The following is a 65,665-nucleotide window of genomic DNA, read 5'->3' as shown; positions in this document are numbered from 1 at the left end:
TTTTGATGGATTATGGAACAAGGAGTGGCAAGAGCCTAAGCTTGGGGATGCCCACGGCACCCCCAATATAATCCAAGGACACAAAAAAGTCAAAGCTTGGGGATGCCCCGGAAGGCATCCCCTCTTTCGTCCACTTCCATCGGTAATTTACTTGGAGCTATATTTTTATTCACCAACATGATATGTGTTTTGCTTGGAGTGTCTTGTATTATTTTTGTCTTTGTGTCTTAGTATGCCACAATCATCCTTGCTGTACATACCTTTTGAGAGAGCCATACATGAATTAAAATTTGATAGAATACTCTATGTGCTTCACTTATATCTTTTTGAGCTAAGTAGTTTTGCTCTATGTGCTTCACTTATATCTTTTCGAGCTAAGTAGTTTTGCTCTATGTGCTTCACTTATATCTTTTTGAGATATGTAGTTTTGCTCTATGTGCTTCACTTCTATCTTTTGAGCATTATAATTTTGCTCTATGTGCTTCACTTAGATCTTTTAGAGCACGGTGGTGGATTTGTTTTAAAGAAACTATTGGTCTCTCATGCTTCACTTAAATTATTTTGAGAGTCTCTTAATAGCATGGTAATTTGCTTAATAATAATATGATTGGTATTCAAGATTTGTGAAACTTTCTTTTGAGTGTGTTGAATACTAAGAAAATAGTGAAGCATGATAATTGTTTTGAGATATGGAGATGATAATATTAAAGTCATGCTAGTTGAGTAGTTGTGAATTTAAAGAATACTTGTGTTAAAGTTTGTGATTCCCATAGCATGCACGTATGGTGAACCATTATGTGATGAAGTCGGAGCATGATTTATTTATTGATTGTCTTCCTTATGAGTGGCGGTCGGGGACGAGCGATGGTCTTTTCCTACCAATCTATCCCCCTAGGAGCATGCGCGTAATACTTTGCTTTGATAACTTCTAGATTTTTGCAATAAGTATATGAGTTCTTTATGACTAATGTTGAGTCCATGGATTATACGCACTCTCACCCTTCCACCTTTGCTAGCCTCTCTAATACCACGCACTTTTCGCCGGTATCATACAGCCACCATATACCTTCCTCAAAACAGCCACCATACCTACCTATTATGGCATTTCCATAGCCATTCCGAGATATATTGCCATGCAACTTTCCACTGTTCCGTTTATCATGACACATTCATCATTGTCATATTGCATATCCCGGTACACCGCCGAAGGCATTCATATAGAGTCATATTTTAAGTATCGAGTTGTAATTGTTGAGTTGTAAGAAAAATAAAAGTGTGATGATCATCATTTTTAGAGCATTGTCCCAAGTGAGGAAAGAATGATGGAGACTATGATTCCCCCATAAGTCGGGATGAGACTCTGGATGAAAAATAAAAAAATAAATAAAAGAGGCCAAAGAAGCCCCAAAAAAAAGAGGCCATAAAAAAGAGAGAAAAGGCCTAAATAAAAAAAATGATAGAAAAAGAGAGAAGGGACAATGTTACTATCCTTTTACCACACTTGTGCTTCAAAGTAGCACCATGATCTTCATAGTAGAGAGTCTCTCATCTTATCACTTTCATATACTAGTGGGAATTTTTCATTATAGAACTTGGCTTGTATATTCCAATGATGGGCTTCCTCAAATTGCCCTAGGTCTTCATATCTATTGATGGGCATCTCCATAGCCCGTTGACATGCCTAGTTGATGTGAGACTATCTTCTCCTTTTTGTCTTCTCCACAACCACCATTCTATTCCACTATAGTGCTATATCCATGGCTCGCGCTCATGTATTGCGTGAAGATTGAAAAAGTTTTGAAAAAGTTAGAGTATGAAACAATTGCTTGGCTTGTCATCGGGGTTGTGCATGATTTAAATACTTTGTGTGGTGAAGATAGAGCATAGCCAGACTATATGATTTTGTAGGGATAACTTTCTTTGGCCATGTTATTTTGAGAAGACATAATTGCTTTGTTAGTATGCTTGAAGTATTATTATTTTTATGTCAATATAAACTTTTGTCTTGAATCTTTCGAATCTGAATATTCATATCACAATTAAGAAGATTTGCATTGAAATTATGCCAAGTAGCACTCCGCATCAAAAATTCTCTTTTTATCATTTACCTACTCGAGGACGAGCAGGAATTAAGCTTGGGGATGCCTGATACGTCTCCAACATATCTATAATTTTTGATTGCTCCATGCTATATTATCTACTGTTTTGGACTATATTGGGCTTTATTTTTCACTTTTATATTATTTTGGGACTAACCTATTAACCGGAGGCCCAGCCCAGAATTGCTATTTTTTGCCTATTTCAGTGTTTCGAAGAAATGGAATATCAAACGGAGTCCAAACGGAATGAAACCTTCGGGAACGTGATTTTCTCACCAAACGTGATCCAGGAGACTTGGACCCTACGCCAAGGCATCAGAGAGGCGGTCACAAGGGTGGGGGCGCCCCCCCCATAGGGCGCGCCCCCTACCTCATGGGCCCCTCGGAGCTCCACCAACAATACAATACACGCCTCCCTGCCTCGTGGCCTCCTCATTGATTTCTTGACGTCTACTCCAAGTCCCCTGGATCACGCTTGTTCCAAAAATAACTCTCCCGAAGGTTTCATTCCGTTTGGATTCCGTTTGATATTCCTTTTCTGCGGAACACTAAAATAGGAAAAAAAACAACAATTTGCACTGGGCCTTGGGTTAGTAGGTTAGTCCCAAAAATAATATAAAAGTGTATAAATAAGCCCATTAACATCCAAAACAGATAATATAATAGCATGGAACAATAAAAAATTATAGATACATTGGAGACGTATCAAGCATCCCCGAGCTTAATTCCTGCTCGTCCTCGAGTAGGTAAATGATAAAAACAGAACTTTTGATGTGGAATGCTACCTAGCATAATTCTCAATGTAATTTTCTTTATTGTGGCATGAATGTTCAGATCCGAAAGATTCAAGACAAAAGTTTAATATTGACATAAAAATAATAATACTTCAAGCATACTAACTAAGCAATTATGTCTTCTTAAAATAACATGGCCAAAGAAAGTAATCCCTACAAAATCACATAGTATGGCTATGCTCTATCTTCACCACACAAAATATTTAAATCATGTACAACCCCGATGACAAGCCAAGCAATTGTTTCATACTTTTGATGTTCTCAAACTTTTTCAATCTTCACGCAATACATGAGCGTGAGCCATGGACATAGCACTATAGGTGGAATAGAATGGTGGTTGTGGAGAAGACAAAAAAAGGAGAAGATAGTCTCACATCAACTAGACGTATCAATAGGCTATGGAGATGCCCTTTAATAGATATCAATGTGAGTGAGTAAGGATTGCCATGCAACGGATGCACTAGAGCTATAAGTGTATGAAAGCTCAACAAAAGAAACTAAGTGAGTGTGCATCCAACTTGCTTGCTCACAAAGACCTAGGGCATTGTGTGGAAGACCGTCATTGGAATATACAAGCCAAGTTCTATAATGTAAAATTCCCACTAGTATATGAAAGTGACAACATAGGAGACTCTCTATCATGAAAATCATGGTGCTACTTTGAAGCACAAGTGTGGTAAAAGGATAGTAACATTGCCCCTTCTCTCTTTTTCTCTCATTTTTTTATTTGGGCATTTTCTCTTTTTATGGCCTCTTTTTTTCCTTTCTTTTATTTATTTATTTTTCGTCCGGAGTCTCATCCCGACTTGTAGGGGAATCATAGTCTCCATCACATGGGACAATGCTCTAATAATGATGATCATCACACTTTATTTATTTACAACTCAAAAATTACAACTCAATTCTTAGAACAAAATATGACTCGATGTGAATGCCTCCGGTGGTGTACCGGGATGTGCAATGACTCATGAGTGACATGTATGAAAGAATTATGAACGGTGGCTTTGCCACAAATACGATGTCAACTACATGATCATGCAAAGCAATATGACAATGATGAAGCATGTAATAATAAACGGAATGGTGGAAAGTTGCATGGCAATATATCTCGGAATGGCTATGGAAATGCCATAATAGGTAGGTATGGTGGCTGTTTTGAGGAAGGTATATGGTGGGTTTATGGTACCGACGAAAGTTGCGCGGTACTAGAGAGGCTAGCAATGGTGGAAGGGTGAGAGTGTGTATAATCCATGGACTCAATATTAGTCATAAAGAACTCACATACTTATTGCAAAAATTTATTAGTTATCGAAACAAAGTACTACGCGCATGCTCCTAGGGCTATAGATTGGTAGGAAATGACCATCGCTCGTCCCCGAGCGCCACTCATAAGGAAGACAATCAATAAATAAATCATGCTCTGACTTCATCACATAACGGTTCACCATACGTGCATGCTACGGGAATCACAAACTTTAGAACAAGTATTTCTCAAATTCACAACTACTCAACTAGCATGACTCTAATATCACCATTTTCATATCTCAAAACAATCATCAAGTATCAAACTTCTCATAGTATTCAATGCACTTTTTATGATAGTTTTTATTATACCCATCTTGGATGCCTATCATATTAGGACTAACTTTATAACCAAAGAAAATTACCATGCTGTTCTAAAAGACTCTCAAAATAATATAAGTGAAGCATGAGAGATCAATAATTTCTATAAAATAAAACCACCACCGTGCTCTAAAAGATATAAGTGAAGCAGTAGAGCAAAATTATCTAGCTCAAAAGATATAAGTGAAGCACATAGAGTATTCTAATAAATTCCGATTCATGCGTGTATCTCCCAAAAGGTGTGTACATCAAGGATGATTGTGTCAAACCAACAAGAAAAGACTCAAATCATACAAGACGCTCCAAGCAAAACACATATCATGTGGTGAATAAAAATATAGCCTCAAGTAAAGTTACCGATGGACGAAGACGAAAGAGGGGATGCCTTCCGGGGCATCCCCAAGCTTAGGCTTTTGGTTGTCCTTGAATTTTATCTTGGGGTGCCTTGGGAATACCCAAGCTTAGGCTCTTGCCACTCCTTATTCCATAATCCATCAAATCTTTACCCAAAACTTGAAAACTTCACAACACAAAACTCAACAGAAAATCTCATGAGCTCCTTTAGTATAAGAAAACAAATCACCACTTAATGTACTGTAATGAAATTATTCTTTATTTATATTGGTGTTAAACCTACTGTATTCCAACTTCTCTATGGTTCATACCCTCCGATACTAGGCATAGATTCATCAAAATAAGCAAACAACACACGAAAAACAGAATTTGTCAAAAACAGAACAGTCTGTAGTAATCTGTAGGTTTAGAATACTTCTATAACCCCAAAAATTCTGAAATAAATTTCTGGAAGTGAGGAATTTATCTATTAATCATCTGCAAAATGAATCAACCTAATCGCGCTGTCCAGTAAAAAAATGGCAGCAAATCTCGTGAGCGCTAAAGTTTCTGTTTTTTACAGCAAGATCGCAAAAACTTCCCCCAAGTATTCCCAAAGGTTCTACTTCGCAAAAACACTAATTAAAAGAATAAAACCACATCTAAACATAGGCTAGATGAATTATTTATTACTAAACAGAACCAAAAAGCAAAAAATAAAATTGGGTTGCCTCCCAACAAGCGCTATCGTTTAATGCCCCTAGCTAGGCATTGATAATTTCAATGATGCTCACATGAAATACAAGAATTGAAGCACAAAGAGAGCATCATGAAACACGTGAAAAACACATCTAAGTATAACATACTTCCTATGCATAGGCATCTTATAGGCAAACAAATTATCATAGCAAGCAAAAACTAGCATATGCAAGGAAGCGGAAAGAAACAATAGCAATCTCAACATAACGAGAGGTGATTTGGTAACATGAAAATTTCTACAATCATATTTTCCTCTCTCATAATAATTACATGTGGGATCATAAGAAAATTCAACATAATATCTATCACATCAAATATCTTCAACACGATCCACATGCATGCAAAGTTGACACTCTTCCAAAATAGTGGGATTAACATTAACTAAAGTCATGACCTCTCCAAACCCACTTCTATCAAAAGTTTCATAAGATTGAACATTCTCCAAATACGTGGGATCTAAAGTTGACACTCTTCCAAACCCACTTTCAGTATTGCAAACATTATTATCAATCTTATATTCATCATGGGGCTTAAATAAATTTTCAAGATCATAAGAAGAATCGCCCCAATCATGATCATTGCAACAAATAGTAGTCATAGAAAAACTAGCATCGCCAAGCTTGAGGTTTTGCATATCATTAACACAATTGACATTAACAGAATTTATGATAACATCATTGCAATCATGCTTTTCATCGAAGGAACTATCAAGTATGGGTGCAATAGCAACGATCTCATGTTTAACATAAGGAACTATAACAAATTCATCTTCACAAATATTGGCATCATGGCCACAAGAATAGCAAGCATCATGTTCATCAAGGGATATTTCAATCAAATCATTGGAATCATAATTATCTATAGATTCATGCATATCATTATTTTCTTCCAAAGTAGCGATCATTCTTTCAATAAATTCTTTGACATAGACATTATGAGCATAGTTTTCATAGCAATATTTAAGTATGTCAAGATTTTCAGATTCGTAGAGAGTAATATCATACTTTTTAATCAAAGAAGCAACTTCATAAGCACCCTTAAAAGCAAAAAATTCATCAATTTGTTCGATATTGTAGTAACTATAAACACCCTTTGTATAAGAAGATAAGATTTCATTATCATTAAACTCACATAGGTAGGGGAGGTGCTTTTTAGGGTTCTTAGAGCAACAAGTAAAATCACAAATTTCACAAAGATTCCAAGCATAACACAACAATCTATTTATTTGTTCTCATAAGAGTCTCCCTTTTTCAGACAAACGGTGACGCACAAAATGAGCATGCTCATCTAAAGATTTCCCATAAACTAGGCTAGTTGGGGTTTCAGCATGAGCGCATAAGGATCGAAGATGATCCAAGTAGAACACTTTGAGTGGATCCATATCAATAGAATTTTAGCAAGCAAAGATGCAAGCAAATAGAAGGCACATGGAAACACAAACAAAGATACATACGGGGATAAGGCGAAGAAAAGGCAAAGGTGAAGTGGGGGAGAGGAAAATGAGAGGCAAATGGCAAATAATGTAATGCGAGGGATAAAAGTTTGTGATGGGTACTTGGTATGTCTTGACTTGTGCGTAGATCTCCCCGGCAACAGCGCCAGAAATCCTTCTTGCTATCTCTTGAGCAATGTGTTGGTTTTCCCTTGAAGAGGAAAGGGTCATGCAGCAAAGTAGCGTAATTATTTCCCTCGGTTTTTGAGAACCAAGGTATCAATCCAGTAGGAGACTACACGCAAGTTCCTCGTACCTGCACAAACAAATAAGAACCTCGCAACCAACGCGATAAAGGGGTTGTCAATCCCTTCACGGTCACTTACGAGAGTTATATCTGATAGAGATAATAAGATAAATAAATATTTTTGGTATTTTTATGATATAGATTGAAAGTAAAGATTGCAAAATAAACTAGATTGGAAACTTATATGATAAAAGATAGACCCGGGGGCCATAGGTTTCACTAGTGGCTTCTCTCAAGATAGCATAAGTATTACGGTGGGTGAAAAAGTTACTGTTGAGCAATTGATAGAAAAGTGCATAATTATGAGAATATCTAGGCATGATCATGTATATAGGCATCATGTCCGCGACAAGTAGACCGAAACGATTCTGCATCTACTACTATTACTCCACACATCGACCGCTATCCAGCATGCATCTAGAGCATTAAGTTAAGAACAGAGTAACGCATTAGGCAAGATGACATGATGTAGAGGGATAAACTCAAGCAATATGATATAAACCCCATCTTTTTATCCTCGATGGCAACAATACAATACGTGCCTTGCTGCCCCTGCTGTCACTGGGAAAGGACACCGCAAGATTGAACCCAAAGCTAAGCACTTCTCCCATTGCAAGAAGGATCAATCTAGTAGGCCAAACCAAACTAATAATTCGAAGAGACTTGCAAAGATAACTAATCATACATAAAAGATTTCAGAGAAGAATCAAATATTGTTCATAGATAAACTTGATCATAAACCGCAAAAAGAGTGACATCGAATAGATCTCCAAGAAGATCGAGGAGAACATTGTATTGAGATCCAAAGAGAGAGAAGAAGCCATCTAGCTAATAACTATGGACCCGAAGGTCTGTGGTAAACTACTCACACATCATCGGAGAGGCTATGGTGTTGATGTAAAAGCCATCCGTGATCGATTCCTCCTCCGGCGGAGCTCCAGAAAAGGCCCCAAGATGGGATCTCTTGGGTACAGAATGTTGCGACGGTGGAAATAGGGTTTCGTGATGCTCCTGGATGTTTTCGGGGTATATGGACATATATAGGAGGAAGGAGTAGGTCGGTGGAGCTACGAGGGGCCCACGAGGGTGGGGGCGCGCCTCCCTGCCTCGTGGCCTCCTCGTTGATTTGTTGACGTCTAGTCGAAGTTCCCTAGATCACATTTGTTCCAAAAATAACTCTCCCAAAGGTTTCATTCCGTTTGGATTCCGTTTGATATTCCTTTTTTGCGAAACACTGAAATAGGCAAAAAAACAGCAATTTGCACTGGGCCTTGGGTTAGTAGGTTAGTCCCAAAAATACTATAAAAGTGTATAAATAAGCCCATTAAGATCCAAAACAGATAATATAATAGCATGGAACAATCAAAAATTATAGATATGTTGGAGACGTATCAGCTTATCAGACTGTAACTTTTTCACATAAGCATCACAACCCCAAACTTTAAGAAACGACAGCTTAGGTTTCTAGCCAAACCATAGTTCATACGGTGTTGTCTCAACGGATTAGGCGGTGCCCTATTTAACGTGAATGTAGCTGTCTCAAATGCATAACCCCAAAACGATAGTGGTAAATCGGTAAGAGACATCATAGATTGCACTATATCCAATAAAGTACGGTTATGACGTTCGGACACACCATTATGTTGTGGTGTTCCAGGTGGCATGAATTTGTGAAACTATTCCACATTGTTTTAGTTGAAGACCAAACTCGTAACTCAAATATTCATCTCCACGATCAGATCGTAGAAACTTTATTTTCTATTTACGATGATTTTCCACTTCACTCTGAAATTCTTTGAACTTTTCAAATGTTTCAGACTTATGTTTCATCAAGTAGATATACCCATATCTGCTCAAATCATCTGTGAAGGTCAGAAAATAATGATACCCGCCGCGAGCCTCAACACTCATCGGACCGCATACATCAGTATGTATTATTTCCAATAAGTCAGTTGCTCGCTCCATTGTTTCGGAGAACGGAGTCTTAGTCATCTTGCCCATGAGGCATGGTTCGCAAGCATCAAGTGATTCATAATCAAGTGATTCCAAAAGCCCATCAGTATGGAGTTTCTTCATGCGTTTTACACCAATATGACCTAAACGGCAGCGCCACAAATAAGTTACACTATCATTATTAACTTTGCATCTTTTGGCTTCAATATTATGAATATGTGTATCACTATGATCGAGATTCAATAAACCATTTATATTGAGTGTATGACCATAGAAGGTTTTATTCATGTAAATAGAACAACAATTATTCTTTGACTTAAATGAATAACCGTATTGCAATAAACATGATCCAATCATATTCATGCTCAATGCAAACACCAAATAACATTTATTTTAGGTTCAACACTAATCCTGAAGGTAAAGGGAGTGTGTGATGGTGATCTTATCAACCTTGGAATCACTTCCAACACACATCATCACCTCGCCCTTAACTAGTCTCTGTTTATTTTGCAACTCCCGTTTCGAGTTACTACTCTTAGCAACTGAACCAGTATCAAATACCGAGGGGTTTCTATAAACACTAGTAAAGTACACATCAACAACATGTATATCCGACATACCTTTGTTCAGTATGCCATCCTTCTTATCCGCCAAGTATCTAGGGCAGTTCCACTTTCAGTGACCATTTCCTTTGTAGTAGAAGCACAAAGTTTCAGGCTTGGGTCTAGCTTTGGGCTTCTTCATGGGAGTGGCAACTTGCTTGCCATTCTTCTTGAAGTTCCCTTTCTTTCCCTTGCCCTTTTACTTGAAAATAGTGGTCTTGTCAACCATTAACACTTGATGCTTTTCTTGATTTCTACCTTCGCTGATTTCAGCATCGCGAAGAGCTTGGGTATTACTTTCTTCATCCCTTGCATGTTATAGTTCATCACGAAGTTCTAGTAACTTGATGATAGTGACTAGAGAACTCTGTCAATCACTATTTTATCTAGAAGATTAACTCCCACTTGATTTAAGCAATTGTAGTACCCAGACAATCTGAGCACAAGCTCATTAGTTGAGCCATTCTCCTCCACCTTGTACGCAAAGTACTGTCAGAGGTCTTCTACCTCTCAACATGGACATGAGTATGAAATACCAATTTCAACTCTTAGAACATCTTATATGCTCTGTGGCGTTCAAAACGTTTTTGAAGTCCCGGTTCTAAGCCGTAAAGCATGGTGCACTAAACTATCAAGTAGTCATCATACCGAGCTTTACCAAACGTTCATAACGTCTGTATCTGCTCCTGCAATAGGTCCATCACCTAGCGGTGCATCAAGGACATAATTCTTCTGTGCAGCAATGAGGATAATTCTCAGATCACGGACCTAGTCCGCATCATTTCTACTATCATCTTTCAACATAGTTTTTCTCTAGGAACATATCAAAAATAAACGGGGAGCTACATCGCGAGCTATTGATCTACAACATAGTTATGCAAATACTATCAGGACTAAGTTCATGATAAATTAAAGTTTAATTAATCATATTACTTAAGAACTCCCACTTAGATAGACATCCCTCTAGTCATCTAAATGATCACGTGATCCAAATCAACTAAACCATGTCCGATCATCACGTGAGATGGAGTAGTTTTCAATGGTGAACATCATTATGTTGATCATATCTACTATATGATTCACGCTCGACCTTTCGGTCTCTAGTGTTTTGAGGCCATATCTGCATATGCTAGGCTCGTCAAATTTAACCCGAGTATTCCGCGTGTGCAAAACTGGCTTGCACCCGTTGTATGTGAACTTAGATCTTTAGAGCTTATCACACCTGATCATCACGTGGGGTCTCGGCACGACGAACTGTCACAACGGTGCATACTCAGGGAGAACACTTATACCTTGAAATTTAATGAGAGATCATCTTATAATGCTACCGCCGAACTAAGCAAAATAAGATGCATAAAGGATAAACATCATATGCAATCAAAATATGTGAAATGATATGGCCATCATCATCTTGTGCCTTTGATCTCCATCTCCAAAACACCGTCATGATCTTTATCGTCACCGGCATGACACCATGATCTCCATGATCTTGATCTCTATCAACGTGTCGTCACATGGTCGTCTCACCAACTATTGCTATTGCATAGCGATAAAGTAAAGCAATTATATGGTTCTTGCATCTTATGCAATAAAGAGACAACCATAAGGCTCCTGCCAGTTGTCGACAACTTTAACAAAACATCATCATCTCATACAACAATTTGTATCTCATCACGTCTTGACCATATCACATCACAACTGAAGGAAATATGCCCTGGAGGCAATAATAAAGTTGTTATTTATATTTCCGTATATCATGATAAATGTTTATTATTCATGCTAGAATTGTATTAACCGGAAACTCAATACATGTGTGAATACATAGACAAACAGATTGTCACTAGTATGCCTCTACTTGACTAGATCGTTGAATCAATGATGGTTATGTTTCCTAACCATATACATGAGTTGTCATTTGATTAATGGGATCACATCATTAGAGAATGATGTAATTGACTTGACCCATCCGTTAGCTTAGCACGATGATCGTTTAGTTTGTTGATATTGCTTTATTCATGACTTATACATGTCCCTATGACTATGAGATTATGCAACTCCCGAATACCGGAGGAACACTTTGTGTGCTACCAAACGTCACAGAACATAACTGGGTGATTATAAATATGCTCTACAGGTGTCTCCGATTGTGTTTGTTGAGTTGGCATAGATCGAGATTAGGATTTGTCACTCTGTGTATCGGAGAGGTATCTCTGGGCCCTCTCGGTAATGTAAATCACTATAAGCCTTGCAAGCAATGTGACTAATGAGTTAGTTGCAGGATGATGCATTACGGAACGAGTAAAGAGACTTGCCGATAATGAGATTGAGCTAGGTATTGAGATACCGACGATCGAATCCCGGGCAAGTAACATACCGATGACAAAAGGAACAACGTATGTTGTTAGGCGGTTTGACCGATAAAGATCTTCATAGAATATGTAGGAACCAATATGAGCATCCAAGTTCCGCTATTGGTTATTGACCGGAGACGTGCCTCGGTCATGTCTACATATTTCTCGAACCCGTAGGGTCCGCACGCTTAAAGTTCTGTGACGATCGATAATATGAGTCTATGTGTTTTGATGTACCGAAGGTAGTTCGGAGTCCCGGATAAGATCGGGGACATGACGGGGAGTCTCGAAATGGTCGAGACGTAAAGATCGATATATTGGATGACTATATTCGGACATCGGAAAGGTTCCGAGTGATTCGGGTATTTTTCGGAGTACCGGAGAGTTACGGGAATTCGCCGGGGAGTATATGAGCCTTATTGGGCTTTAGGGGAAAGAGAGAGGGGAGGCTGCGCCCCCCCCCCCAAGGCTTAGTCCAAATTGGACTAGAGGGAGGGGCGGCGCCCCCTCCTTCCTTCTCTTCTCTTTCCCCTTTCCTTCCCTCCTACTCCTACTACATGGAAGCGGGGAATCCTACTCCCGGTGGGAGTAGGACTCCCCAGGTCGCGCCATAGTAGAGGGCCGGCCCTCCCCCTCCTCCACTCCTTTATATACGGGGAGGGGGGCACCCCATGGAGACACACAAGTTGATCATTGATCCCTTAGCCGTGTGCGGTGTCCCCCTCCACCATAATCCACCTCGATCATATCATAGTGGTGCTTAGGCGAAGCCCTGCGTCAGTAGCAACATCATCACCGTCATCATGCCGTCATGCTGACGAAACTCTCCCGTGAAGCTCTGCTGGATCGGAGTTCGTGCGACGTCATCGAGCTGAACGTGTGCTGAACCCAGAGGTGCCGTGCGTTCGGTACTTGGATCGGTCAGATCATGAAGACGTTCGACTACATCAACCGCGTTCTCATAACGCTTCCGCTTACGGTCTATGAGGGTACGTGGACGACACTCTCCCCTCTCGTTGCTATGCATCACCATGATCTTGCGTGTGCGTAGGAATTTTTTTTTGAAATTACTACGTTCCCCAACAACAACATGCCCTGCAAAAACAAGTTAGACGTCCTCTACTTTGTTGTTGCAAGTTTTACGTGGCTGCTACGGGTTGAGCAAGAACCGTTCTTACCTATGCATCAAAAAACCACAGTGCGGTATAGTGATTGCCTTTTGATCTTCAGAAAGAACCCTGTTCATTGAATCCGATTCAACTAAAGCTGGAGAAACAGACACCCACTAGCCACCTGTGTGCGAAGCACGTCGGTAGAACCAGTCTCGCGTAAGCGTACGCGTAATGTCGGTCTGGGCCGCTTCATCCAACAATGCCGCTGAATCAAGAATCAACTAGTGACTTCAAGCAATATGTATATACCCATGCCCACAACTCCTTTGTGTTCTACTCGTGCATATAACATCTACGCATAAACCTGGCTCGGATGCCACTATTGGGGAACGTAGTAATTTCAAAAAAATTCCTACGCACACGCAAGATCATGGTGATGCATAGCAACGAGAAGGGAATAGTGTTGTCTATATACCCTCGTAGACCGTAAGAGAAAGCGTTATGACAGCACGGTTGATGTAGTCATACGTCTTCATGATCGACCGATCCTAGTACCGAAGGTACGGTACCTCCGCGATCTGCACACTTTCGGATCGGTGACGTCCCACGAACTCACGATCCAGTAGAGTGTCGAGGGAGAGCTTCGTCAGCACGATGGCGTGATGATGGTGATGATGATGCTACCGGAACAGGGCCTCGCCTAAGCACCGCTACGATATGACCGAGGTGGATTATGGTGGAGGGGGGCACCGCACACGGCTAAGAGATCAATGATCAACTTGTGTGTCTATGGGGTGCCCCCCTCCCCCGTATATAAAGGAGTGGAGGAGGGAGAGGGCCGGCCCTCCTATGGCGCGCCCCATGGGGAGTCCTACTCCCATCGGGCGTAGGATTCCCCCCTTTCCATGTAGTAGGAGTAGGAGAAGGAAGGAGGAAAGAGGGAGAAGGAAAGGGGGAGCCGCCCCCTTCCTAGTCCAATTCGTACCAGAGGGGGAGGGGGCGCGCGGCCTGCCCTGGCAGCCCCTCCTCTCTTTCCACTAAGGCCCATAAGGCCCATTAAACTCCCTGGGGAGTTCCGTAACCCCCGGTACTCCGGTATATGCCCGAACTTCACTCGGAACCCTTCCGATGTCCAAACATAGTCGTCCAATATATCGATCTTTATGTCTTGACCATTTCGAGACTCCTCGTCATGCCCGTGATCACATCCGGGACTCCGAACAACCTTCGGTTCATCAAAACACATAAACTCATAATACCGATCGTCACCGAACGTTAAGCGTGCGGACCCTACGGGTTCGAGAACTATGTAGAGTTGCCCGAGATTCGATCGTCGTATCTCAATACCTAGTTCAATCTCATTACCAGCAAGTCTCTTTACTCGTTCCGTAATGCATCATCCCGCAACTAACTCATTAGTCACATTGCGTGCAAGGCTTATAGTGATGTGCATTACCGAGAGGGCCTAGAGATACCTCTCCGATACATGGAGTGACAAATCCTAATCTCGATCTATGCCAACTCAACAAACACCATCGGAGACACCTATAGAGCATCTTTATAATCACCCAGGTACGTTGTGACGTTTGGTAGCACACAAGGTGTTCCTCCGGCATTGGGGAGTTGCATGATCTCATAGTGATAGGAATATGTATAAGTTATGGAGAAAGCAATAGCAACAAACTAAACGATCATCGTGCTAAGCTAACGGATGGGTCAAGTCAATCACATCATTCTCTAATGATGTGATCCTATTAATCAAATGACAACTCATGTCTATGGTTAGGAAACATAACCATCATTGATTCAACGAGCTAGTCAAGTAGAGGCAAACTAGTGACACTCTGTTTGTCTATGTATTCACACATGTAATAAGTTTCCAGTTAATAAAATTCTAGCATGAATAATAAACATTTATCATGATATAAGGAAATAAATAATAAATTTATTATTGCCTCTAGGGCATATTTCCTTCACCGCTCTCACATAGTGCCTAGAAGCACATGTTGCAGCTGGCTCTTATTATGTAGCCGGCCCCTCTTCTCTCCCCTTCACGTCAGCAGAAGTACAATATTTTAACTCTTATAGCCCGCTTACATAAGCTTATTGTAGTTGCTCTCATGCATATGATACCAGTCTATAATAGTACCTCCCTAATGCATAGTGTAATAGTAGATGAATTTGTTTAATGTCATACATGACACATAGTATCATAGCATTTATTATGATACGCCATCATAATATGATACTCAACCATATTCTTTCTTCATTTAATTTTATGCCACCTCATCAAAATTGCCTAGTTGGCATGCACGATACTAGCTATAATACTCTCATTACGACCAGCCTAAAGTGCATGTAGGAAGTGAAAAATACTATGTGTCGAATGTTATTGGTTCTGATTAACATGTGATGAGAGAGAAGCATTTTTTCCTCTACTTTACCGTGCATTGGAATGATAGACGCACTCTTTTGTGGATGAATTTTAAATACCAAACGTACACTTATTCGGTGATAGAGGGAGCAAGACGTTTTTTTTTATATATCACACTTTGAGACCGAGGGAGTATATATGATTGGTAAAGCATAGTCGTGTTTGACCGGTCAAAGTCAAACAGCCCAAGCAAAAGTGAATGGATAAAGTATTCATGATCGCTGATCCATGCAATAGTCAAAATGTGAGGTGTGAAGTCTGATTTAAACCTTAAGATTGTAGAGTTTGTCGAAAATGAACCTTTGTCTTTGAATCTGTACCCTGTTTTTTTATAATCCCAATCGTTTTTAACCTTGATGCTGTATCCAAACAGGGATTTCCTACATGGCGCCAGGAAAAGCTGGGATGGGTGGGTTTAATAGCACATGCGTGTGGGGCCACTGGTCCATTGGAGAAAGGAATAGCAAATACTCATTCTGTCCCGAAATACTTGTCGGAGAAATGGATAAAAAAAATTGTATGGCATCATTTCGAGCATACGCCTTCAGGTTCGACTTGGTCCACCTTCTACCACCCCAGCTAAGAGCAACTCTAGCAGACCCCGCAAAAGACGTGAAACCGCAAAATTCCGACGAGTATGCGGGCTCGATCCAATTTTTCGGTTAGAATAGAGCCCGCATACTCGCCTGACCCGTAAAAAAATTTGTCGCGGCCCGCAAACCGCACGCCCCGACCACTATATCTACGATTCCGCGGCGCGTTTGCGGGTCGAAACCCTATCCCCCGCCGCCGCCGAGCCACGCAATTCCCCACCCCCTTCTCCACATTTCTCGCCGCCGGCGGCCACCTCCCGCCTCCAGCCGCCATGTGGGGCCGCATGTGGAGCTCCGGACGTGGCTCCGGCAGCAGATCCGGCGACGGAAGCGACCCTGAGCGTGAGCGGGTCCGGTCGGACGGCGCGAGGAAGCGCAGGGCGAGGAAGTGGACCAACCGTGGCATGTCGCCGCCGGCGAGCTTCCGCGTCCGTGAGACGGACGAGTACGACCGTCGGCACGGCCGTACCCCGTCCTCTGCCGCGTCCTTCTCCTCCGCGCCGAGAGATCTTCCTACGCCAGGAGCTCCTCCTCTTCCGGCGCGGGCCTTCTCCCCGTGAAGAGGGAGTGGTCGGAGGAGCCGGAGGACTTCGAGTTCGTCCACGTCAAGGAGGAGCCCGAGGAGCTCGGCCGCCGTGGAGTCGTCGGGCCGGAGGACTTCATCGCCGACGTCGACGCGGTTGCGGCCGCCATTGCCGAGTGGAGCGTGCGCGAGGAGGCGGAGTGCCGGCGCCACACCGAGGAGCTCGAAAACCTCCAGTGGCGGTAGGCGGTCGCAGCCAACCTCGCCGCCAAGGAGAAGGACGACGAGTGGCGGTGCATCCATGAGGAGCAAAGGGCGAAGTACATCGACCTCTGCAGCTCCGCCGAGGAGGATTGAGCTCCTCCACGGCGTCGTCCATGGCCGTGAGTTCGCCGCCGTGAGATCCCCACCCCTCTAGTACTAGTACTGATGTAGTATGTAGTATGAACTGTTGTTTGTAGTGTTCGATCATGTAAAATATATGTAGTACGTGATGAACTACTCGTGTCCACGAGGTACAATTTCTCCCGCGAAACCGTTTTTTCAAATTATGCAGTTTCATCTACAGTTTTTGTTCGACCGCGCTAGTTTTCAACCCGCAAACAAGATCTTCATGAAATTGCAAACGTATCGAAATTTTGCGGGATCTGCTAAAGTTGCTATAAGACATTTTTTGGCTAACACTGAATAGCTATACGTTTATATTTCCTATAGCCAACACACACCAAAAGGTGGTGTGCGCTTGCTCGCCGTCGCGGGTGATGGACCATGGCCGTCTAAATTCACCGGGTGCAGACGACGACGTTGGCTAAGGTGGCTATGTCACAATCATGGACTGTTCGGTTTTCGCCCGATTTTCCGTTAATTAACTAGATAATTTTTTTCTTTTCAATTAATTGATGAGTCAAATTTTTTGTCTCTGTTTAAAAAAAAAGGGTCATGGATTGTGAGGAAGGAGGAGTGCAGCCGCCACTTTGCTTGCCCCGCTCGGCATGGCCATGGCCGTCGTTTCGCTCGCCGCTCGGCCATGGGCATACTCCACTTCTTGCCGCGTGCGCACCTGCCTGTCATGGTCCCTTGGCTACGAGAGCTCGGTATAGAGCCGTTTCTGCCGCCTGCACCAAAGCTCTAGAAGTAGCCGTGCACGTCGATAAGGGCATGTTTGATTGCCGTGCGCTACAGTACCCGCATTGCATACACTTCTTCACCCAACCTTGCTATGCAAATGCAGCTTCAAGTGCACCATATGCATGTTGTTTGGTTGTCTGCATGCCCTCTTACCTGTATGGACTGAACCACACTGCCTGGTGTTGGTTGCCTGCATGTTAGTCCACAAACCCAAGGCATGGTGTTTGGTTGTATGCAAGGCCTGATGTGTGGTAACCTCTTTGGCTAGTTGATGAGGTTACCACCACACTTCGGCAGCACACATCATAAGCATAACAGAGTATAAACAGAGTATCAACTAGTATAATTCAGATATAAGCAGTATCATAGATATAACAGTTCAACGCATAAACCATAAACATGTTCAAAGCAGACTCGACAGTACGCTCGAAAGAGGTGGCCCGGCCCTACTCCTTGGCGGCGAAGGCTTCGTCATGCTTCCCGCACTTGTTGACGACCTCAATGCCATCGTCGTAGAAAATGATGACCTTGAGGGCGTCGGGAGTGAGGAGCTTGAACGTCACCACGTAGCCGATCTTGATCTGATGAACGGCTGCGTAGGTGGCCCAACCCTGATCTAGGGTCACCCTGCCGTTCATCAGCTTGACCGTCACCTTCTAGGAGCAGCCGGTGTTGTTCCTGAGCTTGAACTCCGTCGGCACCGCGACGAAGTGCTTGGTGAAGTCCAGGGGCATGGGGATGCACTCAAGCTTCAGTGCGAGGATGACCTTGCAGAAGTGAGTTGGGCCATCCTCCTGATGGTAGTGGCCGTAGTTGCGGTGCTTGTTGCTGGGGGGCTCCTCCATGCCCTCGTCGTCGTCACCCTCAGGCATCTTCGGGTCTTCCTCGGCAGTGGGCGACAGCTCAACGTTGTCGGGCATTGGGTGAAGGGGCTACTTGCCCTTGCTGTCAACGGCCGGGAGCACCTCCGTGCCATCTCATTGTTATCCTTGATCTGCACACAAGTCACAGAGTCAGGCATTGCACAGAGTTCATGGCTAATTTAAGAGCTTGTAGTTAAAACGGCATGCCTGTCACTCTTCTCCTCCTCTCCATCCTTCCTATATTTACTCACTCTGCCCACCACTATTTACCCACCCCCTCTCTTCTCTCACTGTCAACCTTCCTCCTCCCCATCGCCATGAGCTCTAGCTCCAGCTCCAACGCCAACCCCTTCCCTTGGGGTATTGGCTAGAGGGCCTTCTTCCTCGGGTGGACGGCTGGTGACCGGACCAAGTTCGAGAACATCATGAAGGTGTGCTCAAACTTTGGCTCCATGCCGGACATGCAGAACGAATCTAATGCCGTGCTCATGAAGGCCACTAAAGATGAGCTGAAGACACTGATTCCTGACCCAGCGAAGGGCGCGATGGTAGTTGACATCATTCGCTGGGCCATGAATCAGGCCGTCTCCGACGACCCTAAACAGAGAAAGAAGTGGTGTAAGTACAAGACCTACTGGGCTCCTAATGATTGTTGTGCCGCAGTTACTGGGAGACGGCTATCACGCCGCCGGCGGTCATCGGCGGGGAGCCTAAGGAGGAGGAAGAAGATGCGGTGCACATGCCAGCTAGGGCGTCGGAGCCAGTCCATCCTACCTGGCAGATCGACCTCGACTCCGCCGAGGACGACGAGGACGAAACGCCAGCCCGCACGGCGATGAAGAAGAAGATGAAGGCCAGCGGCTCGACCAGCCGCTCTGCACGCCGGGCCGCCGCGGTCAGCCGGTGTCCGTTGTGTACCCCCTTTCCCCCTATTCCCATATCCCCCAATCCCGAAATCTACCTTATGCATTCCGATCTTGCATGTATGAACTCGTATGAACTGCTATGAACTACCCCTATGCTTATCTACCTCTATTGCCCATTCCCCTCCGCCGTGGATCGAATCTATCGTCGTGGATCGAATCTAGCGTGCATGTCGAAGAGAGAGAAGTGCTTACTGCCATTGATGGAGTCCGGTGGTCTTCTTCCTCTGCTCCGATCCGCCGCCACCGGTGATGGAGTCCGGTGGTCTTCTTCCTCTGCTCCGATCCGCCGCCGCCGATGAGAGTTGAGAGAGTGGGGAAGAGTGGGGAGAGGGAGCGGTGAGGCTAATAACTGCCGGTGCTTCGGGAAGCAACGCGGCTTCTCGAGGGTGGCCGCGTGTGTGTAGCCGCGCCCGCCCACGTGCACTGCTCGGGCCTGTCCCTGGAAAAACTGCCGATTCATACGTTCCCAGTGAGCCAGGCCCTGAGATGCTTTAAGAAGCATGCGATGCAGGTCCAATAATGTATGCTGGCTATCAAACAGGCCACGCACATCCCGCGCGGTCCTGGTTGGGCTGCATGCGGGCAACCAAACACGCTCTAAGTTGGCCCCAGCCATTGCCACTTCTAGTCTTTAGTGTCTGCTAAAAAATAGCCGTGCCTTCATGCAGTTTGTCGTCCCACGTACCCGTGCTCATGCCATTGCGACCCAACGAACGTCGGAACGGTTGTTTTGTAACCCGGGCGGCTTTCAGTGCGCGTAGGTACGTGAGTGCACAGGTATATATGCGTCTTTTTGTTCTTGCACGGTGTGTACATGCGTATCTCTGTGCTGAGCTACCTAAGCCTATGTACGCGATTGACCGCAAAAAGGAAAAGGAAAACAGGATTTACCAGGACAGTGAATGCGTAAGCTACCAGGCACCATGCATGCACTCCCTTCGTTTTTCTCTAAAAAAGCCAGCAGCCTTCCCTGCCACATCATCAAATCCACTCCTAAAAAGCGATTAAGATTGAAAACGACCGGGATTATAGAGGACGGGGTACAGACTTGATTCGGAGGTGAAGGTTCGTTACAACCTCAAGATTTAAATCAGACTTCACTCAAATATGAGACATCCGATAGTTCCGTCCAGACGTGCAGCCCCACGACCACGATCCCTGATCCACCCGATGGTCAAAACACAGGGATAGATCAGGATCGCGAGCTGGCTGAATCTCGGTCGTGCACCGTCCCCGTCCGCAGATCCGCAGCCCGCAGGGACAAACGCAGCCCGAGATCAGATCCCGGCCGCGAACGCCGACGAACGACGACGTGCATGCACGGCGACCACCGCGCACATCGCCGTGCCGGCCGCGGCGGACCGGCGCCCGCGCGTCGGCGCGTGCGTGCGTGTGACGGGCACGACTCGAGGAGGACCAGCGCTCGATGGATGTCTCTGCTTTCCTCCTCGAGATCTGACAGCACATGCCTCGCCTCGCCCTCCGATTCTCGCCCCTGCCACCCTGTGGGAGAACAAAAGCTCTCCTCTTTGATCTCTCCCCCATGTGCGCCACGAGCCGGCGATCTCCGGCCACCCCTTTGTTTAATCGGCGCCCGGGGATGAACGCAGCTGCCGGTGTCGGGCCGCGGTGGGCGCTGCATTTCTTTTGCCTCCCATCGAGGTTTGGTTGGGCGCTCTCTGCTAAGCACAACCCTTAGAGCATCTCCAACAGCCGCGCTAAACAAGCGTCACGACATAAATTTAGCCATTTTAACGCGTGCAATCAGTGAAGTGCTTCATGCAATCAATGAAGTGCTTCATGCAATCAGTGAAGTGCTTCAGCGGGCGTGCAATAACCGCGCGCGCGGCATATGAAGTTGGACGCGCGGTCTGAATCGTCAACTCGTGTAGTATATTTGAGGTGCCCGCTTCCGCGCGCGGCACACACGAGCGCGCGCGGCAAGACATCCGCGAAGAAGAACAAGGCGGCGGACGGCTCCGGCACCTCGAAGGCGAGGAGGAAGAAGCTTGTAGGGCGTGTGACGGGCGCGTCGGCTACCGAAGCGCCGGTGAGCTCACTCGTTGAGCCGGCGGCCGACGCGCACAACGTGTTCGATGATATGCCCCAAAGGTAGAAATTTTTTCCAACTTTTCTTTTCTTGTTATTTTTTTGAATGCATTCACATATAGATAGCTTATTTGCATTGTTCTATATATTTCTAACTTCTCTTGGCGCCATGGATGGCTTCGGAGCTACCGTGGGCGGCTTAGGTGCCGTGGATTACTTTGGAGCTACCATGGAGACCATGGGAGCCATGGGTGGCTTTGGAGCACCGCCCGCCGCCATGGCCGCCATGGGAGGCATGAGTTTTGCTTCTCTCATGGGAGGCATGGGTGCACCTCCGACCGCCATGGGCGGAATGTCTTCCGGTGTGCCTCACACACCTCATGGAGATGCCGTTGAAGATTTTGCCAACACCGTCCGAGCTTCACGTGATGCGGTGCGTGACAATGAAGAGGAGGAGGAAGAATCATCTTTAGGGGAGGAAGAATCGTCTTCCGAAGATGAGGACGAAGACGAGGACGAGGCTTGATGTGTCTTTCGTTTGTGTCGTGAACTTTGTTTTCATTTTGAACTTGGTTGGATGAACTTGTGGTCATGAATTTTTATTCATGAACTTGATTGTGTGAAATTTATATGTCATGTTCATTGCATTTTGAATGTTTAAAATCCATTTTGTGTCCAAAATGCAACATATGTCATGCGCCAGCGAGTCACGTGCGCTGCTGGAGTGGCGCGCGCGCGCTGTATTTTAGCGCGGTTGTTGGAGCCAGCGCTGCTGGCCGCGCAAAACCTGGCGAAGAGCACGCGGAAAAGTGGTTTTTAGCGCGTGGCGCGTTGGGTGGCTGTTGGAGATACTCTTAATCCAGCCTCTAAGAGCAACCTCAACGCAGCGACCCAAACGAACACGAATTTTCCTTTTTTTATCCATTTGAGTCGGTCTAGCAGAAACTTTTATTCGTCTTTTGTTTTGGGTCTCATGTCGAGCGGACATAGCATTTCTTTTGAAAAAAAAAACAACTAGAGCTAATGGGGCTTCGCCAGCCGAGATGAACGGCGCCTGCACGCCTGTGCCTGCGGGGACAAGCGCTGCCGTGGAGGAGCTCCTGCGCCTGGTGGGATGGACGCGCCCGCCATAGCCAAGGTGTTACGGGGCCGATGCCCACGCGCAGCGTGCTGGAGAGAAGCCACCTGCCTCTTGCGCGGATCCAGCCGAGCGCCGCTCACACTGCTAGATGGCGTCGGAGGAAGCGATGCCGCACCGCTGGCTCGTGGGGCGGGAGGGTGTGGGTGGTGGGTGCTCGTGGTAAGAGAAGCCGCCCGCCTCTCGCGCGGATCCAGCCGAGCGCCGCTCGCATTGCTAGATGGGGTTGGAGGAAGCGTCGTCGCACCGCTGGCTCGTGGGGCAGGAGGGGTGGGTGGTGGGTGCTCGTGCTGAGAGAAGCTGCCCGCCTCTCTCGCGGATCCAGTCAAGCGCCGCCCATACTGCTAGAGGGCGCCAGAGGAAGCGCTGCCGTGCCGCTCGCTCGTGGGGCTGGGTGGTGGGTGCTCGTGGTGAGAGAAGCTGCCCGCGGCCGGGCGCGTGACCAAGAGCGGCGATGGTGGCGCAGGGAACGGCGACCAGGATCGGCCAGGCGCAAGGTAGGAGAGAGAGACTTGCGGGTGGTGGGCCGATTTTTTTTGGTTTTTGTTAGCCTTGTCTATACTTCAGTCTTACGAAAAAGAGAGGGGGTTGGCAACGAATAAATTAAAAGAAAGAGGGATGGGTGGATGACAGGTGGGCCAGGCCCGGACACAGGCGGACGAGGCTGGCGCAGTAACATTCCTTTTCTGTCCGCCTTTGACTCAAATGTAAATTAATAAATATGACATAAAAATGGTCCAGGCGGACACAAAATAGATATGGATCTCTATGTTATGCTGACGTTTTTGTCTGTTTTAATTGAAATGGACACGGGCGAACGAATTTAGTCGGTCCCTTGGAGCTGCTCTAAAATGACCTAGCTAGAGTACTAATAGTATTATGCCACTAGTAGTAATATAGTACTACTACTGTGCTATTGAGTGGCCGCAAACTACTTCAACCACTCAACTCGGTTCTGTTCTGTCCAGATTCGTTGGCCGCCTCACCTTGAATCCTTGATTGAACTAGAGAGTTCCCACCCTTACTTAAAGTGGATCATCATTCAGGTTCTCTGGCTGACCAATCTCCGACGCTAACACATCTCTGCTTTCCATTCTCCACGTAATCAGGCCTCTCCCAGCTGAACAAGAGAACCATTCATTCAGAAACACAGATCAATCCGACATATCCGATCCCCAATCATATGCAACGGACATACAAATACAGCTCATGCTGCTCTCGATCTGCCGCCAATCCCCCACACCCCATATACGCATCCATCATCCTGTCTCCTTCCACACCCCACTCGATCGTGTGCCGTCCGCGTCCAAGCAGCTGCGACTGCCCGCTCTATCATCGTCTCATCATCATGGAGGTGATGAGTTAAGACTGCGCAGCTAACCGGGATCGGAGTCGACTTGGCCAAGCTTCCATCCTCCTCCTCTTTGATGGGTACGTTCGTGTATACACATTTTCTTTCAAGTAGTTTTAGCATGTTCTTGAATTTTTTTCAAATAAGATTAGCAGAGACTATCAGATCATCTTTTTCCACCAATTAAAGGTGTGAATGATGAAGGCCACATGTTCATCTGTCATTCTCGCTTGCTTCTTATTCCTTCCGCTAAAGCTGCGTCCATACTCCTTTTCCCTGTTCGATCAGATTGATTGATGTGACATTGTTCATCCACCCAAGTACTGCCTCTTGATTCCATGTATAAAAGGATCACATTACTGTTCAGTTCTTGACATAGCCTCACACCATTACTGTTCTTGTCAAGAAGCAGCCAACCGGAGCCCGAACCCAAGGCGGCAATGCTGAGGCGGCGCGACGCGGGTGAAGCTGTTGCTGCTGTTGAGGAGGTGACAACGAGGCCCAAGATCCGCAAGTGGTGCGCGCTCTCGTCGTCGTCCGGCGCGTCGGGGACACTGAGGAGGCTGAGGCTGAGGCGAGGCGTGGTGTCGCTCCACCGGAGGGGATCAGGCGGCGTCTCTTCGCCGTTGCCGACCAGCTGGAAGATGTCCGAGTCGTCCTGGAGCCGGGCGTGCCGCGCCGACGGGATGCACTCGTCGGTGTCCGCCCGGAAGCTCGTCAGCGCTCTCTGGCAGATGAACGAGGGCGGCTTGCTTGAGGAGGAGGAGGAGGAGGCCCGGATCGCCAGGGACGCGGCTGCGCGCCGGGGCTCTGCGGCGGCGCACCGGCGCTGCGCGTCGTCCGTGGAGGTGAGTGCTGCCGCCGCCGGTATCATGAACCGTCGTGTTCTTGCAGTTTGATAATGATGTTGTTCCCGTACGTGGTGTAGATCTCCAAGAGGTCAAGAACGAGGAGCAAGGTGGTTTCGGAGGCTGATCATGGGCGCCATTGGCTTTCAGATAACCTGAGCAATGCCGGCACAACTGGGGTAATTAACCAACTCTTGATTTGCTCATTTGCACAACTATTAGCGATACTGTTGATCTGCTTTTTGAAGATAGGAAATAATACACATATGGATCTGCTCATCTATCTTAGAAATGTCTATATATGATCCTTTTGGTACCTCACACATATAGTATGGTACTACAGTACTACTACTGGTGGGTATAGGGTACAGCCCGACACTAAACATGTCTTTGCATTTCCAAGGATTCTCCTTCATTGTGATAGCCACATGCATGCATGCACCTTTGCCCACCTCCCAACTAGGCTTTCTAACCAACTATATAAATTTACAGAACCTGGTTTGTCTATCCAGCTGCTGCTAATCTCATCATGTGATGTCTAGCTACGCTGTTAATTATTATTGTTTGATTAGGCGAGCCTTGTGATTGAGCACCTCGTTAAAATTGGGAATACTATTTTAGACGTATGCGGCGTCGGTAGGTCGACGGCGGCGTAAAGTAATCGGTTTTCAGTTGAACTTGACCGTCTCGTTAGCAGGATGGCATGGCAGATTCGGCGGTTGTCCGAGTTAGTTGACACTTGTGTTTTCAATTGGTGTGCAGTGCGGCAGTCGTTCAAGAGGGCCATGACAGCCTCAGATACGACTGTGTGTCTGTCTGTCGAGACAAGAGCACCTCATCATGCCCATAGTCCTTTGTCTTCCTTCTGCACCTAATTAATCAATCGCCCCTAATTCAGTAAACTTGCATGTTCGATCGGACGGATTTAAATGCGTGGAGCATGACTAACATGACTACCCCTCCGTCCCATAATGTAAGACGCTTTTTGATACTACACTAGTGTCAAAAAACGTCATACGTTATAGAACGGAGGGAGTACATTTTTGGGACCGTCTATTCATCTATCACCTGAGAAAAAAAGTTAAGTATCAGTCGAATTTTGGGTCTGTTAGATCTCCATCCAACAGCCACAATAGCGTGACCACTTTTCATGTTCTTCCTCCCGCGCTGCCCTCCACGATTGTCCTCCGCTCAACTTCCTCTCACAGTCGTGCTGCCACATCCCTCTAACCCCCCTCCCCCCGCCCACGTCCTGTTTCAGCGACGACAACCCTGCACACACCTATCAACCTACTTCTTCGACTGGGACGCCACATCACGCGGACGACGCAGTGTGTCGTCCCCATCTTCAGCGAGGTCCTGGCTCCGCCTTTGGCTTCGTTTGAAATCGACTGATGCTTAATTTTTTCAGTTTAGCTATACATCAGTCGACTGAAAATTCGATTTGGATCAGTCGGTTTTCCCTATCGCCGGAGGGAAGGAAGAAAGAGCCGCAGCGGGGGCTCGCCGGAGAGGCTACCCCATTATCTATCTTATGGTTTCAGGTGAGGGCGGTGGTGCACTTTGCTGGAGAAAAACCCAAACGTGGGCAGCCCTAGAGGGATGGCCGGGGGCGGCGGAAGACCGGCGATGGGGGGTGGTTCTAGGGAGGACAGGGTGGCGAGGCCGGCGGTGGTGGCCGGCGGTTCGGCCGGTGGAACTCTGGGAGGAGGAGGAAGAAGAAGGACAGTGGGCCGTTAAATCTCCATCCGATGTCTAGAGTGAATCGACTGACCCAATTTCAGAAAAATAGCCTAACCTGATTTTTTTTTCAAGGCACCTAACATTACCAAAACCAGTACATTTTTATATGGAGCTGATACGTCCACACTAAACAAATAGCGGCCTCTGCATCGCATGAGCAGAATGAGCACGGCAGACAATACTAATTGAACAAACAGGTTTCTGATAATTCTGTAGTTTACCATCTTCTTATATTAGTTTGTTCGTGAATCTTGATCAGGTGCACCCATGCGCTCAAGACTCTAGCTCCACATGTTCAGCGGACAGAATGGCACACCTGCAGGACATGTACAACAGCCTGACGGCGTGCAAGGAGCTCGTCAGAGTCCTCGGCAACATCTGGGGGCCGGGAGACCTGAGCCCGTCCATGGCGTCGCTCCTCTCCGCCCTGCGCTCCGAGCTCGACCTGGCGCGCGCCCACGCGCGGCAGCTCGCCAGGGAGCGGAGCCACCGCGGCAGCGAGACGGTGGAGCTCATGAAGAAGCGACTGGAGGCGGAGGCGCGCGCGTGGAAGAGCAAGCAGCGGGAGAAGGTGGCGGCCACCGTGCGGGTCGTGTGCGACGAGCTCGACGGCGAGCGGCGGTCGAGGCGGAGGGCGGAGCGGGTGAGCGCCAAGCTCGGGAGCGCGCTGGCCGAGGCGGAGCGGGAGCTCGAGCGGGAGCGGAGGTCGAGGGAGCGGCTGGAGAAGGTGTGCGACGAGCTCGTGCGCGGCGGCGGGGTGGAGGAGGAGGCGAGGCGGGAGGCCGAGGAGGCGCAGGCGGAGGTCGACCGGGAGCGGGAGATGCTGCGGCTCGCCGACGAGCTCCGCGAGGAGCGGGTCCAGATGAAGCTGCTCGAGGCGCGGCTCCAGTTCGAGGAGAAGAACGCCGTCGTCGAGCAGCTGCGCGGCGAGCTGGAGGCCTTCCTGGAGACCAAGAAGCAGGGCCTCCTGGAAGCGGAATCACCTGCCGCCGCCGCGGATGAAGAACGCCAAGCCACTCACGACGATGATCGCCATGGATTCTTCGAAGCTGAAGAAGGTGCCGATAGAATCGCTCGTGTTGATGCCAGCAAGAGGACGGACGTAGACGACGATGGAGGAGGATCCGATGATGGTTCAGACGGCAGCGACATGCACTCCATCGAGCTGAACATGGACGGCAGAAGCAAGGACTGTGGCGGCTGGAGCTACAGCACCGCTTCCAAGGAGACGATCACACCGACGGCCAAGAAGGCGGCGTCTGCGGACAGCAGGGGAACGGGGTGCGCCGATCCGTGGGCCAGCGACCGGCGGTCGCTGGAGGAATCGGAAGGAGGCCAACGGTGGGACGACGAGGAAGGGCGCAGCGACGTCGACGAGGACTCCGAGAGGTACCAGGCCATCAAGAACCTCAGGGAGCAGATGCTCGCCGGCCATGGGCTGGGTTCCATTTTCCTGCCGGGAGCATACGAAGGAAATTATACGGCCTGAGAGAAAACAATGATGAGATTGGTTTGGCATGGAGCGATGAGTTGGATCGATTGCCGCTCTCTTCTCCCTTGAAACTGTGTGTGTGCATAGCTTGTGGGTTCAGTCTTCCTGGACGACCATTCTTCTTTTTTAATAGGATTGTCATTCTGTTTTTGTACATAAACTTCTTTTTCTTCCAAACAAGATGTTCCTGCAAAGCCATATCAACCTTTCTTCCAATAAAAATAATAAATTAATAAAATGTAAAAATGAGCAAAACTGGAGCTGGGAATCGATGAAAGTTGTGGGGTGAGGACCAAGAGTAGCAGGTTACCCTCGAGAATGGCATTACGTTTTCACTGATCAGATGTGCGCAATATGACCATGAAATGTTTCATTAACTATAATATCACGAAGCATCATTCAGGTTCAAAAACATAACTTGACCACACGCATGGGCCATACAACATATAACGAGACTGAAAAGTTCAACAAGTACGAGCAGAAAGCTAAGCGTCTGGAAATAGTAGGGAAAAATAAGCATTTGGAGCTAGGAGCGAAAAGCTTGGAATTTAAGCTGACTGGCATCTGGAAATAGGAAATCTGTGTTGAATGTGCAAGCCGGACTCTAGTTTGATGGGCTTCCTGGGCCACTGGAGGTTTCATTCGGGGCAGCAGTCGGTGTAGTAGCACCTGGAGTTCCACTGGCCACATCCTGTTTGATCTCCTCTTTTTCATCAGCTGCAAACCCTCCACTGGCCACATCCTGTTTGATCTCCTCCTTTTCATCATCTGCAAACCCTCCACTGGCCACATCCTGTTTGATCTCCTCTTTTTCATCAGCTGCAAACCTTCCACTGGCCACATCCTGTTTGATCTCCTCTTTTTCATCAGCGGCAAACCTTCCAAAGACCACCTGCGCATCAGCGCAACAAAATGCAAAGCATTAAGAGGACGCACAAGGTTCTCACTTGCAATAGATGTGTATTTTCGTAAAACCATGCCATTTCCCTAAGAATCTAGTACATATAAAAAGAAGCAAATACTGATTTTACATAGGGATATTAATATGTGTACAATGTATATCGTATGGCAGCACACTTTTGTTCCATATAGTTTTCCAGACTTAGGAAGCACACATAGCCTTTAACTACTTCAACAAACAGAGGAAGATAGAGTGGGAGCTAATTGACGTATATGGAATAAAGTTCTTAGTTGGTCGTTTAGAAGCATGTTAATCCAAGTGAAAGATGGTAACCTGAACAGGTGAAGCTGCAATCAGAGGTCCTGCTAACCCACCGCCGAAGAGAGATCCATCATGACCAACAAGCGAAATACTGAATCCACCTTTTAGAGTGCTCAGTCCATTACTTTTTGACAGCAGATACATGCCAGACAAAGAGACAATGTCAAAATAGCCCTGCATATTGAATGCAAGGAATTAGATATTGTTTAGCATTGGATTAGCAGCATCTCTAGAGGCCAAACAACGACATTTATTTGGAAGACCAGAACTACAAAACGTTGATAATGGATACAATTAGGCAATTTCTTTAACTACTACTACTTCACATTTCATTTTGCTTTACCATTCTCTTAATTTGGTTGGAGCTGAAGTATAATTTGTAAAGCATACCACCAAAAAGGGATTTCCAGTGTACAGATTCCAAGCAAAAACAATAAAGCAAACCTCATAAATAACAGTTCCACAGGAAGAAGCTGGTTGCTTCAGTGTCACATTGCATACAGCGCCCTCGGCAGACAGGATACAAACTGCCCACCCATTCCCACAATAGGAGATGACTTTCGCTGCTACATCCTGAAGCCATGGATTCCTTATTAGAATTTTAGAATGATACATGCATAAGTAGTAGTAATAGATAACCTATGGAAAAGATGGGAAAGATATTTAAAAACAGGAAATGTGAGGGACACCACCAAGCTCTCTTCAAAATAATGTACGATGGATATAGATATAACCGGTTAAAAAAATGTGCTAGAAGAATCAAGAAAGAAAACTTGGCCATTGAATCGGGAATACATTAAATAAATGGAACAACCGAACAGATGAATTTCACCAGTATTAAAAAATACGCTCATATCACAAGTAACAAAAAATGAAAACTAATCTTGTCTGGATATCTATGAGAATTTAATAAATGGCCTAACTTCATAATTGCATTCATGTTCATCATACTGAAGCTCCAACTTATTACTGAACGCCTCGTGCACATGTGGAGTCGATGAAACAACTTTTGAATATGTTGAAATACATAGACATGAGAAAATACAATTATTTCTTGCAGAAGCAGACAACACATACACATAATCATACTAAGCAGGAGCTTCTATATGGCCAGGAAAAAGAAGCAATATTTATTGTAAGTTTTAACAAACATATGAAGTGCAAGTGAAAATATATATGTACAGCTCACATAACGTTAAGTAGGGGCAACTTCACTAAATATTTTTAATATTTAACACTAAATATATCCACACACAAAAATCATATTTTTCTAAAAGGAACCACCACTTCAATTAGATACCCTGATATCCAGTAGTATCCAGATACTATGATAAAATATTAATAGATCACTGCAATGTCTCTAGGAGCATCATAAGAGTAGGAAAATTTACCTCTCCACCTTGGATTGTGATGACCTGAGGAACGAATCCAGTCGCATCTGGCTCTGCCGGAAAAAGAAGAGATCCGTTTCAAATTATAAACCATTGGGAAATATATTGTGATGTTGGCAAACTGATTATAGCACTGATGAGCATGAGCCTATAAATAGTACATGACTGAACTAACATCCTAGAAATATAATTCCAAAGCACCACGAATACTTCTGCGAGGAATCCCAACGAAAGCTTAGTTTCCATGTCTAACATGTGGCAACTCTTACTGAATGTCCAACATAGATAAATAATTCCATGCTTGATATAATGTACAAACCAATATGCTAACATTAAGAATACCAGGTATAAGTACTGACACCTTAGCAGTAATATTTTAGACTAACTAGCGAGAAAGGTCATATTTTTTTCTAGCATTCCTAAAAGGTGAGAGTTAGGCCAGTTGAGTTGGGCAGGACTGCTGCCTCTGGTCATTTTGCGGTGGTCGTTACTACATATAATTATCAGGACTTGAATACCATCTAACAATCATATCCATCTATGCACTTTTGCTCTTTTCGCTACTCTACATGCGTTGACTAACAGAGGCAAGAAAGAATGCTATATACCTGCTACTGCCAACTCCCGCTGCTTCTTGCTGGTTGTGGACCTCGGCGGCCATACCCTCTTCTTCTTGGCCCGTTGTTTTGAATTCTCAAAGGGTGGTGGCGGTAATGGCGACGGCAGTGGTGCCTGGGGCCTCACGACGCCTACGCCCCACAATCCCAACGTGAAGCCCGGGGGTAGAACAGGTGTCGGGGAAGCGACAACACCAATAGGATATGGTGCCGGGAAGATAGCTGGTGGCTTGGTACCATCTGGGGTGTACTTCCGCGGGCGGCCGCGCTTCTGCTTGGGTGGCTCAGAGCTCGCGCTCATGGCAGGCACATGCACAACACCGTTGTTGGCCGTGGGACACGATGAGTGCGGTGCAGAATAGGAAGCGTTACCTTCGTGGGCGTCGTCCAGGCGGCCACCAACGATGGGTTGTGGCTGAGGATGAAGCGGGCTCTCGGGCATGTCCGCACCATATGCCGCCTCACCCGCCGCCTCCGACATGGCCCCTCCTTCCCTTTCACCTCTCGACACAACAACAACCAGAAAACTCCCCCCTTCAATTTTTTCTCGACAACTCAGTACCAAACATATGAACAAATCCAGAGCTTTTATAGGGAAAGGGCGGGTCAAAATTTCATAGAGGACCCCAAAAATACATGGAATTTACATGAGCTATTTACAGTTGTCCTTTCACCATTTTGTGGTGGTGACTATCCTACAATGAAGGGGGTGACTGCATTTTTAGTAAAAAGATATTTACTTTGGGATCTAAAATTGTCGTGGATATTTTGTTTTATGGGCAAATCATTAAATGAAAACCCAAAGATGGCAAAAAATAAAAGAAAATCCGAATATGGCAAACAATAAATGATAACCCAAAGATGGATAGCATAGTAATAAATACAAATCCAAAGATGGCAAATCATTAAATGAAAACCCAAAGATGGCAAAAAATAAATGAAAATCCAAATATGGATTTTCATTGATTGCTATGCCATCTTTGGATTTTTGATTAATAGTTATGCCATCTTTGGATTTTGACTAATTACTATGCCATCTTTAGATTTTTGATTAATAGCTATGCCATCCTTGGACTTTCATGGGCACTGTTGGAGTCCACCAATGGTTATCTTTTCAAGTTGGCCATGTTTGGATTTACATTGTGTGAGGGATAGGTTAGAGGGGTGTGGTTACCGTGCACTCGAGCCGATGTTATACATTAGATGGTTTAGGTTTTACCTAATCACATTTTTCGTAGTAATCGTGCATCCTCATATCAACAAGGCTTGGATAAAATGCATCGAAAACTGCTAGAGACCGCGAGAAGTCATTGGAATTTGTGTAGGAAAGAACCCACGGAATAGAAAATTAATATTAGGCGCTAAGTGGCTCTTGCACACACCAAGGCCATGGTTACTGCCAACCTTAGTCACCATCAAGGTGTTCATTTGAGAAGCCAAACCTCCATCAATGCAAGAACTAAGTGCCATCATCGAAGACTAATTGAGAGTCGAATAATAGGCTCATCGCAAGAATTGAGTCACATTGGCAGTGGGACAACCCCGTGTTGACCTAGGTCTGGATCCACCACATGGATCTCGCCACGATATTATGGAAGAACGCTATATCAACCAACTTTGTGTTGAAGTGTATATGTAGATTGCCTGTCCCTTTCCATCAGTTTGGACTTTTGGTTACATTGGCTAGTGCATGAAGCTTAACATGGTATCAGAGCCTAAGGTCTTGAGTTCAAGTCCTGGCTTTCGCAATTTATCCAAAAATTGTTGTTGCCCCCTCTGCGTCCACATATAGGCCTTGAGCCATACCTCTGACTCTATTCACTTAGTTCCCGCATCACATGTGAGAGGGGGTGTTGAAGTGTATATGTGGGTGCCTACACCTTTCCATCAGTTCAGACTTTTGGTTGCGTTGGCTAGTGCATGAAGCTTAACACTTCGGACAACCACCCCTGTAACAAAGCCATCGTCGATCTCATCTCGACAACTTGCCTCCGAGAAGCAACAACCTCCATCCACAAACAAAAAAACGAATCTCGCTACCCTGAGCGGACAACGAGCCAACAAAGGCCACCAAATCTTCAATTTAACCATGGCGAGGAAGAAACGATAAAAGAATATTAAACACCCTCATTGCCCTCATGCCGGACACTAAAACCTAACCCTACCTGTATTCACTTGTGGGAAGGGAAACACGGTTCACTCCCCCCCCCCCACACACACCTCCGGAGCGGTGGTTGTAGTGAGTAGAACACAGGAACTCACCATAATTGATCAAGGGGTTGCCTCCTAGTTGCATTTTCTCTACATATAAGGGAAGAAAGGGAAACAAAATTTGCATGATCAGAAATGGATGAAGGCATGCCATGATCTTTACACATAAAAATATTCAAATAACGAATGGCAACCCAAATTACATGAGAATTGGGATGAGTTGGTGTTCTCATGGTAGGAAAAAAAACTACTCCGATGACCAATTCCCCTAAGTTTCATCATCGATTTTACTCTTCACCACCTCCATGATAGATCGTTGCCATATTCCACAAAAGACTGTACAGACAAACCAGCAGAAAAGAGGAGTGAACTCACCAAGATTGTAATTGTCACAAAAACTAGAGGTGGTGTCCTCCATTAAATCCATAATATGGTCATCAACGAGCTGATCCGCCATGGAATTAGCCACCATGGACTCAAAGTTCTGATCATCAACGAGTTGATCCGCCAAGTGCTTACTCATGAATTTGATTATCGATGATTTGTTATGTGGTTGTCCACCTTGTGCTCATAACCACAGTGATGAGTGGACCTACGTAGCACCGCCAAAGTAAAACTAAGAGAATGGAGGTCGTGTCAGAGGTAGAGATAGAAAGTAGAGAATGGGAAGTTTGTGGCAAGGCTTGAGGGAAGCGGCTAGTGTTGAGGGAGCATCGAGGGTTAAGGGAGCAGTGAGACTTTTTAGGAGGGGAGTAGAACACAACGACAACGGGGTGGGTGGGGGTGGGAGTGGGTCTAGTCATGTCGGTTCACACCATTCCTCTTTTAGATGGGAATGCTGGAATGTCACATTTTGTAAGCTAGATGTGATGTACTCCTCCCTGACAGGATTCTTAATCAGTTCACGCCTCCCCGATTATTCCAGTATATTCTTAGTCGGCTGCATATGAGATCAGAATCCTCGTGGTGTTCATGTTTGTTACTGGAGCAAAGGTCTCATCGTAGTCAATGTCTTGGTTGTACCTCCTCGCCTTTCAACATGCCCTTCTACATTCTACTTCACAGTGTATACCCACTTGCAGCTATGCCTTCTTTCCTGTTGGAAGGGATGTTAGTACCCATGTCTTGTTCTTACACAGAGCCTCCAGCTCTTCCACCATGGCCAGTCGCCACTTTGAGTCCTTTGCCTTCTTCCAGTCAGTCGGAATTGACACAGATTGAGGAGAAGCAACAAATGTTTTGTGGGATGAAGATAATGCTTCATAGGAGACATACTTCCCAATATCACTGTCATCAAACCTATACCATTTCTCTGGTATCCTTGTTGTTGCTCGAATAGTTCTCAATGCAATTTTCCCCTTAATTGACCCTTCAGCCTAGTCTGCGTTAGAGGAGATGGAAATCACATGAGTACTACCCTGTTGTTCCGTCAGTGGCTGATCTAGTTGCTCCCTGATGTGCAACCCCACCACCTTGCTTCCATGAATACACCTTTAGCTCCTTCTCTTGCTCTGTTGTCCACCTTGGCACACTACCAATCTGAGTTGGTGCACGCTTCCGTGAATACACCTTTAGTTGTTCACCTTGCTCTGTTGTCCTGCTGTCCACCTCGTCACACTACCAGTCTGAGCCGGTGTAACTACATCACCGGTGGAAGCTAATGCTTGTATTACATGCACCACAAGAGTTACTAATGAGCCGCATGTTGCTAAAGGTAACTACTGCATCATTCGCATATGTGTGCTACTACTCTCCCCCCTCTTGACCAATTTCCGGTTGGGGACATTAGTCTAGTTCTTCAAACAAGACATTTAGATCAGCTTTCTCACCATAAAAAGGTTCCGATTCACGGAACGTAACATCCATGCTCACAAATGTCCGCCTCACAGACGGACTCCAGCATTTATATCCTCTTTATCTTGAAGAATACCCAATAAAGATACACTTGACTTCCCGATGATCCAATTTGTTTACTGATGGCCTATGATCACGAACAAAACAAGTGCAACGAAACACCTTGGGGGGATCTGGAAATTTATTTTCTATGAAAACCAACTCACACCTTGATTTCATACATGTGACCCGGGATGGCTTGTGGTTGATCAAGAAAGTGACCATCATGACAGCTTCACTCCACAAGAACCTGGGCACATTCATGGTGAACATCAATGCCCGGGCCACCTCTAGCAGGTGGCGACTTTTCCTCCATGCCATCCCATTCTGAGGTGTGTCCGGACAAGATGTTTGATGCAGGATGCCCTTGTCCAACATGAAAGCACCAATTACCTTGTTAATAGGCATGCGAATTTGAAACCTTGAGGGTACCCTGTGACCCCCTTTTGTTCAACTAAATGAACTAAAAAAAATTCAGAATCACCTCAATTTTGAAACTTTAATTCATTTGGTTGAACTAAGTAGGGTCGGAGGGTACCCTAAAGGTTCCAAATTTGCATCCTACTTGTTAACATACTCGATGCCGTTGTCGGGTCTGAGTGCTTGAATTTTCACATTAAATCGAGTCTGAACAAGTGCATAAAAAACATTGAAACACTTCATCTTTATGTTTCAGAAGATAGATCCAAGTCATCCGCGAATGGCAATCAATGAACATAACGAAGTACTACATACATCAGAGTGGATTAACACAAAAGGAAATATGCTCCCAATCCCCTTACTCACATATGAGGTTCTCATGTTTAGCAAACTCACACACATCACGGTGCAGCTTGCTCTTGTCCATGCCCTGTTAGTGTCTCTGGCCCACGACTACAAGCAGAGAGCCCATCACATCCCAAAAGACTAGCTTGAAGGGACTGTGGCTCTCTCCCTTATAAGGTGGTTCTAGCCTCCTCCCGTAACCGAGGTGGGACTAAAGTCACTGGAAACGCCCAATGGCCAGTAACCTAACACACCACTCATTACATCAGGAAATACTTGAGACACTTTACCAAAAGACACATGTCCCATCCTACAGTGATGGATTAAGTCTCTAGTCTCCTTATCCTCAGCAACAACAGCTAGCATGCCCATTGCGTCCCGGTCCATCATGTTGCGCTTCATGTACCACAACCCCCTACACCTTGTTCCAGTTCCAAAGACTCCTGCCCGCCGATCTCATGGATCAAGAACTCAACCTTGTCAAGAATTATTCGGCAATCAATTTGGTCAACCAAAGCACTCAAGGACACTAAGTTCATGGGAAAAGCTAGCATATGCAACACTGAGGATAATCCAATATTCGGTGTGCAACTAACTATCCCAACACCTGTGATGAGTTGGGCTGTCCTATCTGCTATGTGAATGTTTTTCTGATGTGCGAGAGAGTGTGGAACATAAGGTTTAAACTCATTAAAAGTCTCCTGCAACATGTTGTGATGCTCCAGAGTCAAGCACCATTTAGAGTTTATTTTATGGTCTGCTATTGATGTGTGTTCAATGTTACCTTCATTTGTATCGACAAAGTTGGCATAGCTAGTAGTAGTCTCCTGCCCTCCTGCAGGTTGCTTTCCTTCAGCTGAAGCAGCTACATTTGCCTTGGGAGCATTCCAAGAACCACCACTCCCATTCCAACCACCTCGGCTGCTACTGCCAACACTACCCTCGGCCTATGTCTCTTCTGCAGGAACTCCCCAAAACCTCGCGGGTTAGCCACTCTATAAACATATTCATTTCCATCTCTTGACTGCAGGCGTGCCTCTTCTTGGGACATCACAACAATGGCCTCATCAAGAGACACAAACGTCGGCTCATCTAGCAGCGCAACATGCCTACTCTCAAAAGCTTGATCTAGGCCTTTTAGAAACTGCATCACACACCTGTGCTGAACCCACTCCCTGTCAATCTCCATGGACTCCGCATGTGGAAACTCAAGGGGATCACACTAATCTCCATGGACTCTGCATGTGGAAGCTCAAGGGGATCACACTGATCCAGATCTGCTCAAAGGTGTTGCAGCTTATTCACATACACTAGCATGGTTCTTCACCTTGACGAACAACATGGATCTTGTCTTTAATTTAAGACATGAGCATCAGGTTTCCCTTACCGGAATACCTCGTGGACAAGCATACTCCACACAGTAGAAGCATTTGGCAATGCCTCAACAGACACTGCAAAGCCTAGAATCATGGAGTTCAATATCTAGGCCAGGGAGTTGGTGACACTCCACTTCTTCCATTATGAGCTCTCCTTGTCAGCCGGTTCTTCAACCCTTCCAAGAACGACTAGCTCAAGTAGCTGCCCACTGTTGAACCAGTATGGACCCTAGCCCATCTTGATATGTCTGTTGGGCCCAAGCCCATGAGTGGATCTGACCTAGAAGAGGTGCTTCTCCTCTGCCCCGTGCGAGCTGCCACACAGTGTACCACGCGAGCCACCAGACACAAGAAGGAATCCTGTCTGAAGGTACTTCCCTCCCGTACCAACATGGTATCAGACCAGGCGGCGGCGGCGTAGTCACTCGCTAGCGAGGTGGCGGGACCCAGGCAGGGCCAGGCGGGGAGAGGCGGCTGCGGGCGCAGCCGTGCGCGTGCGCGAGAGGCGGCGGTGCTGTGACGTGATGGCACGGCGCGGGAGCTGCGTGGCCGGCGACGACGGAGCTAGGAGCAGAGGCGGCTGACGGTGCTGTGGCAGCGCGGCAGAGGAGGTGCGGCTCTGTGGGAGCTCGATTTGGATTAGGAAGTCCTCGAGCTGGACCGCTGTTGTGTCTGCTGTTGCTATTTGTCTCTGCAGCTTGCTCGTGAGGCTGTGGATCCAAATTTTCTTTTGGGGACTTGCTGCGGTGTGGTTGCCGTCGTTGAGAGCTGCTACTGTTGAGTAACTGGAGTGTGTTATTCTGAGGGCTACTGCTGCTGTTTATCCCGACCAACGACGGCTGAACCAAATGTTGTTGCTGAGGCTTTCGAGAAGCTCGCGAAGATCCTCGCAGAGTCCAACTCTAGGGCCATCGTTCCCTGACAGGAAGTGTCTCAGAAACTCAAAATGCCGCCCCTGGACATGAAGCTAGAGGGGGCGACAAATTATTTGAGTTGGTCCAGGAGGGCTTTGTGGGCTGTGGAGCAGAAGGAGCTTGATGGACATTTGTTGGGCATCGTTGCAGAACCAGGAGACAAGTGTAGTGCAAAGGGAAAGAGGTGGACGGCCATCCACTCTGTACTTATGGTGTGGTTGTTTAACTCCATGGTGCCCTCCATTGGACGCTCCGTGGAGGGACTATCCACACCTGCTGAGATATGGAAGATTCTGTCCACCCAGTACTCTGGCAAGGGCAATGTCATGCTCATTGCTCAGATTGAGGACAAGATTAGGTTGCTGCGCCAAGATGATGACATGTCAGTGATGGCATACGTGGCAGAACTGCAGGCTCCGTGGGCTGACCAGGATAACCGCGACCCTTTGGAACTCTATGATGCGGCTTCAATCGAGTCAGGGCACAAATGGATGGCACACAGACGTGTGCTGAAACTTTTGGCTGGCTGCAAAGGTTGCTTTGATGGCATGAAGGCTTCTCTGCTGCACCAACCTAGTCTGCCTACCATTGCCAAGGCTATTGCAGTGATGACTCAAGAGGAGGTGCGCCTACTCTTGAGCATGCAAACGTGAAGGTTGTGCCAGCTTCGACATTTGCAGTCGCTGAGCGCATGGAGTGGGGAGATCCCAACAAATGTCATATCTGTGGGGAGGTAGGACACTGGAAGAGGGAATGTCCAACTCGTGGCAGAGGCAGGGGATACAACAGAGGGGGAACTGGCAGAGGCAGGAGTGCTAGAGGTAGAGGTGGATACTCACAGACCTTAGGGGGTCAGGCTTCTAGGGGAGAGGTGGCTACTCGGGACACTCGAGGGGTCAGAGAGCTCACATGGCCGTTGCAGGAGACATGGGGACGTCAAAAGGCAATGATGTAGCCTATGGTCACTTTGCTCACTAGGCCTCCACTGATGAAGGTAATTCGGAAAGAGCATCTCTTGCTACTAATGAAAGCGCTCCAGAGTGGGTTCTTGACTCTGGAGCATCTAAGCATGTTGCTAGTAAATTCTGTGTGTTCGAGTCTTACAATAAGCATCCCCCTTCTCACACGGGCACTATACAAACGGTTGATGGCACAAAACATGTCATAGGGGTTGGTACAGTAAAGTGCACTCCAACCATCTCCCTATCCTCAGTTTTACATGTGCCAGCTTTTCCTGTCAATTTGGTATCTTTCAGTGCTCTCATTGATGACATAGACTGTCGTGTGATCCTTGATAAATTCGGTTGGGTGATTCAGGAGTGACAGACGAGGCAGATGGTTGGGACTGGCACCAGGCGTAGGGGGCTCTGGTACATGGACCAGGAGGTGCAGCCGGACTTGGTGTGTGCTGCGACCATGGAGGACAAGAAGAAGGAGGCGATGATCCATCACTGTAGATGGGGCATATATCTTTTGATAAGATGAGTAGAATCTTTCCGGATGTTATGTGTGGGATAGGCAAGGGCAAGTTGGCATGTGATGCTTGCGAATATGCCAAACAAACACACAAGAGCCTTATATGTGAGTAAGGGACTTAGAAGCATATCCCCTTTTGTGTTGATTCATTCGGGTGTATGGACTTTCCCAGTTGTGTCAATGAACGGAATGAAGTACTTTGTTACATTCATTGATTGCTATTCTCGTATGACTTGGCTTTATTTGATGCGTCACACAGATGAGGTGTTTAGCTGTTTTCAGAATTTCCATGCCTTCGTGAAGAATCAATTTCAGGTGCAGGTGCAGGTGATCAGGACTGACAATGGTACATAGTATGTGAACAACACCTTTGGGGCCTTCTTGTCTGATCAAGGTATTCTTCATCAAACATCATGCCTAGACACCCCTCCTCAGAATGGAGTGGCAGAAAGGAAGAATCGACATATTCTTGAGGTTGCTCGGTCATTGATGTTTACAATGAATGTGCCCAAGTTCTGGTGGAGTGAAGCAGTTATGACAGCCACATACCTGATCAACCGGACATCATCAAGAATACTAGGCATGAAATCGCCGTGTGAGCTAGTATATGGAGAAACTAAGTTTGTTGTTCCCCCAAAGTTGTTTGGCAGTACTTGTTTTGTTCGTGATCATCATCCTTCTGTTGGGAAACTTGATCCGCAAGCAGTGAAGTGTATTTTTCTGGGCTATTCTTCTAGTCAACAGGGGTATACATGTTGGTGTCCCTCTGAGAAGCGTAGGTTTGTCAGTATGGATGTCACCTTCAGGGAGTCTGAGCCATTCTATGGTGACCCCACAGATCTAAGTGTGTTGTTTCAAGGGCTTGACCATTCACACTCTGTGCAGAATGGTCAAGAGGGGGAGAAGGTTGTATCTCGCACTCAGGAGGGTTCTGTGGACACCAACACTGATGATGATGTGCGGTTTCAAGTCCAGCCAATTGTGGGTACAATTCCAGTTGGTACTCTCACTGATGGTGATGTGCAGGTTCAAGTCCAGCCACCAGTGGGTTCCATTCAGATTGGTAATCTCCAACTCCCTATTCGAGATCGATGGAGAAGACTCCCCTAGTATACTCTCGACGACAACCACAAGTGCCACAAGTGCATGACTCATCTGACACTCGTCTGGTATATTCTCGATGGCAACCACAAGTGCAGGGGGAGCAGCAAGGCAGTGGTGCAAGCTCATCTGACACAGTGGAACTGCCTATTGCGTTGCGAAAGGGGACACGTGAAGCAACACAAAAGGCTTTACCACCGGAGGTTTTTGATGATCATGACACTGGAAAATTATGTGTCTTATGAGGCTTTGTCTCCTTCCTATTAGAGTGTTTGTTGCGTCTCTTCAAACTGTGTCAATCCCAAAAGAATGGAGGGCCACAAAGCAAGATCCGAAGTGGCATGAAGCGATGATAGAGGAGTTGGAAGCATTGGGAAAAAACAAGACGTGGGTGCTAACCACATTGCCAGCAGAAAAGAAAGCAGTGAGTTGTAAGTGGATCTATAAAGTGAAGTAGAATCCCGAAGAGAAGGTGGAACAGTATAAGGCCAGATTGGTCGCCAGAGGATATAGTCAAACTTATGGAATTGACTACGATGAGACGTTTGCTCCCGTGGCAAAGATGAACACAGTAAGGATATTGGTCTCCTGTGCTGCAAACTTTGGGTGGAAATTGCATCAATTAGATGTCAAGAATGCCTTCTTGCATGGTGAGTTGCAGGAAGAAGTGTACATGGAGATACCACCAGGTTTTGGTACTTCAGAGACCATGGGGAAGGTATACAGGCTGAAGAAATCCTTGTATGGACTGAAGCAATCACCGAGGGCATGGTTTGATAGGTTCAGACGTGTTGTCCGTGGCATGGGGTATGGTCAGTGTAACGGTGACCACACAATGTTCTACAGGCACTCTGAAACGAAGATCACCATTCTTGCTGTTTATGTGGATGACATTATCATCACTGGAGATGATGAGGAAATAGAGATTGAAGGGTTGTCTATGCAAGGAGTTTGAGGTAAAAGACTTGGGCAATCTAACATACTTCCTTGGCATAGAACTGGCTCGGACAGAGAAGGGAATATCTTTGTGCCAACGAAAATACACCTTGGATCTCTTGAGTGACATGGGCATGATGGGATGTCGTGCAGCCCCTACTCCGATTGAACAAAATCATCAAGTGAGCACAATCAGGTGAGCTAGTGAATAAGGAAGATTATCAGAAGCTGGTTGGGAGGTTATTGTACTTGTGTCATACAAGCCTGACATTATGTACACCGTGGCGGTTCTGAGCATGAACCAAGAAGTGGACATCTTGATATTGTTCACAGAATCCTGGGATACTTGAAGGGGACTCCGGGAAAAGGATTGTGGTTTGCGAAGAGTGGACCTCTTGAGGTGGATCGCTATAGTGACTCTGATTGGGCTAGTTGTCAAGATGATAGAAGATCAACTTCAGGCTACTGTGTGTTTGTGGGAGGAAATTTGGTGTCATGGAGAAGCAAGATACAGACTGTTGTCTCTAGATCAACAGCAGAAGCTGAGTATAGAGCATTATCTCAAGGGTTGTGTGATATGCTCTGGGTGAAGCACCTACTGTGCGAGTTGAAACTTCTGAGGAAGGGACCCTTGAGGGTGTGGTGTGACAACCAGTCAGCTATAGCCATTGCTAATAACTCAGTTCAACATGATAGGACGAAGCATGTGGAAATTGATCGCTTCTTCATTAAAGAGAAACTTGATGCTGGGATCATCAGCCTTACACATGTCAGCTCTGGGCAGCACTTTGCAGACTGCTTGGCAAAGGGACTGGGAACAAAGGACTGTAACTTGGCGTGTGACAAGATGGGGATGATAGATGTCTACCACCCATCAAGGGGAGTGTTGAACCGGTATGGGCGACCACGAGTGTCGTCGCCGGGGCGGCCGCGGGTGCGACCTCAGCAGTCGCTGGGTGTGGCAGTGCGTCGGCCCCGTCGACCAGGGCGTCCTCCTTGATGTAGTCGGTCGTCTCCAAGTAGAAGAGGCACGAGCAGACATGGCTCGGCGTATGGAGCTCATCGCAGTTATAGCAGAGGCCCTGGCGCCGCCGCTCCATCTGCTCCGCCGGAGAGAGACGACGGAAGGGCCGCGTCACGGCCGGGGTGGTAGTCGTCGGGGCGGCCGGGGGTGGCCGGCCCGGCGCAGGGGGCTGCCAGGCGGCCTGTCGGCCTCCGCGAGCCGGGGCTGCCCGCTGCATGGCCTGGGCGCGACACTCGAAGGCGGGCGTAATACATGGCCGTCTGGAGATCCTGCGGTCCACGAAGCTCTACGTCCACGCGGATGTGACCCGGAAGTCCACCGACGAAGAGGTCGGCCCGCTGCTGCATCGTCACGCCCGACGCGTGGCACGCCAGGGCCTGGAAACGGTCAACGAAGTCTTGCACCGTGGAGGTGAAGGGAAGGCGGCCGAGCTCCGCCAGGCAGCTCCCGAGGATCGGAGGCCCAAAGCGAAGGAGGCAGAGCTCGCGGAAGCGCTCCCAAGGGGGCATGCGGCCCTCGTCCTGCCCGAGGGCGTAATACCATGTCTGTGCCGCGCCACGGAGGTGGTAAGAGGCGACCAAGGTACGCTCCGGTGCGAGGGTGCGCTGCCCGTGAAAGAACTGGTCGCACTGGTTGAGCCAGTTGAGGGGGTCCTCCGTGCCGTCATATGTGGCGAAGTCGATTTTGGCGAACCGCGGCGGTGTCTGGGTCGGAGCGCCGTGTCGAACTGGCTCGGAGGTGCGGAACAGCGAGGCGGGTGGTGCCTGGTCGGAGTAGTCCGGGTAGTGACCCGCGGAGCCGAATGGCCCGTCGAACTGCGGGAACGGGGTCATCTGTTCTGGAGCCGTGGTGTAGACCGGTGATGGCGAAGATCCAGCCGCCAAGTTGGTAGTGGCGACGGGAAGGGCGGGAACCGGACCTGATGGATCGGCAGGCCGGCCGGCGAGGACGCCCCCGAGCTGGGCAGAGGTGGCGCCGATGGTTGCAGCGTCTGTGGTGGAGGGTGGGAAGGCGCGATGGGTGCTTCGGGGGGCGGAGTTGGCCACTACGGCCATAGAGGAGCCGCGGCTGGAGGCTGATGATGCTGCAGCAGCGGCGGTGGCAGGCCGCTGGGGTGCCCCGCCTGGAACGGCAGCAACGGTGGCCCGCCGCTTGCAGGCATGCCTTGGGACGGCCACGGTAGCGCGGGGTGGCCGTAGGCGGCGATCGGCGCAGCCGGAGGCGGTGCTTACGGCCCTGCTAGGTACAGGTAGAGTCCTTGGACGGACGTCACGAGATCCCGCAACGTGCTGGTGACCTGTTTCGGCGTGAAGACGGTGGTCGTTGGCGGCGCGGAGGTGACTGGGGCCGGCGGCGATGGGGAACCCGCGGTGGTGATCGGGCCCGACAGCGTGGGGGCCCCGACGGTGGTCATCGGGGCGGTGGTGACGACGGGCAGCGGCGGCATGGGTGTTGATGAAGACGTGATCGAACCCGAGTCTCTGGATACCAAATTGGTAGAACCCAGGGTCCTACCGGACCTGCTCCTCAGGTTGTAGGGGAAGGACGGGAGTGGACATGGGCGAGGGCGCGGCGGCCAACCCGCAGGCGCCGTTGCGAGGTGGAAGGAGGGAGGCGGCGGTTGAGAGAGGGGGCGGCTAGGGTTTAGGGTCCGGCTCCTCTGGGAGCCGGGCAATAGAATTCTTCTTATTGCTTAATCTCAAAAATAGTCTTACAGCTAGTATATATAACCACGATGCTAAAAAATAAGATAACTTGTGGGCCAAGCCCCTAACTAAATCTGCCCGGTGGGCCTCCTACGGGCATAAGTCTGCCCGGTCATAACATGGGAGAAGAAACCAGAAATACCCAATGAAGACATCACAATGCGCATAGAAACTGGTGCTTTCGAATCATTGTTACTGTTAGCCTCCTGTCGAAGATGTAAAATTCATAAAACCTTAATTAGTACAGCAGGGAAATGATTGAAAAAGACACTAAGTCAGTTGCCAAGGTTCAAAAAGGCGTTGGGTGTTAACTATACGTTTTGGGACCTACTCGCACCCAACTCGCTTATGCGCTGCCTCTTCCTGTCTCCCTTTGCTGCACCGATGCTGCCTCTTCCTCTCCTTTCTCCCTTGCTGCGCCGATGAGAACCAGCCAGAGAATCTCAATCCCTCGCCGGAATCAGTCGACTTGTTGTCAGAGTGGTTGAACCCTTGTCACGGAGGATGAATCCTCGCTGGGAGATTGATTCCTCACCAGAAAAGACTGATTTCTCGCCGGCCGCTTTTTTGAGAGCCTGGGGCTGCCAACGCCCAGCGCTTAAGCACGCCTAGGTGAGAGCGCCTTTTTGAACTACAGAATAGCTAATCTTACACAAAAACTTATTTGACAGATGTTACCTAAAAGTATATATAAAACCAAAGAAACCACATGGCTCACAAGAACCATCTAATTTCATAGCAGGGAAAGGACTGAAAAGGACTAGCTCCATTCCTATGTAAATAGCTAATCTTACACTGAAACTTATTGCACAAATGGTAATTAAAAATAATCAGACCGGAGTCACAAGAACCATCTGATTTCACAGGCCAACTAAGACATTCAGTGCGCAATTTTTTCCAGGTTCTCAAAAATAAGTTGGTAATGCTAAGATCTTAAGCACCAAACTGCACCAGCAGCTAATAGAACCTTATTCTCAATTTAGAAAAGATCCATGCCGATCCCAAGATAGCAAGATATACAAGTGGGGAGAGACAAAACAGATTTCAGATATAACAGACATAATAGTTAAAAGAAAAGGTAAATCGAAATAAAACTTCAATAGACGAATCTAAATCGACATGATTTCAGTACCGGAGCAACTATTTTCTCCAGCCGTGAGCTCTTCGCAGGTTTGGCTTCAGATGATTCAAGAATCCTAAATCCCATCCATTATCTTCGTCAACTGAAAAAATGCCAGAAGGATCAGTAAGCCCAAAAACTTATACAAACGAAATGGCTAAAGAAATACCAAGGGGAGCATTTCCCTCCTAAGAAAATATTCAAGCACAGCCTAAGAGGAGCAAATGGTAAGTCTGTCATAAAATATGAAGTTGGTTTCTCAGGGACACAACATTTGGTTTCATTAGATAATATAAATCAAAAACATGGTCTACTTTTGTGCAGAAAAGTGAAGATCTACAAAAACAATCAACATGACAAACCTCTTTCAGTCAAGGGCAAACTTCTCTGAGTCCCATAGCATAACATCAATTTTAGGATACAAAGGTGTTCCCTGAAAGGAAGGCAGTTCAACAAAATAGAAAAAAAGCTATAACAAAAGCCAATACAGAGTCGCTGCTCAGGCCAAGAAAAAAAAACTATAACAAAACTGGAATTAGTATTCCCGGAGTTCCCTCTCCAGGAAGATACAAAATTAAGATTAAGTGGTAGGAATCAATGAGCTGGATTACTTTCTTTATAATATATATATGTCTGGCCCTTTCGAATTTATAAAACATCAACAATCGGAACTTAAGTTCCGGTTCTTGTTTCTTAAATTTTGGTTGTAGTTTCTTAAGTTTCGATTGGAATTGTACTTTTGTGTTAATTGAGGAATATGTCTATTTTTTCCCGGGTCTAGAACCTGTAATTATTGAAATGGACTAGGCTTGAAATTGCCGCCTTGGTATCGAATACGATATTTATCTAATTGAATTAAAAAGGGGAGGGTGCGTGTGCAGAGATCGGACCTGCTTGCGCAATCAGGTTAGCGCCATACGTCGAACCTTTATAACTTATAAGTGAGAATCACTGGAACCTGAGGCAAAAAATTATGCATTTTGTTAGAATGATCATGACGGCAAACACGTGCAGTACCACTCCTAGTTTCAACAGGAACAATAGCATTAGAACAGAACTTATTCACAATAACAGTTTACCATCACAACTACCATGATGGATGAACCAAACAGAGAGGTGAGGGGATCCTGTGGGATGGAGAATACAGGGCTTGTTCGGTTAGGCAGGGTTTGAAGAGGTTTGGAAGGGATTAAATCCCTTGCAAGTCAAAATCCCCTTCAATCCCTTTGGTGAGGGGATTAACCGAACAGGGTCACGCGGAAGTGACCCCCTGAGGTGAGGGCGCGCCGCGGGGGTGGGGAGAGTCTCCTCGAAGACGGCGCGGCGAAGAGAGCGTTCGGCAGGAGCGGCGACGACATGAGCAGGCGCGGCGGCGGCGGCGACGGCGGCGGCGCTTGTTGTCTCGGTCAGTGGCAGCGGCAGGTTTCCTATGGCAGGAGGGGTTCGAGAGAAAAAACTTATGTATGACGCTCCATGCGTCAAAATGACGGGGCTTCGCAAAAGAGGGGAACCAAGCGAACCGGGGATGGGCGGGCCCATTTGCGTATACAATAGAATTAGAACGAACCGGGGATGGAACATTCTAGAAGGTTCCTAGCCAGTTTTTACCGGTTTTGAGAACCTTCTAGAAGGTTCCTGAACCGTTTTTCCTTCACTTTTCATTTTTCTTTTTTCTATTTCTGTTTGTTTTTATTTTTTATAACTTTTATTTGAGAAAATGTTCAAGAATTTCAAATACTATTCAAATTTCAATATATTTCATATTTTAAAAAGGAAATTTAAAAAAATGCATTATTTTTCTTTCTGTTTTTGTTTTCCTTTTCCTTTTTCTTTCTTTTACATTTCACTTTTTTTAAAAAATTACACCCTCCAATCCAAAATAAGTATCACGATTTTGTACCGAGATTAGTTCAAACCTTCAAATTTCAAATATTATTCTTGTTTTCAATTTGTTCACAAATTCAAAAAATGTTCATAAATTTTAGTTTTTTTATTGTTTACAAAATTTGTTCACGAATAAAAAATGACTAGGAATTTCATTTTTTACACATTCAAAACAATGTTTGTATTTAAAAAAATGTTCTTGGTTTCAATTTTTTGTTCGTAAATTCATACAATGTTCTATTTTTTTCAGATTTTTGTTCACAAATTCAAAAACTGTTCTCATTTTCAAAAATTGTTCCGAATTTAAAAAAGTTCACATTTTTAAGAAATGTTTGAACTTTCTAAACCAAAATACGTGTATGTTTTTGAATTTTTTAATAAATTCAGAATATATACATATTCATACTTGTAGAAATATACGCTTTTATAAAAAATTAAAGATTTCAAATTTTCTCAATCTGTTTCAAAAAAATATTCACTATAGTAATTGATTCTGTTTTACTACAGTAGCGCAATCCGAATCTGCGACTGTGGTTCGTTCTTTAAGGTATGTGTTGCTTTACAATCTACAACGCTGCTCCACTGGCTAGGAACACACACACCTTCACCAGGCGGATCCTATTTGACGCCCGCAGGCGTCAAAACGAAGCCGCGACGCTCACGTGCGGTATCAGTTGGGCCGACCCACTTCGGGTTTCACGTGGGGGGTTCTTTTTCGTTCGCTGTTCGGGGGCAGCTCGCTTCTGTTTCGTACGATATCTGCTGCATTTCTTTTGGTTTTCTTTCTCTAGTTTTCTTCTTTCGTTTTCTGTTTAGATTTTTCTTTACTCTGCTTTTGTGGGCTTTTCTCTCTTGCAGGTTTGGTTTCTCTACCGGTTTTTGTTCCGATTTTTTTCTTTTTCAGATTTGCTTTTCTTTGGTTTATTCTTTCAGTTTTTTGTTTATTTTTTTCGTTTTCTTCTCTTTTCTGTGTATTATACAAAGAGCTCACACGTGTATTTACAAAAATGTTCGTCATACATTTAAGAAAATGTTTTCTATATACTAAAATAATGTTCATTGTACTTTTTATAAATTATTCAATGTGTATTTCAAAATTGTTCAACGTATATCCCAAAAATGTTCACTGTGTATTTATATATTGTTCATTGTATATCAAAAAATGTTCAATATGTATTTAAAGATTGTTCAGCGTATATCCCAAAATTGTTCACTGTGTAAATATTGTTCATCGTATATCACAAAATGTTCAATGTGTATTTAAATATTGTTCAGCATATATCCCAAAAATGTTTACTGTGTATTTAAATATTTTTCATCGTATATCACAAAGTGTTCAATGTGTATTTAAATATTGTTCAGCGTATATGAAAAATGGCCGATGTGTATTTAAATATTGTTCAACATATATTACCAAAATGTTCAATGTCTATAGAAAACTTGTTCATCCTATATAAAAAGTTTCAATAACTGTTCGGAATTTCAAATTTGTGCTCATGTTTTTTAAAAAAAATTCACTTTTCCAAAAAAATTGTTCACGTTTGAAATTTGTTCACAATTTTCAAACATTTTTCATCTTTTAAGAAAATTTATTCACATTTTCTATAGGAAATGGAGAAATAAAACCGGATCTGCCTCTGTACTAAGTACTACTTTGAAGTTAACGCTGCAGTTGAGCTATCAATGGTTGCTAGTTCGACTGGTGTTGCTTGCTGCTGTCGCAATTGAGGTAATCGGTTCGACTCCATATCCCCGTTGTTATTTTTCTTGATATTTCCTTCGGCGTTGCGAATGGGCCGGCCCGTACGCGCGCTCGTTTCAGCGAAGGCTCAACCCTCTGCCGCTCGCGGGCGGCGAACAGGAGCTCTCCCTTCACCAGGGGCACCAGTTCGATTCCTCGCTAGTGCGCCGCACATTTTTGCGATTCTTTTCGGCCCATAATACCGCGTAATGTGACGCCGCCCAATGGGCTGGCCCAGTCGGGCTTCCTCCTCTTCCCAATGGGTAATGGGCCCAACCAAAGGAGATATGTATCTTCAACCCAAACCCCTTAAAACAATCGGGTTTTACGTTTTTCTTCGTTTCTGATGTGTTTCTTTTGTTTCTTTCTACTGTTTCTTCGGTTTTCACCGCTTTTTATTCTTTTTCTCTTCCACACATGTCTACATTTTTTGCACACCCATATTGTACATTTTATGTATGCATCAAGAACATTTTTTATGATTGGTTTAAAACATTTTCAAAAAAGTTTATTTGCTTGTTGACTACTTTTTTCATGCGCATTGAATATATTAGGAATATTTTTTAATACATTCTTAATACTTTTAAAATTTATGACTAACTTTTTTATACAAGATCAACATTTAGAAAAACATGTTCTAATGTTCAGATTTTTAATACACGATTATAATTTCCATATACATGAGGGACATTTTTTGTAGACCTTTAGCATTTTTCAAAAAATAATATTTTTATGACTACTTTTTCTATGCACATTGTACTTTTTGTTATATATTAGGAGTACTGTTTTAATTTATGTTTTACATTTTGGAAATATATGAATAGAAATAAAAATTTATACACAATCAACATTTTGTTAATTTCTATGTTTTTATGTTCAGTTTTTTCAATAAACGTTCTACATTTTTCCTATGCACCAGGAACATTTTTTGTACATCTCTATTATGTTTGAAATAGATGATTAACACTTTTTAAGACTTTTTTGTTCGATGACTTTTTTGTTCACACACATTGTGAAATTTTGTTATACATCAAGAACATTTTTTATACATGTTTAACATTTTGATAATATATGATTATTTTTTATAAACAAATAGGTATTTTTTGTCAAATGCTTGGTTAACACTTTTTTAGATACGATCAATATTGTTTTAATACATAATATATATTTTTATATACATCGTTGGTATACATAAGAAACATTATTTTTATACACGCTTAACTTCTTCAAATGTTGGATTAATATTTTTTTTAAATATGTAAGGTAGTATATGTATATATATTAAGAATATTTTTGAAAGTATAAAAAAACGTGAAAAAGGAAAAAAATGAAATCAAAAGACGTGGAAAATATGAATCTCTACTTCTAATGGAGCAGTTGGTAGTCTCCGCCGGTCAATTTTCGTCCCACTAGAGACGGTTTTTTTCGTCCTCGATCCCACCTCCCACCTTCCCGCAGGTAACCAGCCCCTCGACAAAAAACACTAACAATGCCCCCACGAGGTCTAGGCGGGAATCGTCCAGTCGATCCAGAAAAAAACCGTGTGCAAAAAAATCTACAAAAATAAACCTACGAAAATTAACCAGGTTAAAAAACACTAACGAATCTCGTCACCCTGCTCGATCTGGATCTCGTCGTCGGCGGATCCTTCCCACGCACCGACACATCCCCGGAGCCCTCCCCACCTCCTCCCTTCTCAGTGCCCCATCGCTACCCCTACGGCGACTCCACTGTCGAGGCGTCACCTTCATGCACATGTTTCCTCTCTGTGAACCATCTCGGATTATGGTGTATATCACAAACGTTTGTGTTTTACCAACCGTGTGTGCCATAACGACTTGGAGATCGTAATTTCACCATAATTTAATTACTGCTATTTCAAATTGTATTGGATTTGAATTTGAATGGATGCTACAGCTTTATTCATATCCATCAGGTTCAAACAACTAATGCATTATTCGATTCATAGGTACATATGTTCAAGAATTATATAAGAACCAAATAAAGAATGATGAACCACAGTTGTATACTTGTACTATTAAAGACGGTAAAGAAAGAGGCGAAATACATTCTGGTTGCTGAACAAGGTGAAGCGAAATGCCCATATTGTGCCCTCCTCCATGCAGAAGGCACGCACGACTCTAGTCCAATCCCTTGTGATGGCCGACCGTCCATCCTTCACGGTCTTCATGAAAACATCTAGATAATCACCGTGTTCTGGTAGAAATACTTTAACCTTTGCATGCCCACTAATCATGTAGTTTGAGAGTTAGTCTTGAATAAACTGCTTTGGCAACCACTGCAAAGGAAAAAGATTCAGACATTGTCATCTCACAACTCATTATGGGCAGTAAAAAGAAGGCTGCAGACTTCTTACTTACCATCCTGCAGTTCGCTGTTGTTTTGGATAAAGTGTAAACAAATAGTTTAATTGCCATCTTTGGACCCATTTCACTAACAATCTTTACCAGCTTCCTCACTTGATCCTGGTTCATCGATATCTCATTGCCCCATACGCAGAAAGGGTCGAAGCGCGGATCTTTATCAATGACATATGTACCTAAAAGCACCAAGTTAATATTAGAAGCTAAATAACAATTGCACAATGATGTAGTACAACACTTTTATAATATTTTATAACATCCAATATACTCACATATTAGATGAATTAACATCTTATATTATGGGCTGGAAGGAGTTTAATGCATTCTTACAAATTATCGGCTGATTAACTGCTGTTGTATCCATGGGTTACATTCAGTTTGAGCTAGTTCGGGCTCAAATAACCCTAAAGTATATCTAAATATGAGGGCTAGCTTGATCTAGTTGCATCTATAACCCACCCAAAAAAACTATCCAACCCAAGAGGTGCTAATTGGAACCAGTTCTCCTAGTGCATTTATTGCCAATCTAACCCTGCCATCCAAACAACTCTTTGGATGAAGTTAGTTCAGGGTTAGTCATGAGCTAGAAACTAAGTCTAACCTCTAGCTAAGTTGAGTATCAAAATAGGGTTGTGTTGTTGTTGTTGCTACTGCTATTGCTCTTCTACGTATATCTAGACATCATCAGAACATTAATGTAACACTCTTCCTTGTTGCTATGTAGCCTAGGATTGCATATTTAGACATTAAGTACAGTGCATGTTGCTATGTAGCCTCAGATATATTACATATGGCCCTAGTTAACCTAACAATAAATGGGTTGTAGATATATCCAGTTAAAATTCCGATTCACCGATTAGTCCCTTATCAGCCCCCGGCCTATATGGTACTAGCTACCGATATCCTAAACAGTTAGCATATATAAGCCATGGGATGAAACTAATCTCGATGGAAAACAACATTCATTCCTAAAATTGTCCCATGTAGGTACATCGAGAAGCATGTTAAGCACAACAGGCTAAACATCAATCAAAATTATCCATGGCAGACAAAATAATCTCCAAAAGATAGCTTCAGTGTGCAGGTTTAACCACGCTAGTAAAGCAAAACAAGTGGAAATGTGTGTTAACTGCAACAAGCCTAGCATTTAACAACAAGCAAACATAGTCATTCAAACTGGTATTGTGCCGGTCTAAGTACACTGGTTATTGTTAAATAAAAATGGAAATGTGTGTTAACTACAAGATGCAGCAACCAAATTGAGTCATTCATAGTGGTATTGTTGAAACTGGTAGTGATGAAATTGAACTACACAGTTCATACTTTCACATATGGAACATCACGTTGTGAATAACTGGAATAAACAAGGAATACTACGAACAACCAAAGATAGCATTTGAAACTGGACATATGCTAACTACCAACAACCGAACAATCAAAAAACTTTAAAAGAGGCATATGCTAGCTATAACAGGCTTAACAGCAAGCAAATATATGCATTCCTATCGGTATGTTTAAAACTGGATTGATGAAATGTACTGCACAGTAAATAAGTGCACATATAGAGCATCACGTTGTGAACAACTGAAATAAACAAGGCATACTACAAACAACCAGATATAGCAATTAAAACTGACATATTCTCACTACACTACAAAAGGGACTCGACAAAACAAATCATGGGTTCCCCTTGTGAAGAGGCACGACAAAACAAATCATGGGCCCCCCTGTGAAGAGGCACGACAAAAACAAATCATGGGTTTCCTCACTCGTCACGGATGGGCTTGTTCCCGTGGAAAGAGCACGGACCCTGGATGCGCTCCATGTTATCGCAGATGGGCACCTTCCCCTTGGAAGAGCACGACTGTAGGGTGGCCTCCCTGATGTCGCAGACGGGCGTTTTCCCCTTGGAAGAGCAGATGGGCTCTTTCCCCTTGGAAGAGCTGGATTCCCTCCTTGTGGTCGCCGTTGATGATGTCTGACTTGGAAGTTGTGGATCCCAAGCCAGCATCACAGAGCGTGCACTACTACAGGATGCTGCTAATGCGACACTACGATCAGATACCCTTCGACGAAACTGTGTGCGATGCCATAATCACAAACGGTGGTGTAAAAAACCCGTCAAAAAGGTGCAAAACGTTTGCGATGGAGGATGCATCAAACACAGTTCAGATTTTAGTTGCATGTGTGATGCAGGGCGATTCATCTCAATTAACTGTTTGCGATGAGGAGGAACAAAAGAAACGGGCAACCAGATGAAGGTGTGTGCGATGTACAGCATATGGTTCACTCGGATGAACTGTTTGCGTTGAGACATGAGAACAGAAACGGTTCAAATGAAAAAAATGTGTGTGATACGCGACAAACAGGTCTGTAATTAGAAATGTGTGTGAATACCGATAATAACACAGATGATTACTGCTAATAAGACGTGTGTGTTGTGCGATGGGATTGCATACAGAACAATGATGTATATATATATATAGAGAGAGAGAGAGACACACACACACACACACACACTTATAAGAACATGCTTGCATAACCAAATTAAACACCACTTACATAGGTGGCTACTACAACCATGACATTTGCACTCACCAAAGTAAACTATTACATGCGTAATTACATAGGTGGCTACTACACACATGACATTTCCACACACCAATAAAGTAAACTATATATTACATGCATGATTAACTAGCATAAACGATCATCTGATCATCATCTACTTCTTGTGACGCTTGCTCTGCTTGTGGCTCGATCCGGGCTTGTCGATTTTGGTAACGAGGCACTTCCTCATGTCAACGATCCGCCTGTGTATCTCGTAGCATGTGTACACGCTCTTGGTCGCAAAGCTGAGGTGAGGTTCATCCAGTTGCTGCATCCAGGCCCCGTGCCAGGATACGGGACTTGTTCTCTGGGCATCCTGCTTCATCTTTTCGTAGTAGGGGTCGATGATGGCCGATGCGAGTTCAACCAGGAGTCCTTCTTCGTGCTGCCCCAGACCCTGTAGTGGTCACGGATTTCGACAAGGTTCTTGCAGGCCAAGCCCGTAACACTGAGCGCTTTTACATCGTTGGTGGTTTCCACCGTGGCGAACTTGTAGTCAGTGCTGTTGACAAACCTATTGAAACGGTCACAAGGCTCTGTGGCCATCCAGTAGTGGTAGATGAGGACATGATGGCGCACACACAATTGGGTGACAGCAACCTTCTGATCTATGCCGGGATGACCGGCGGTGTACTGGAGGTCGATGTCGACCACCTTGTACTTGTCTCCAGCAAGCAATTGCTCGACGCTGTTGATGTAGTCGTCCACCAAGGCCGGGTCGATGGTGTACACCATCGAGAGATCCATCTCCCTCGCGTGGGTCTCCATTCTATGCTCGCCGAACTCTATTGGAGCATCGTTGGACATCCCCTCTCTATGTGTCGTCGTGGGTGTGCTTGCTGTGTTGTGGGGCGCGATCGAAAGGTTGAAGAGACTAAGGTTATAATGGCCGTGGGAATTAAAGGGGAAGCTGGACGGCTAGGAATATCGGCAGACCCTGATGGCAGTCTAATTTGCAGCGCGTAACTCCATCGTGCCGCACGTAACTGCATCGCGTGGCAACGCGCGCGGTGCAAACGCATGCATACGGGCCCCCCAACGTGATCGTGCGCACGCCCAACCGTTGGCAGAGCGCGCGCGGAGGGACGCGAGCAGAGTGCTCCGCGGTCGCCTCAATGGCGAGCAACCACACACACACACACATGTGTGTGTGTGCATATAGCAGTTGAACACGCAAGGAAAAGTTGTTCACAAGCCGAGCGCGCCGACAGACGCAAGCAGAGCGCGCCAACAGACATGAGCAGAGCGCGCCGTGGCGCCTAACGGCGGGATAGACTGTCACTCAAGCCAATCAAAATAAGACTGGAATGGACATGTCTGTATTGAGCAAAGGCATCACACATGTCTGTATTGACTGAAATGAGAATGCAATAGCAAAATAAGAATTAAGGCCATGATGATGCGATCGCAGTGGTGGTTACAGGTGGCGAGAAGAAAGATGCATCCATCAACGTACGACCACCTCCTCCTCAACTCAGTGCGCCGGCCGGGCTACTGACCGGCAGCTAAGGAGCGACGGCTTTTGTGGTGAGGTCAAGGTGCTTCTCAACAAAGGCATCCAAGGCTTCCATCCGGCTGAAGAAGGCCAACATCGTAGCGTCCTCACTGGCCTTGTATATACCTATGTACACGATTCGCTCATACACATGGATGTGTAGGTCGACGGTTTCTTGCAGGGCGAGGCGCCTCGCGGCGAGCGCGACCTCCAGGTGGACATTCTTCATGGCGTCGACGGGAAGTCGCAGGGCCACCAGTGCTTGAAAGAGGTTCCGACCATGGAGGCCGATTAGGGTGGCAGGCAATGAGGAGCCCGGGCGCGTGGGCTGGAGGAGTACGGCGATGTCGTCCGTGAGATTCTTGATGACGACAAACTTGTTGTTGGTGCGAACGATCATCTGGTCCAACTGAGAGTCGTAGCAGGCGTCGATGGCGGCCATCCACCAGCCGGTCGCCAACACCGTATGGAGACGATCCACGGTGCCTAGCTGCAGGCCGGCGTCGTGGACCATCTGGCATAGCCGCTGGCTGCTCGCGCGCATCGCCGCCATGGGTTTGGAGTGGGCACTTTTGTGCTTATTAGTGTAGGTGCTTAGGAAAATGCTTAGGTGCGTATAATGTGGTAGATGCATTGGAATGGAGGGGCGCCTTTATATGAGTGCAAACTGCGTTGCATTCACATCGTGCTGCCTCTCTTTTCCCGATCCTCCCATTACTTCCCTCATGCTTTCACACGATGCTAATTGAAGGAGGATGCATCATTGGCCGTTCAACATTTTGGAAACAGCTACCCTCTCCCTCGTCTGCATTAAAGCTGTATCGGGAACTGCGCCGCCCGCTGTCAAATCAAATAGCACTGCGCCACCCGCTGCACGCCTCGCTGAACACGCCTCCTCGCCTCCATCTATGCTTAATTACTGAATTTTAGTTGCAAAAATTAGATACTACTAGTGATTTTTAGCTTCATATTTTGCCAAATCGCAGTGTTACAAGGTTGGAAAATGGCAATGTTACTAGATCAACAAATGCTAATCTTTCTAGTTTGACAAATGGCAACATCCCAATATGACAGATGCAAATCGCACCAAATTGTTTGTAAGTGGTTCACACGGGTCATCCAAAAGAACCGTTAGTGTTCAAGAGATGCACAAATCCTGCTCTCACTTTGCATACGGGTGTTCTATCTGAAACCATCATGCTTGTTGTGAGAAGCTCTGGACTGTGACAAGCATATACCTAAACCTGCCCCAAATGGGACAAAAAATTTACCACGGCATGTTGATGCCGCTCCATGATAGCATGCCAAGTTTCATGAATTTCAGACGAGTTTTGGATTTACTAGAATTTAAAAACCAGGCATCTCAATGTTTGCGGCTGAGTGACGGTGGCAGGGTGTTTGGCATTCATTCCCATTTCTTGCATGGGACCTAAGCATGCACCCAAGGACAACAGATTTGATTTTTCAACCAATTTATATGCACCGGAGTATGTGCATGTAGTTCAAATTTGAATTATGCACATAAATGCATTGAAAACTCACTTAATGCATAAATATGTCCAAACGAACCCCGAAAAATCACAAAAAATAACACAACACTCTTGGTGTTCTATGTTGACACGAGAATTTTTTTTGAAAGCAATAAGAGGCAATGGATATCGTTTTGCCCCCAAAGTTGGGGCGTTCCCTACCAAAACCATCATGCTTGTTGTGAGAAGCTCTGGTTTGTGAGAAGCATATACCCAAACCTGCCCCAAATGGGACAAAAAATTTACCACCGCATGTTGATGCCGCTCCATGATAGCATGCCAAGTTTCATGAATTTCAGACGAGTTCTGGATTTACTAGAATTTAAAAACCAGGCATCTCAATGTTTTGCCGGCAATCAACGGTGCCCTGGTGTTTGAAATTCATTCCCATTTCTTGCATGGGACCTAAGCATGCACCCAAGGACAAAGATTTGATTTTTCAACCAATTTATATGCACCGGAGCATGTGCATGTAGTTCAAATTTGAATTATGCACATAAATGCATTGAAAACTCACTTAATGCATAAAAATGTCCAAACGAACCCCGAAAAATCATAAAAAAGAACACAACACTGCTGTTGTTCTATGTTGACACGAGAAAATTTTTGAAAGCAATAAGAGGCAATGGATATCGTTTCATCCCCAAAGTTGGGGCGTTCCCTACCGAAACCATCATGCTTGTGAGAAGCTCTGGTTTGTGAGAAGCATATACCCAAACCTGCTCCAAATGGGACAAAAAATTTACCACTGCATGTTGATGCCGCTCCATGATAGCATGCCAAGTTTCATGAATATCAAACGAGTTTTGGATTTACTAGAATTTAAAAACTAGGCATCTCAATGTTTTGCCAGCAATCAACGGTGTCCTGGTGTTTGAAATTTATTCCCATTTCTTGCATGGGACCTAAGCATGCACCCAAGGACAAAGATTTGATTTTTCAACCAATTTATATGCACTGGAGCATGTGCATGTAGTTCAAATTTGAATTATGCACATAAATGCATTGAAAACTCAGTTAATGCATAAAAATGTCCAAACGAACCCCGAAAAATCACAAAAAATAACACAACACTCCTGTTGTTCTATGTTGACACGAGAAATTTTTTGAAAGCAATAAGAGGCAATGGATATCGTTTCGTCCCCAAAGGTGGGGCGTTCCCTACAGGAACCATCATGCTTGTTGTGAGAAGCTCTGGTTTGTGAGAAGCATAGACCCAAACCTGCCCAAATGGGACACAAAATTTACCACAGCATGTTGATGCCGATCCATGATAGCATGCCAAGTTTTATGAATTTTAGATGAGTTTTGGATTACTAGAATTTCAAACCAGGCATCTCAATGTTTTGCCGGCAATCAACGGTGCCTTGGTGTTTGAAATTCATTCCCATTTCTTGCATGGGACCTAAGCATGCACCCAAGGACAAAGATTTGTTTTTTCAACCAATTTATATGCATTGGAGCATGTGCATGTAGTTCAAATTTGAATTATGCACATAAATGCATTGAAAACTCACTTAATGCATAAAAATGTCCAAACTAACCTTGAATAATTCCAATTCTTTTATGACACATATATAGTTGCATGATCACTGCAGATAAAAGGTCTAGCAATTCAAACACCGTCCATGACCGCTGTGACCCCATTATGTAATTCAAATCAAGACGAAAAATCAAGTAGATCCCACACAGTTTATTATACCCAACCGTGTGAGATGCAGCACAAAATATCTTCGGACTGTGTCTGAATAAGGGACCGTGTCTGATGACACTTTGCGCGCCGGTTTTTTGGCTGAAGCGATTCCAAATTTTCGGCTTCCGCGGAAATATCTACCTCCCCGCCCCTCCCCCTTACCAAAAGCCACATTTCCCCTGTTTCCGCCTTCCTTTCCAAGTTGAAACCTTCACCCCTTGCTTGCAGCGCTGCCGCCTCCTCGCCGGCGACCCTCCTTCACGCTGCTCGGCCTCGCCTATCCAGGCAGGTAATCCACACCCGACCCCCATCCTCCTCCTCCTTCCATAGCCCACATGCCCCGACCGCCAGCGCGAGCGCGACACCTTCCACCCAAATCCCCGACCCCTCCACCAAATAAGCGCCAGCCTAAGCCATGGTGCATGCAGTATAGCCAGGACCTCAAGGAGCATTTGGCAGCGGAGAAGCAAATGGTGGCCGCACGCACGGATGAGGTCGCGATGGCTGCCATTCGTGCCGACCCCCAGATCTTGGAGGAGCACCTCGCCGTCGAGGCCACCGTTGATGCCTCACGCGCCGACGCCACGACGTAGTTGGCTACTTTAAACGACAGTTCGTGGTGTTTTCTCGAGGCCATCGTTGGTGCCTTCGACGAAGACTACGAGGTGTTTTCTCAGTGTGCACGTGCTTATCTCATCTCGAGAGCCAGCAGGTTGGTGCCCGGAGTGGCTCAGGAAACTCACCACTACAACGAGGGCTGATACGTCTCCGTCGTATCTATAATTTTTGATTGTTCCATGCCAATATTCTACAACTTTCATATACTTTTGGCAACTTTTTATACTATTTGTGGGACTAACATATTGATCCAGTGCCCAGTGCCAGTTCCTGTTTGTTGCATGTTTTTTGTTTCGCAGAATATCCATATCAAATGGAGTCCAAACGGGATAAAAACTGACGGAGATTTTTTTGGAATATATATGATTTTTTGGAAGAAAAATCCACGCGAGACGGTGCCCGAGGTGGCCACGAGGCAGGAGGCGCGCCTGCCCCCTGGGCGCGCTCCTGACCCTCGTGGTCCACCCGTAAGGCGGTTGGTGCCCTTCTTTCGCCGCAAGAAAGCTAATATCCGGATAGAGATCGTGTTAAAATTTCAGCCTAATCGGAGTTACGGATCTCCGGGAATATAAGAAACGGTGAAAGGGAAGAATCTGGGAATGCAGAAACAGAGAGAGACAGAGAGACAGATCCAATCTCGGAGGGGCTCTCGCCCCTCCCGTGCCATGGAGGCCATGGACCAGAGGGGAAACCCTTCTCCCATCTAGGGAGGAGGTCAAGGAAGAAGAAGAAGGAGGGGGGCTCTCTCCCCCTCGCTTCCGGTGGCACCAGAGTGCCACCGGGGGCCATCATCATCACCGCGATCTACACCAACACCTCCGCCATCTTCACCAACATCTCCATCACCTTCCCCCCTCTATCTACAGCGGTCCACTCTCCCGCAACCCGCTGTACCCTCTACTTGAACATGGTGCTTTATGCTTCATATTATTATCCAATGATGTGTTGCCATCCTATGATGTCTGAGTAGATTTTCGTTGTCCTATCGGTGGTTGATGAATTGCTATGATTGATTTAATTTGCTTGTGGTTATGTTGCTGTCCTTTGGTGCCCATCATATGATTGTGCACGTGGATCACACCCTAGGTTAGTTGTATGTTGATAGGACTATGTATTGGAGGGCAAGAGTGACAGAAGCTTCAACCTAGCATAGAAATTGATGCATACGGGATTGAAGGGGGACCAATATACCTTAATGCTATGGTTGGGTTTTACCTTAATGAACATTAGTAGTTGCGGATGCTTGCTAATAGTTCCAATCATAAGTGCATAGAATTCCAAGTCAGGGATGACATGCTAGCGGTGGCCTCTCCCACATAATACTTGCTATCGGTCTAGTAAAGTAGTCAATTGCTTAGGGGAAATTTCGCAACTCCTACCACTACAAAAAAAGACACATCCGTGACATTTTGGGCCGAACGAATTTTTTTTCTGTCATACATATGACACTTCTATGACGATAATTGTGACAAAACCCGGTATCATCATAGATGTGGTGGGCTCCTACTTCTATGACAAAAAATCATGACAGAAAATGGGCATTTCGTCCTGGGCGGGTCGGAGACGCAGCTGCATGACATTCTTTGGGCCGTCCATGACGGAAAAAACCATGGTAGAAGCGAGGGGGAGGAAAATTTCGGGGAGTTCCCGGTTACGGTGGGAGGTCGGGGGCCGAGCGATGCGCGTTTCTCTCGTACACGTACGCGCGTGTGTGCGAGGCGTTGGCTCTAACTGAACCCGAGCGAGGCATTGGGCTCTAACTGAACCCGAGCGATTGCACTGCAGGCTACGCGTTACTGAACCCGAGCGATCGATCGATGGCTGTTAACTGAACCCGATCGAGCGATTCCTTCGCTACTGCTGCTAACTGAAGCCGATCGATGGGATGAACAGTGAGCATTGCGGGGGTGGGGGGGGTTGGATGAACAGTGAGCGGTGGCATTGCCTCTGGATGAACATGACCCCGTGGTGTGGTGGAGGGCTGGATGAACAGTAGACGGTGGAGGGGTGCCCGTGGAGGGGTGGATGAACAGGACCCCGTGGTGTGGAGGGCTGAATGAAAAGTAGACGGTGGAGGGGTGGTTGAACAGGACCCCGTGGTGTGGAGGGCTGGATGAACAGTAGATGGTGGAGGGGTGCCCGTGGAGGGGTGGTTGAACAGGACCCCATGGTGTGGAGGGCTGGATGAGCAGTAGACGGTGGAGGAGTGGTTGAACAGTAGCCGGTGGAGTAGCGCGCGGTGGAGGCTGGATGAACAGGAACCCGTGGATGAACAGTCGCAGGTGGAGGCTGGAGGAGGTCGACGGTGGATGAATAGTAGCTCATGGAGGCTGGAGGGGGTCGACGGTGGAGATGAACAGTATCTCGTGGAGTCCCGTTTTGCGGTACAACACACCCCTCCCGATGAACAGGACCCCCGTTTCGACCGTAGCGCTCCAACACAAGTCCGTTTCGTCCGTTTTGCGGTATGCCACACCCCTCCCAATCAACAGGACCCCCGTTTCGACTGTAGGAGGTCCGTTTCCTCCGTTTTGTGGTACGCCAGACCCCTCCCGATGAACAGGATCCCGTTTCGAACGTGCCAGTCGAACACAAGGCCGTTTCCTCCGTTCTGCGGTACGCCAGGCCTCGTTTCCATCGCCTGTTCCGTCCAAGCCCTCCCGATGAACATGACGCATTCTGTTGCCTCCCCATGAACACGAGCATTCCGTTGCCTCCACATGAACACGACGACGATGCTGTTTCTCCGTTCCGACCCAGCCATGTACACGAGCCCTGGCCGTACGTATGCGCGAGTAGGCGTTCGAGACCCCGCCCGTATGTACACATACGTGGCCTATTTTCTTTCTTGCACCCTGGCCGCTGTACGTACGTGTACATGCTACGTGCGCGCCTCTACTACGACACGTGCGCGCCTCTACATCGACCAGTATATATGTACGTACACGTTCGCGACCAGAATGACAACGCTACATACGCTTCGACCAGGTGGGTCCCGACTGTCAGGCACTTCCTTGCGTGCGAAGATGTAGCTGGTGGGTCCCAGCAGTCAAGGGCAAACATTTTTTTCGCGAAATACGGTGCCCCATCCGGTGGGTCCCCGCTGTCAGGTGGAGGAATAATTATTTTGCACGTAATAAGGAGGCACTTCCTTGCTGCGGCCATGGACCCAGCTGTCAGCGTCTCCACGCACAGTACTCTTCCGATGGAAGTCGGTCGTTGACCACATGGACCACTCTGTGCTGAGAGCGCCACGGCGGTGGACGACGGCGAGGCCTAGGAAGGGGAAGACGCGGAGCCGGGGAAGACGCGGTAGTGGAAGCCTGCACGGAGAGGAGTACGAGGGTTCACTGGTTCGGCTGCGGTGTGAGGCTGCCGTCGCCGCAGGGCCTGGCCAGCGGTGGGAATAGTAGGGGGCGGTGAGGCCTCCGCGGCAGCATAGCCGGCCACGGGAGGCAGGAGCATGCGGCACGACCGGCGCTGCTTTGGGCGGCTGGAGCAAGAAGACCAGAGGTTGAAGAAGCACTACGGCCGTTGGATGAACATCGTACGGTCACTGGAGCTAGAATCGTTCATATTGACTAAGTTGACAAAGCCCTTCGTCCCCGTCAACTTAGTAGGCCCACAAGTCAGCCTCCCACCAAGGTGGGTCCCATCTAGGCGGGGGAGTATTCATTTTTTTGTGCGTAATAAGGAGGCACTTTTGGTGGGTCCGAGCTGACAGCGGGGGAACATTTTTTTCGCGAAATACGGTGGCCTGTCCGGTGGGTCCCAGCAGTAAGGGGGAAACAATTTTTTCGCAAAATACTGGTGACCCGTCCGGTGGGTCCCCGCTGTCAGGTGGAGGAATAATTATTTTGCGCGTAATAAGGAGGCACTTCCTTGCGGCTGCCATGGACCCAGCTGTCAGTCTGTCCACGTACAGTACTGTTCCGATGGAAGTCAGTCGTTGACCACATTGACCACGCCGTGTCGAGAGCACCACGGGGGTGGACGACGGCGAGGCATAGGAAAGGGATGACGCGGAGCCGGGGAAGACGCGGCAGTGGATGCCCACGCAGAGAGGAGTACGAGCGTTCACCGGTTCGGCTGCGGTGTGAGGCTGCCGTCGCCGCAGAATAACAGGGGGTGTGGGTGAGTAGAGGGATGCCCTGGCCAGCGGTGGGATTAGTAGGGGGCGCTGAGGCCTGCGCGGCAGCATAGCCGGCCACAGGAGGCGGGAGTAGGTGGTCCCACCGGCGCTGCTTTGGCGGCTGGAGCAAGAAGATCAGAGATTGAAGAAACATGACGGCCGTTGGATTGACATCCAACGGTTACGTATGCTAGAATGGTTTGTTGATGTATATAATAACTAAAAAAATCTTGCATACGCGTCAACTAAAAGGCCCACAAGTCAGACCACTCCCTCTTTTTTTAATAATTTATATATAGCTCATGGCAACTTATGCAATTTATTGCAGTCGTTTTTTTGGTTGGCCAGGGCCAATTTCGCATATTTCTGTGGGTTCCAAACTATTTTTAATACCGAAATGTCCAGCCAGATTTAAAGTACTTTGAAGATATATTTAAATTAGGTTAATGCCCAGTGAAATAGGAATCTGAAAATGTAATAAAATTCAGAAATTATAAAGTAATTGCCAATTTGTCATCTGTTTTTATATTTACAACCCATTTCATATTACTTTCAAGATTTGTAGGCGTCTTGAAAGAGTTGCAGCCCATCAGGGGGTAGAAAAATAAGTAGGCCTGGATTGGGTATTCTTCAGAAAAAATAAACCGGGCTCATTTTCACAAAGAAAAAATAGCTGGGTTGGTCACATAGTGAACATAAAATATAAGCCTGGGCTAGACGGGCCACAGCCCAGTTCAAACCCTACTCCATCTCAACAATACCAAACAAAAAAATACTGCTTGAGTAGCTACGTCCCAGGTGTCAGCCGATCTTGTGCTATTCTCTTGTCTACTGACTATATACGCTCCCAATGTCGTGGGTCCCAGATGTCAGGAAAACACTAGGAGGAAGCATTTTATTTTTCCATACGCTGACGTGGTGGGCCCCTACTGTCATCCTCTCCACGTACTTCTGCCGATTCCTGTTGTTTGTTTACCATGTTGACAATGCGAGAGGGCGGCACCGCGGCGAGCGCACCAAAGCATGCGGAGGACGTCGACGTTAATGATTTAGGAGACGGTGGGGGCGGCGATGCGTGTGCTGAGGAAGACATGACTGAAGAAACACGACAGACTATAGTACTTAACAACCTTAACTGAAACCAGCAGGGGCACTTAACAACCAAAGCTGAAAGCATTATGAGTACTTATACAGGTTCAACCATACAAAGCACGCCTCGAACAGTGCTACTTCGCCTATAGTTAACCAAGGGTGAGGCTGCCAAGCCCCAGGACAAGGCCCAGGCGCCACCCCGCGCATCCACAACCTTCTGAAAGCGGCTTCATCTCGCAACATGGTCAATAAATAGGATATTCGCTTTAGAGCCATGGAAAA

The 65,665-nt window shown here is 46.2% G+C and overlaps 2 protein-coding genes across 8 annotated transcripts; one reads left to right on the top strand and one right to left on the bottom strand.

Annotated features, from left to right (window-relative positions):
* Positions 1-23,969: 23,969 nt before the first annotated feature.
* Positions 23,970-28,651, top strand: LOC125519038 (uncharacterized protein At5g41620-like). Of its 3 annotated transcripts, none has more exons than XM_048683921.1 (4): positions 23,970-24,450; positions 24,780-25,218; positions 25,299-25,397; positions 27,221-28,651. In XM_048683921.1, exons 2-4 carry the CDS (start codon positions 24,811-24,813, stop codon positions 28,448-28,450), a joined length of 1,737 nt encoding a protein of 578 aa, XP_048539878.1. In that variant the 5' UTR covers positions 23,970-24,450; positions 24,780-24,810; the 3' UTR covers positions 28,451-28,651. The 3 variants fall into 3 exon arrangements, with proteins under 3 accessions (XP_048539878.1, XP_048539876.1, XP_048539879.1); XM_048683919.1 differs by having other exon boundaries at positions 23,971-24,450; positions 24,783-25,218; XM_048683922.1 differs by lacking the exon at positions 23,970-24,450 and adding an exon at positions 24,473-24,690 and having other exon boundaries at positions 24,783-25,218.
* A 148-nt stretch (positions 28,652-28,799) lies between these two features.
* Positions 28,800-47,687, bottom strand: LOC125519039 (AT-hook motif nuclear-localized protein 2-like). 5 transcript variants are annotated; one of them, XM_048683923.1, is made up of 9 exons: positions 47,285-47,687; positions 47,096-47,163; positions 46,568-46,638; positions 46,218-46,308; positions 31,675-32,217; positions 31,067-31,119; positions 30,120-30,248; positions 29,688-29,849; positions 28,800-29,345 (listed from the first exon to the last, which is right to left on the bottom strand). In XM_048683923.1, the coding sequence occupies exons 5-9, from the start codon at positions 32,162-32,164 to the stop codon at positions 29,058-29,060; spliced, it is 1,122 nt and encodes a 373-aa protein (XP_048539880.1). In that variant the 5' UTR covers positions 32,165-32,217; positions 46,218-46,308; positions 46,568-46,638; positions 47,096-47,163; positions 47,285-47,687; the 3' UTR covers positions 28,800-29,057. The 5 variants fall into 5 exon arrangements, with proteins under 5 accessions (XP_048539880.1, XP_048539881.1, XP_048539883.1 ...); XM_048683924.1 differs by having other exon boundaries at positions 31,675-32,186; XM_048683926.1 differs by having other exon boundaries at positions 47,297-47,687.
* Between the last annotated feature and the right edge of the window lie 17,978 nt (positions 47,688-65,665).

Source organism: Triticum urartu, chromosome 7 (genome assembly GCF_003073215.2).
Source record: "Triticum urartu cultivar G1812 chromosome 7, Tu2.1, whole genome shotgun sequence".
Classification (NCBI taxonomy): Eukaryota; Viridiplantae; Streptophyta; class Magnoliopsida; order Poales; family Poaceae; genus Triticum; species Triticum urartu.
Note: the sequence above shows the minus strand (reverse complement) of the source record. Positions and strands in the feature narration are given on the sequence as shown.

Coding starts and splice junctions, on each gene's coding strand:
- LOC125519039 (XM_048683925.1), bottom strand. CDS start 32,164: ATGTCGGAGGCGGCGGGTGAGGCGGCATATGGTGCGGACATGCCCGAG. Junction 31,120..31,674: donor GCGGGAGTTGGCAGTAGCAG/GTATATAGCATT, acceptor TTTTTCCGGCAG/AGCCAGATGCGACTGGATTC. Junction 30,249..31,066: donor TCACAATCCAAGGTGGAGAG/GTAAATTTTCCT, acceptor CCATGGCTTCAG/GATGTAGCAGCGAAAGTCAT.
- LOC125519038 (XM_048683921.1), top strand. CDS start 24,811: ATGCTGAGGCGGCGCGACGCGGGTGAAGCTGTTGCTGCTGTTGAGGAG. Junction 25,219..25,298: donor GCTGCGCGTCGTCCGTGGAG/GTGAGTGCTGCC, acceptor TACGTGGTGTAG/ATCTCCAAGAGGTCAAGAAC. Junction 25,398..27,220: donor GCAATGCCGGCACAACTGGG/GTAATTAACCAA, acceptor AATCTTGATCAG/GTGCACCCATGCGCTCAAGA.